The 72,089-nt window shown below is 39.7% G+C and overlaps 1 protein-coding gene, 1 non-coding gene and 1 pseudogene across 3 annotated transcripts; all 3 read left to right on the top strand.

The window, feature by feature from the left end:
- Nucleotides 1-30,381: 30,381 nt before the first annotated feature.
- On the top strand, nucleotides 30,382-63,776 carry LOC110197359 (peroxiredoxin-6-like; annotated as a pseudogene).
- Nucleotides 63,777-63,986: 210 nt separating this feature from the next.
- EIF5 (eukaryotic translation initiation factor 5) lies at nucleotides 63,987-71,875 on the top strand. Of its 2 annotated transcripts, none has more exons than XM_020971169.2 (12): nucleotides 63,987-64,009; nucleotides 64,445-64,713; nucleotides 65,982-66,264; nucleotides 66,455-66,536; nucleotides 66,853-67,025; nucleotides 67,175-67,286; nucleotides 67,753-67,895; nucleotides 68,214-68,372; nucleotides 68,642-68,803; nucleotides 69,064-69,228; nucleotides 69,343-69,477; nucleotides 69,876-71,875. In XM_020971169.2, the coding sequence occupies exons 3-12, from the start codon at nucleotides 66,193-66,195 to the stop codon at nucleotides 69,966-69,968; spliced, it is 1,296 nt and encodes a 431-aa protein (XP_020826828.1). In that variant the 5' UTR covers nucleotides 63,987-64,009; nucleotides 64,445-64,713; nucleotides 65,982-66,192; the 3' UTR covers nucleotides 69,969-71,875. The 2 variants fall into 2 exon arrangements, with proteins under 2 accessions (XP_020826828.1, XP_020826827.1); XM_020971168.1 differs by lacking the exon at nucleotides 63,987-64,009 and adding an exon at nucleotides 64,166-64,269.
- On the top strand, nucleotides 67,454-67,578 carry LOC144456060 (small nucleolar RNA SNORA28). The gene has a single exon (XR_013484966.1). It is a non-coding gene; the product is annotated as a small nucleolar RNA SNORA28 (small nucleolar RNA).
- Nucleotides 71,876-72,089: the final 214 nt, after the last annotated feature.

The raw sequence follows: 72,089 nt of genomic DNA, 5'->3' as shown, positions 1-72,089 counted from the left end.
CTTCTAGCCTACCTCCTTATTAAATATTCACCAATCAGGATTGATTTTCACTTGTTGAGGGAATTTCCTTTTCAAAAAAATATTTAAGACTTCCAGGTTCTCCATGGGTTTGATTTACCTTTGGTTACCAAGAGAAAACACTGACCAGAAATTTATTGATTGCTGGCTAGCTTAATTAATTATTAATTACCTAGAAACTCTGTCTCGTGGGGTTTTTCATTCATTAAAGTATTCAAAGGCTTTTACAGCCTGGCCTCCTTCTCCCTTCCCAGTCTTCTTATACTTCACTCCCCATGATATTCTCTGTGATCCAGTGACACTGGTCCCCTTGCTTTCATCACACAAATCGTTTTTTACTGGCTATTACTGGCCCATGCCTAAAATACTCTCCCTCCTCAATCAATCAATAGGTTAATTGATTAATAAATATTTATTAGGGGCCTACTATTATGTGCCAGGGGCAACTCTAATGACACAAAGAAGGGAAAAGAAAGGGAAAAGAGGGGGAGGCTCCCAGTTAAAAAAAAAAAGTGATTTTAGTTGAGACTTAAGGGAAGCCAGGGAGGTTAGTAGTAAGAGATCAGAGGAGGAAGAGTGTTCTAGGCTTGAGGGACAGCCAAGAGTGTCTTGTTTGTAGAATAGGCCAGACCCTGTCATTGGACTGAAGGGGGGGAGGGCAGCATTGTAAAAGATATAAGAAGGCTAGAAAGGTAACTGTGGGGTGCTAGCTTATGAAGAACTTTCAATGCCAAACATAAGATTTTTCTTTGATTCTGGAGGCAACAGAGAGCCTCTGGAGTTTATTAGGGAGAAGAGTGTGTGTGTGTGTGTGTGTGTGTGTGTGTGTGGCAGGGAGGGAGAGACAGAGAGAGATGATTGGACCTGCACTTTAGGAAAAATCACTTTAAATCATTTTCAATAACCCAGATATGAGGTAATAAACCAGAGCGATCGCAGTGTCAGAGGAGAGAAGGGGATATATTTGAAAGATGCTGCAAAGGTGAAATCAACAGGCTTTGGCAAAAGCTTGGATATGGAGAATAAGAGATAATGAGGAGTCCAGGATGACTCCTAGGTTATAAGCCTGAGGAACTGAGAAGATGGCATTGTCTTCTACAGTAACAGGGATGTCAGGAGGGGTGAAGTAAGATAATGATTTCTTGTTTTGGACATACTGAGTCTCAGCTATCTACTGACATCCATTTCATAAGATGTCTGAAAGGCAGTTGGAGATATGGGAGCTGATGAGAGCACCAAGTGAAGCATTATAGAGGGAGAAGAGAAAAGGATCCAGGACATAAATTAGAAGACATGATCTGGAAGAGGATGCAGCAAAAGAGACTGAGGAGTGGTCAGAGAGGTAGCAGGAGAACCAGAATAGAGTAGTCCTGAAAACCTACAGAGAAGAGAGAATCAAGAAGGAGAGTGACGAACAATGTCAAAGGCTGCAGAGAGGTCAAGGAGAACAAGGATTGAGAGAAGGCCTTTAGATCTGGCAACTGAAAGATCATTAGTAAGTAACCTTGGGGAAAGCAGTTTTGGTGGAATGAGAAGGTCTGAAGCCAGATTGTAAGGGGTTAAGAAGAGAGCGAGAGGAGAGAGAGTGGAGGCACGTTTTATGCATGGCCTTTTCAACTCATCTCCTCCTGGCTTCCCTGGCTTCCTTCAAGTTCTACCTAAAATCCCCACAGAAGCCTTCCTCTTAATTCTAGTGCCTTTCCTCTGTTGACTATTTCCTATTTATTGTGTATATAGCTTATTTATACATAATTGTTTGCATGTTGTCTCACCCTTTAGATCTGTGAGCTCTTGAAGGACCTTTTCCCTTTCTTTATATCCCCAGGGCTTAGCATGGTGTCTGAGTATTTAGTAGGCCCGCTAACAAATGCTTAACAATCTGACTTTCCATAAGGAGATAAGAGAGTCAATTATTAGACCCTTAGCCCTAAAGGCCAAGCTCTTTTGAAACACAAACCAGCCTGTCAACTAATTAGTGCCTAATGCAATTTGTCTTTGAAGGGACGTCCCCTTGTTAAGAAGGATGATAAATTTACCCGGTTTCAAAGCAACAGCTAATTCTGTCCAGGTAGGTCACTTCCTAAACAGGTGGTCACCCATAAGTGAGTAAGAAAAGGCTCAAATTGCTTACGATTATTCAGTTCAGGCTAGTTGCACCCTTCCCTTGTAAAATTGGCTAACCACTGGCACTGGCATGAAACTGCATGACCCCAACCCCTATCCTCTCCATAAGATTTCTACTGATGGGGTACTTGGACTCCAGCCCTAAGACCATGTATCACCCCAGACCAAAGATCACATCTCTGGCAGTAAGCCATGAGTGCACACCCCAGTGAAGCAAACTGTCTCTCCCTTTTACAAGAACAAGCTGACCTCTGTAGAATGTCCCTTGCATAAACAGGACTATCTTGTACCAGCAGAACTATCACGTACTGACTTCCCCAGTTACCACATACATCCCAGAAGTCAAGATACAGGTCCACTCTCCAATCTATCTTGTCTAACAGGACATTGATTGATAACAGGATGGCCATGACTGTTAGTTGACTTAGTGATGTTGCAGGCCTAAAAACATAAAACCACACCCCTCTTAGGGTTCCCTCCACCCCCAAACCCCTCTAGGCTTCTTGTAGTGAACTCTGGGTAAAACGCCTGTGTAGACACAAAAATTGCATGTTCCTTTAAGAACTGACCACTCCCTACTCCTGTCCCAACTACCTAATTAGCATAGTTGTCACACAGCACACTTAAGTTTTTTTCCTATAAAAGATTTCGATTCACCCCCATTAGGTTTCAAGTTCCCTAAGGAGCTCTGCCAGCTTACTAAGCATCACAATAAATTTTTGCTAGTTGACTAGAAGATGGGTTGAGTCCATGAATTCTTTCCAGACAACACTCAGACTCCAAAAGTTTTGAGGGTCCCCCCAAACCTCATCACTACTACTCACGATCCTTCACTCCCTCCTTAAATCCAAGTGATCAATACTATACTTCCCATCAGTAATCTTGCTGACAAAGAGCTACATATGTATAGCAAAATATGTCTCCCTGTAATTTCTTTCACTGGATCAAAGTTGGGAAGCGGGAAGAGGTAATAAGGCATAAGAAGACTGGAAAGGAAAGGGGGGATTAGGTTATGAAAGGCTTTGAATGCCAAACAGAACATTTTGTATTTGATCCTGGAGGCAAGAAAGAGCCACTAGAGTTTATTGAGTAGAAGTGTGACACAATTGGAATTGTGCTTTAGGAAAATTCTCTTGTGGCTGAATAAATGATGGATGAGAAAGAGGAGAGACTGAAGACAGGCAGATCTTCAGCATGCTGTTGCAGTAATCCAGAGGAGGGTATTCAAGAGATGTTGCAAAAGTGAAATTGGCAGGCCTTGGCAACAGGTTAGATATGGGAAGAGAGGGTGTGAGAGACAGTGAGAAGTCCAAGATGACTCCTAGGTTTCGAAACTGAGGGACTAAAAGGGTGGTGTTATGCTCTACAGTAAAAGAGAAGTTAGGAGGGGGAAAGGCTTAGAGGGAAAGAAAATGAGTTCAGCTTTAGACATTTTGAGTTTAAGTTATCTACTGGACATCCAATTTGAGATGTCTGAAAGATAGGTGGAGATAGGAGATCAGAGGTCAGCAGAGAGGTTTGGGCACGATGGGTAGATTTGAGAATCATCAGCATGGAGACAGAGATCAAATCATGGGAGTATATGAGATGACCATGTAAAGTGGTGTAGAGGGAGAAGAGCAAAGAACCCAGGATAGAACCTGAGGGACATCTATGGTTAGAAGGCACGATCTGGAGTAGGACTGAGCAAAAGAGAAAGGACCAGTCACATAGGTATGAGGAGAGAGTATCAAAGAAGAGTATCAAAGAAGGTGATCAACAGTGTGCAAAGAGGTTGAAGAGAATAAGGAATGAGAAAAGTCCATTGGATTGCGCAACTAAGAGATCTTGGTAACTTTGGAGAGTGCTCTTTGGGGAGAGTAGTTTGCCAATATGCCACCTCAGAGGCTAAAGAGGGAACTTTGGCTATAAGACACACTTCCACAGACCTCTAGGAATTGGGTTGGTGGTTCATTCCTAGAAGGTTTGAAGTTTGTATTACCACTGATTAATCAGTAAAGTTTGATTGCATATACTGATGAGTGTAAGTCTTATCAGTGCACCACCAGCCCTCCTAAAGCTAATATATAATAAACTTTAAAAAGAAACAAGCACATCCTAATCATGACCTGAAAATTCTTAAAAGAATTCACAGTTTCATAAATTTAAAACTGAGAGAAATGATTATTAAATAACTGTTAATATTGAGGAGAAACAGGATTTATCCTTCTCTGAAATCTTATTCTCTACTAGATCAAACCAGTATCTGAAAGACTTTGCTGATAATGTGATAATGAGACTGGATTAACTTTCACCTTAATCTTGTTGGGGGGAAGGGGGGGGGAGGGAAGGAGGGGATGAGGGGAAAGGCTGTTGTGCTCTACTCAGGTTTGGATGTGGATAAATTCTTTGATTACCTTGCCCAAGGCTTGGGGTGGTTTGGAAGTAAATGACATAATCAAAGTCATATTCCCCTCCCCTCACAGGTCCACCTCTCATTATAATATTCATCCTCTCATTAATTGCTAACCAATCAGAGCTGATTTCCACTTCAGGAACACTCACTCTTCCAAGAGCATATAAGCACTGAGTGATTTCCCATGATTTGTTTGGTCTAAGAGAGACAGCCAAGTGACCATCCTTTTATTCACAATATGTTAGCACTATTAATAAAATGATTACCTAGAAACTATGTCTCATGAACCTTTTAAATGTCACAGAACTGAAAGAGACTTTGGAAGCCATTTACTCCTAACCCTATCCCAACCCCTGCCATTTTATAGATGAAGAAATTAAGTCTCAAAGAGGATAGGTGACTGTCTAATATAAAGCTGTGATTTTTCCTTAAGGAGAGCTCTGAACATGTCATTCCCCTACTCAACTTCAGGGGCTCACTTCTGCTTCTACGATATAAAATATAAACTACTCTATTTGACTGTTAAAGACCTTCACTACCTGGCTTCATCCTAACCTTTCCAACCTAATTATACACTATTCCTCTTCTTAAATTTTACAGTACAGTCAAACCGGCCTTCTTACACACAGCACTCCATCTCCTAGCTCTAAGACTTTACTCTAGCTGTCTCCCATGCCTGGAATTCACTTTCCTCACCTCCCTATCATTGGATTTCTTGTTTCCTTCAAGATTCAGTTCAAGCACTACTTGCACATGAAGCATTTCCTGATCCTCTCACCTGTTAGAACCCCCAATCCCACTAGACTATCTTGCATTTATTTTGCATTTATTCTGCACATGTTTCTACATGTAGATAACAAGTGATTTGCCAAAGAGGACCCAGTCCCAAGGGCATGCACAAGAAACCTACACAGATGTTTACCGAGCCTAGCTCAGTAAAAGTTCAAAACTTCTAGGAGTGTGTAATAACATGGAACGGAGGGGCTTGTCTCTCCGCTTTAGAGCATTCATAGGTATCCCATAACTCTTCTCTGTCTACTTTTTGCCAGGTAAAGAAAGGACCTTTTGGTTAGCTGCTAAGCTAGACTTTCTCAGACATACCAAAAGGCTAAATTGACCTGCCAAATTGCCTCTCTCCATTGGACTGTAAGCTCCTCGAGGGCAGGAGCTGTCTTTTGCCTCTTTTTGTGTCCCCAGCACTTACCTAAGTGCCTGGCAAAGAGGAGGCACTTAATAAATGTTTATTGATTGATTAATCTCTTTCTGGCTGGTGAATGAAGAAAGAACTGCTTCTAGACTAGGAGTAAAGAAAAAGAGACAATACTAGCTGCCCCTTCTCCCCACCTGGACAAATACAGAGGGATGAGCATCATTGTGTGGCTGTTTTTTCTATCTCTGAAATGCCTATGTTTTCCTGCTTAGGTGACAGAGTATTGAAGGGAAAAAAATCTACATCAGCTTTAATGGCACAGCTTTCACAAACGGTTATGTCTCTCAACTGAACTGAGCAACTCCATTTCTCCTCTTTTAAACTCTCACAGATGCTACCTCCCTTCACCTGGCTTTTTCAAATGGTCAATCAAAATTTGAGAGGGCACACCTCTGACAAAAGGGGTTCAAAATTTCCTACCCTTTACAAGCTACTAAGGGCCACTCAAAGCCTGAAAGGGGCATATCTTTATACCTCACTGTCCCTGTTACCTGCCCCTTAGATCTTATAATTTTATCAAGTGAACTCTGGGAGACGTAACTGATCTGGGGATTAATGCCCCATTATTCATATACTCCAATATTTCAATGGAACTGTGATCTAATTGATGTGGCTACTATTTCTAATGAGGCAGATAGCAAAAACTCCCATTACATAATAGTAATATTGCATCCTTACATCCCACTAGGAATTGCATGTAGTCTTAACATATGCAATGGAAGCTTTTGAACAAAAACAACTGAAAAGATACAAGTGGGAGAAATACATTTGAATTAAATATGTATCTCTGATAAAAGTCTGACAAAATTGACATAAATATATAATAATGATGACAGCTAGCATTTATACAGTGCTTTAAGGTTTACAAAACACTTTACAAATATTATTTCTTTTTATCCTAACAACAACCCTGGAATGTAGTCATTATTATCATCCCAACTTTACAGGCGAGGAAACCAAGCCAGACAGAGTTAAGTGAATGAAAGCCATTCCCCAAAAAATATGAAAAAATAGTTTTTTTTCAAAAAATACAAGTTATCAACAATCACCTGCAAAATTGTTCAAAATCACCAATAATCAAAGTGATACAATTTAAACCAACTGAAATTATTATTTCTCTCATGCATTAGTAACCAATTATTAAATTAGGACCAAGGTTTTTCCCCTTGTCTACTTTCTCATTCAGAAATCAGTCCCAGTAGGTTATTGAGGCAAGCCTTTGAAGTGCGGAGCTAATAATGAGAGAGACAACTCAGATCTGTTCAAAAGGTAAAGAAATTTTCGTTTAGGTGAATTGATGGATTCCAGCCCATTGTGTTTTACTCAGACAGATCTGGGAAAAGGTGGATTCTCCCTTTTGTCTAAATTACCCTAGAAATGTGATATGGGAATAGATAAGTTTCTTTAATCAAAACTGAGTGATCAGAGTCACATCCCCCAGCCCCTCACTGGAATAACACCAACTTTCATTATAATATTCATTCTCTCATTACTTGCTAACCAATCAGAATTGATACGCCCTCAGGTGCACCCCCTTTTCCAAAGGCTTTATAAATATTGAAGGTTTCACAGGTTAGGTCTCTTTGGTCATTGATCAGACAAACAAGTGCTTTTTGTTAACATACTTGTTAGCAGCAGTTGAAAAAAACTGATTATAATTTACCCAGAAACTGTCTCTCGAAAATTTTTACTTGCAGCACAAGCCTAACACCCAACATCTCACACCCATCAATAATAACAACAACTAACATTTATGCAGCACTTACTTTGTGCCATGCACTGTGCTAAGTGCTTTACAATTATTATCTCATTTGATTCTCAGAACAACCATGGGAAATAGGTGCTATGATTATCCTCACTTTACAATTGAGGTAATTGAGACAAACAGGTTAAGTGATTTGCCTGGGGTCACTCAATTAGTAACTGTCTGAGGCCAGATTTAAACTGAGGTCTTCCTAAGTCCAAGCCTGGCATTCCATCTACTATACCATCTACTGTGCTGTCATCAAGCTAGCAAAGATGCCAAAAGATAGGAAAATTCATTGTTTGGAAGGCAATAGGAAGAGAAGAACACTAATTTACTGCTTAGTCAGACTTTAAATTTGCTCAAAAGTTCTGAAAAATAATTTTGAATTATTCAAGAAAAGTTAGTAAATTGTTTATACTCTTTGGCTCAGAGGTAGGAAAACATCTCAAGGAGGTTATCTACAGCAAAAAAGGCTCCATATACAAAAATATTCATAGCAACAGTTTTTGTCATAACAAAAAGCTGGAAACAAAACACGTGCCCAGAGGTCAGGAAAGCTAAACACAACAATGGAATGTTACTGAACCATAAGGAATGGCAAATATGAAGAATTCAGAGAAACATGGAAAGGCTGGTATGAAGTGACACAAAGGGAAGAAAGCAGATCCAAAATAAAAATATACAAAATTATTACAGCTATAAACTTAGAGTCAGCACAAACAAGCAACAAAATTCTAGGTAAATATAATGGAAAATGTTAAGACTACCCTGTCAAAGTGAAATGACACATACCACATTGTCAAAGTGAAATGACACATCCTCTCTTTCTCTTAAGCAGGTTTTTTTTTTTGAGGAATGTATTTTCGTAAGAGGGTTTGTCTGAGAATTCATTGGGAAAGCAGCTGTTGTGTTCAAATAAAGTATATAATTAAAATTTTAAAACTTTAGCTGATAGATCTGTGATTTCATCATTGTGAATATTCCTTTCAAGAAGCAAACTGCAAGCTAGCCATGCGTGACAATCCTTCACGTCCTCCCATAAATCCTCCAGGAGATATCCCTTCAATGTGTCTGATGACATTCCTTAAATTCTTCTGACATTGTGTGGATACCAACGGAGCACACAGGCTATTCATAGGGTATCACTCACTCTCATGGTGTGGCTTTCCCATCATATATTTCTCTGATGACATCCTTTGCCCCACTTTTCCCATGTAATTCTTTATTTGTAATTTACTACACCCTGCTCATGCAGGGTACCTCTCCATTGTCCTTTAGATGATCTTAAACTTCCATTCCTGGGGGATTATGGTATTTTATGATTCGGTCACACAATATCACTGGAAAAATATCAACGTTAAAAATGTAGATCTTTGTTTCAGGGAGAAACTTGGTTAGAACTAAGCAATTTTCCAAAAGCAACTGGGGCAAGTCTTTTCTTCCTGTTCAATTTTAGTCTCAGCTTACTGTTTATTTCAGATGTTCATCCAAGATATATTTACTGATGAATAGAGGAAGATGGTGGAATACTTCAGGTATTATCACCTCATAAAGCAACAAGAAGCATGGAAGGAAAGAAAAGAGTTAAAGAAAATTTGGCCAAAGACTCTACAAAGTCAATCCTAAGGCATTTACAGATGAAGAACAACAACAACAAAAACAACAACAAAAAAAAAAACAAGCAAAAAATGGAAAAGATTTATAAAAACTTTTCTAACAAAATGCTCTTCACCATTGAAGACAGTAGAGCCATAATGTAACACCATCATCCCACATGTGCTGAACAAAGAAGTAAAGATGACATTGATGAAAACAAAAATGGGAAAGGGAGCTGGCCTAGACCAAGCATATGAGACAGGGTCTCTACTGGAGGTAATAGTTTTGTTTAAGAATGGGGGAAGGGAGAGGGAAAAAAAAAATACACTCAAAATTCCCTCATTTTACAGAGGGGAAAAGAAGTCCAAAGACAGGAAATGTTGTCAGAGTTCAAAAGAGGGGATGAGCTTTAAAGGAAGTATTTGAAAATTATCCCATGATGTCACAGCCAGGCAGTGGTTGATGGACAGGAAATTAAAAAGTAGAACTAACTGGGTTAATCTGGACTCCTCTTTGCTGTCTATAAACCTTCAAAGCCAGCAGCCTATGTCAAAGATCAATAGAGCTTACTGTTGGGTTTTTTTTTTTAATTAAAGGTCAATCAGACACAAACCGCGAAAAATAATTTGTTATAACTGTATATATCTTACAGGGGTGAGAGTGCCAGACATTAATACAATTTGGGAGTTAGACTGTTGCTGCTTCAGTGAGATGCTTCTTGCTGGACTTCCTCATTTGTGAAATGGAGATGATAATAGGACTTGCCTCCCAAGGTTGTTGTAAGGGTAAAACGAGAAACTATTCATAAAGCACTTTGCAAGCCTTAAAGTGCTATATAAATGCTAGCTAGATTATTATCATTATTATTATTACACACACCCCCAACCCGACTCCCCTGCTTTCAAGCCCCTTTTTATATACTTTATTCCTCCATTCTAGAGTCCCTTGAGGGTAGGTAGGGTCTGTTATCCACCTTGGCCCCCCACTTTACAGTTGTATTCCCAGTGCTTAAGCACAGTGCCTGGTACAAAAATAAGCCCATAATAAATGTTCTCTTTCTCCCCTCCCCTTCCTTTCTCTCTTTTTCTCTTTTTTCCTCTTTCTCCATTGTTCCCTCCTCTGTCTCTCTCTGTCTCTGTCTCTCTCATCCTCATTGCAACCCCAAATCCATTTGCCCTTTTGTTCTTTCTCAATTCATCACCCCTTCACTGAGGTGCACACACAATTCCTTGAAGGATTCAAGGATGCAATATTACTATTAGATAAAGTTTTTACAATCTGCCTCATTAGAAGTAGTACCTACATCAACTAGATCACAGGCCCAAAGAAATATTGGAGCATATGAGTAGTGACCGTTGATCCCTTAATCAATTTAACCCGCACTGGCTACCTCCTACCCCCTTCCCCATCCTGACCCCTTAGTGAAACAGTTCAACGCTACATTATCCTCTTCTATGGAGCCTCTTGCCCCTTATCCTCTCACTGATTTTGCTCTATCCTAAGCCTTGGATTATTCATACCATTTGCTGCCTTCACTCCTACTACTCATGTGCTACCGAGAGAAACTAAAAAAAAAAAATCGTGAAACCATATTGACTGGGTCCACTATAAATTTGTTACATCATCTCAACTGAGCCCTTACTTCAGCAAGGCAATCCTTCTGCACCTCCTTAATTGATTCACTGTTCCACTATCCACAGCATCTTTCCCAAACTGTTTCATCTCTCCTCAAACATCCTATGGCTCCCCTTTTCCCCATATTCTCAGTTGAGAACCACACTTCACATATCAATGACAAATTAGGACCATTTTCTACCCTCTTCTCCTCATCTCACTACAATTCAGATGCCTTCTAGCAGTATCTTCCTTCACCTTCTCCTTTCCGAGGCAAACCCCTCTATATGCACAAGCAATCCCACTCTATCCCTCCTTCTCCAGCAGATTGTCCTCTATCATCCCCATTCTCTCACCAATCTTCAATTTCTCCTTCTCTATTAGTTGCTTCCCTACTGCCTACAAACACCCATGTCTTCCCTATCTTTAAAAAACTTTGACTTGATCTTTCTACCCTAACTATCATCTTATATCTCTCCTCCCTTTTGTGACTAAACTCCTTGAGAAGGCTAACTATAATAGTGCCTCTACTTCCTTTCCTCTCCTTCTCTTCAGGCTTCCTCATCATTCAACTGAAACAGCTCTCTCCAAAGTTACTTTTGATCTCTTAACTGCCAAATCAAATGACCTTTTCTCAGTCCTCATCCTTCTGGACTTCTCTGCAGCCTTTGATACTGCTGATCACTCCCTTCTCCTCAGTATTCTTTTCTCTCTAGATTTTCATGACACTGCCCTCTCCTCATTCTTCTGTCCGGCTTCTCCTCAGTCTCCTTTGCTGGATCTTCATCCAAGTCATGCTGCTAATGATGGGTATGTCCCAGGACTCTGTCTTGGGTCCTCTTCTCCTTTCCTTCTAAACTATTTCGCTTGATGATCTCATCACTTCCCATGAATTCAACTCTCATCTTTATGTCAATGATTCCCAGATCTACCTATCCACCTTTCTTTCCCCTAACCAACCACCAATCTCACATCTGTAACTGCCTAGTAGACATCTCAAACTGGATCTCTCATAGACATCTTAAAATCAACCTGTCCAAAACTGAACTTGTTATCTTTCCCCTGAGTGATTCCTTCTTCCTAATTATCCTATTACTCTAAAGGGCACAACCAGCCTCCCAGTCACTCAGGTTTGCAACCTAGGTGTCATCCTCAATTCCTCACTCTCTCTCACCCCTTAAATCAAGTCTGTTGCCAAGGCCTGTTGATTCTACCTTGGTAACATCTCTTGTATGCGTCGCCTTCTGGAACTGCCACCACTCTGGTGCAGGTCTTCATCTCCTCATGCCTAGACTGTTGGAATAGCCTTCTTGTTGGTCTTGCCTTAGGTTCTCCGCATTCTAGTCTATCCTCCACTCACCTAACAAACTGATCTTCTTTAAGCACAGGTCTGACCATATTATCCTCCCACTCCCCACATTCAGGAAACTCCAGTGGCTCCCTATCACCTCCAAAATCAAATATAAAAATCTTCTGTTTGATGTTCAAAACCCTTAATAACCTGGCTCCCTCTTACGTCTCCAGTCTTCTCACATCTTGCACACCACTAAGGACTCAGTGATCTGACATCGACACTGGCTTCTTTGCTGTTACTTGAATAAGACACTACATCTCCTGACTCTATGCATTTTCGTGGACTTGTCCCCCATGACTGGAATTTTCTCTCTACTTACCTCTATTTCCTAGCTTCTCTGGCTTCCTTTAAATGCCAGTTAAATGCCCAACTTCTACAAGAAGCTTTTCCCAATGGCCCTTAATGCTAGTGCCCTCCCTGTGTCCAGGGAATATCTCTAAATTATCCTGTATGTAGCCTGTTTGTATGGCCTGTTTGTATGTGGTCATTTGTATGTTCCCTCCCCCATTAAACTGTGAGCTCCTTGAGGGGAGCGACTGACTTTTGCCTTTTCTTGTATCTCTAGTGCTTGGCACAGTGCTTCACACACAGTAGGTGCTTAATAAATTCTTGTTGACTGTCTACATCTGGCATAATATTTCATAAAGTAGCTAGAGTTTATTACAAGTTTGTTGAATTGAGTTTATAAGCTGATTCAATTAACCAATGAGGCATGGAGAGGGGCTGAGTACCTACAAGGAGTGGAAGGGGTGATGAACAGAGAACAAAAGATAGAGAAACGTGAGGAGGCCAGTCCAAAACAACCTTTGCCAACTTCAGTCTTACGATTGGTGGACAATGACTCCTGAACTCTGTTAACATTAATATCAGCCCTTTCCCTACTAATGAAGAAGGAACTGCAAAGCCCATCACAGAACCCATCTTCAATGAGAAAGAAATTGTTCCAACCCCAAAGTGCTTTTCAGAATGAGCTGGAGGGATCAAAAGGCCATTAGGTACGATCCAAAAGAACACAATATTCTAGGAAGTCAGGCATACAAAAAAGCTGGTTAGAGTTAGCTCTCATCTAAAACTCTCCAGGCAGTCCCTAAAAAACCATTTTCATTTTTATTGTTATTTTGTAATCCTGGAATTTCCCAGCAAAATGGGGAAAAAAGCTAGAAAAAGAACAACTTAAAAATCCCCAAATAAACAAAATGAAAATTCCGAATTAGTAGAGGATATGCTTGTACTGAGAATAACAAGTCAAAGCAACTCCTCCAAGTCCATCATTCTTTCACTACATCATGCTGATTCCCCCTTAAAGACATCAAGAGCACAAGTCACTTTATAAACATTAATCAGACCTCACCCAGCTGGACAGCTAAAACTTCTTAATCAGGATTTGATGCTTTGTAAGCATTACATAGACAGACAAAAATGTTATTCCAGTAATGCAATAGTATATGCTCTTGGGACTGGAAAGGTCCTTAGAGATAACCTAATCCAAAGTAGAAAACTAAGGGTCACAGAGGAAAAGTACATGTTCAAAATTATAAAATAAATTAGCAATGGAACCAGACTCACAGCACAGGGCTCTTCTCAGTTCATTTCTAGTAACTCATTTTGTACGTGCCTAGGGCTGGTCATGCTCTCGGTCTCTGATAGTACAGGTGTAGAGGGTCCTCTCTCTCTAGTCTCACGCTCTCAGAAAAAGACCAGCTTCATCTCTCCTTCAAGTTTCTGTGAGAGGATGGCTCTTCTCTACTGTCTTCGGCTCAAGCCCCCAATTTCAGGAGCCCCTTCCACTATTAGCTACCAGTGACTGACTTCTCAATTCCATTTAAACAATAATTATCAATTAATTGTTACAAAGGGAACTTGAGAAAAAAATGAATAAGAATAGATAGAAATATAACTTTTTCTCAGCTGTACATGGCACCTTCACAAAAACTGATCATGTATGGGCATAAAAACCTCACAAATAAATGCAGAAAAGCAGAAATATGGCCCTTTCAGGTCATAATGCAATAAAAATTACATTCAATAATGGGCCCTGGAAGCACAGATTAAAAATTAATTGGAAACTAAATAATCTAATCCTAAACAACGAGTCAAAGAACAAAGCAGAGAAACAATCAATAATTTCATTAAATACAATAAAGCAATGAGACAACTTACCAAAATTTATGGGATTCAGCCAAAGCAGAACTTAGGGGAAATTTTACATCTTTAAATGCTTACATCAATAAAAAAGAGAAAGTGAAAATCAATGAAGTAGGCATGCAAGTTTAAAAAAAAACTAGAAAAAGAACAAATTTTAAATCCCCAAATAAACACCAAAGGGGCAGCTAGGTGGCGCAGTGGATAGAGCACCGGCCCTGGATTCAGGAGGACCTGAGTTCAAATCTGCCCTCAGACACCTAACTCTTACTAGCTGTGTGACCCTGGGCAGGTCACTTAACCCCATTGCCTAGCAAAAAACAAACAAACAAACAAACACCAAAATAGAAATCTTGAAAATCAAAGAGAGGTTAATAAAATCGAAAGTTTTTAAAAATTGAACTAATACATAAAGCTAAGAACTGGTTTTATGAAAAAAAATAGATAAACCATTGATTAACTTGATTTTAAGAAGAAAGAAGTAAACCAAATTACCACATCAAAAATGAAAAGGGTAAATGCACTACCAATGAAGATAAAATTAAAGCAATTATTAGGAATTATTTTGCCCAATTATACGCCAACAAATCTGACAATCTAAGTGAAATGGATGAATATTTACCAAAAATATAAATGTCCCAGATTAACAGAAGAGGAAATAGAATACTTAAATAACCCTATCTTTAAAAAAGAAAGAAAGAAAGAAATTGAATACACTATCAATGATATCCTTAAGAAAAAATCCCCAGGACCAGATGGATCTACAAGTGAATTCCACCAAACATTTAAAGAACACTTAATTCCACTATTATATAAGCTGTTTGAGAAAACAGGCAAAAAAGGAATCCTACAAAGTTCCTTTTATGATACATATATGGTTTTGATACCCAAACCAGGAAGATGAAAAATAGAAAAAGAAAACCATAGACTAATTTCCCTAATGAATACTGATGTAAAAAAATTTAAAATAAAATATCAGCAAGGAGATTACAGTAATGTATCACAAAGATCATATACTCTTGCCAGGTGGATTTATACTTGAAATGCAGATATGGTTCAGTATTAGGAAAACAATCAGCATAATTGACCATATCAATAACAAAAACAACAGAAATCATATGATTATCTCAATAGATACAGAAAAAGCATTTAATAAAATACAACATTCATTCCTATTAAAAACACTAGAGGGGCAGCTAGGTGGTGCAGTGGATAGAGCACCAGCCTTGGATTCAGGAGGACCTGAGCTCAAATCCAGCCTCAGACATATAACACTTACTAGCTGTGTGACTCTGGGCAAGTCACTTAACCCCATTGTCTAGCCAAAAAAAAAAAACACTAGAAAGCATAGGAATAAGTGGAGCTTTCCTTAAAATGATAATTACTATCTATCTAAAACCAAAAGCAAACATGATCTGAAAAGAGAATAAGCTAAAAACCTTTCCAAAAAGATCAGGGATGAAGTAAGGATATCCATTATCACTACTATTATTCAATAATGTATTAGAAATGCTAGCTATAGAATAGAAAATTTGACTTTCAGATGCAGGACTCAAGTGGAATATGAAGAGGTAAACAGGAAAGAGAAATCACAAGAGACTTATTAAGATTGAACTGTTTACATTCCTGCATGGAAAGATGATATTTATAACTGATGAGACCGTTGTCAGTATTAGGGTAGTTGGAGGAAAAAAATTATATGTATGTATAGATAGATAGATAGATACATAGATAGATAGATACATAGATAGATAGAGGGCACAGGGTGAGTTGAAGATTAAGGGATCATATCTGGAGAATAAAATTAAGGGATGAGAGAGGATTACACTTGGAGAAGAAGAAAGGGAGAGGCAGAATGGGGTAAATTATTTCACAAAAAAAACCAGAAAAGTCTCTTACAGTGGAGGGGAAACAGGGGAAGGTGAGAGGGAATGAGGGAATCTTATTCTCATAGGATTTGGCTTAAGGAGGGAATAATATACACATTCAGTTGGGTAGGGAAATCTGTCTTACCCTACAGGAAAATAGGGGGAGAAGGGGACAAGAGAGCAGGGAGGTGATAGACAGGAGGACAGATTGGGAAAGGGGGTAATCAGAAGTAAATACTTCTGAGGAGGGACAGGGTCAAAAGAAAGAATAGAATAAATGGGAGGGCAGGATAGGATTAAGGGAAATAGAGTTAGTTTTTCACACATGTCTACTATGGAAGTGTTTTGCATAACTGCACATGTACAACCTATATTGAGTTGCTTGCCTTTTCAATGAGGGTGGGTGGGAAGGGAGGAAGAGAGAAAATTTGAAACCTAAAGTTTTAAAAACATATGTTAAAAAAATGTTTTCACATGCTACTGGGAAATAAGAAATACAGGAAATGGGGCACAGAAGTCTATCCTGCCCTACAGGAAAATAGAAGGGGAAAGGGATAAGCGAAGGGAAGAGAGATAGAAGAGAGGACAGACTAGGGGAAGGGATATTCAGAATGCATGCCATCTTGGGGTGGGGGGAGGGGTGAGATGGGATGAAAATTTGGAATTCAAAAACTTGTGGAAGTGAATGTTGAAAACTAAAAATAAATAAATTTATATTAAAAAAATAAATAAAAGGACTAAAAAAAGAAATGCTAGCTATAGCAATAAAACAAGAAAAAGAAATTGAAAGAATAAACAAAACTATCACTCTTTACAAATGATGTGATGGTATACTTAGAGAATCAACTAAAAAACTAGTTGAAACAATTAACACTTTTAGCAAAGTTGCAGGATAGAAAATAAATCCACATAAATCATTAAGGTTTCTATACATTACCAACAAAGTCCAGAAGGACGAGATAGAAAAAGAAATTTCATTTTAAATAACCCCAGACAATATAAAATACTTGGGAATCTACCTGCCAAGACAAACCCAGGAACCACATGAACACAATTATAAAATATTTTTCAAACAAATAAAGATAGATCTAAACAATTGGAGAAATATGCATTGTTCATGGGTAGGCCAAGTCAATATAATAAAAATAACAATTCTGCCTAAATTAACTTACTTCTTCAGAGCTATACCAATCAAACCACCAAAGAATTATTTTATAGAGCTAGAAAAAAAATAACAAAATTCATCTAGAAAAACAAAAGGTCAAGAATATCAAGGAAATCAATGAAAAAAAAATGTGAAGGAAGGTGGGCTAGCCATATGAGATGTCAAACTGTATATTACAAAGTGGTAATCGTCAAAATAATCTAGTACTGGTTAAGAAATACAGTGGTGGATCAGTGGATAGATTAGGTACACAATACATAGTAGTAAATGACCATAGTAATCTAGTGTTTGATAAAACCCAAAGATCCAAGATGTGAGAGCAAGAACTCACTATTTGACAAAAATTGCTGGGAACACTAAAAAGTAGTTTGTCAGAAACTAGGTATAGACCACCTTCTTACATCATATACCAAGATAAGGTCAAAATGGGCACATGATTTAGATATAGCATGATACCATAAGCAAATTAAGGGAACATGGAAATTTTTACCTGCCAGATCTATGGATAAGGGAAGAATTTATGACTAAACAAGAGATAGAGAGGAACATAAGAAGTAAAAGGGATAATTTTGATTGCATGAAATTTTAAAAGTTTTATACAAACAAAATAAATGTAGCCAAGATAAGAAGGAAAGCAGGGAAATGGGGAAGGGAAGCGGAGAATTTATAACAAGCTTCTCTCATAAAGACTATGCAGGGAACTGGGTCAAAATAAGAGCCATTCCCCAACTGACAAATGCTCAAAGGATATAAACAGGTAGTTTTCAGAAAAAGAATAAAAAACAAAGCTATCTATAGTCACATGAAAAAATGCTCTAAATTACTATTGATTAGGGAAATGCAAATTAAAACAATTACCACCTCACACCTATCAGATTGGCTAATGTGATAGAAAAGGAAAATGACAAATGCTAGAAGGGATATGGAAAAATTGGGACACTAATGCACTGTTGGTGGAGCTGTGAACTGATCCAACCATTATGGAGAGAAATGTGTAACTATGCCCAAAGTGCTATAAAATGTGTATACCCTTTGACCCAGCAATACCACTATTAGGTCTGTGCCTCAAAGTGATCAAAGAAAAAGGAAAAAAGGCCTATATGTACAAAAATATTTACAGCAGCTCTATTTGTAGTGGCAAAGAATTAGAAATTGAGGGGATTTCCATCAATCAGGGAAAGGCTAAACAAGTTGTGGCATATGATTGTGATGGAATACTGTTATGTTATAAGAAATGACGAGCAGGATGGTTTCAGAAATACCTAGAATGACTTATACAAACTGATACAAAGTGAGGTGAATAGAACCAGGAGAACATTGCATACAGTAACATATAGTACAATCATCAACTGTGAGAGACTTCTGAAGGACTCACAATGAAAAATATTACCCACCTCCAGAGGGAGAAGTGATGAAGTTTGAGAGCAGATTGAAGCACAATTTATTCACTTTCATTACTTTTCTTGCTTTTTAAAAATATCATGGCTAATATGGAACTGGTTTGCATGATTTCACATGCATAACCGATATCACATTGCTTTCCTTTTCAGTGTTGGGGGGGAGGGACAGAATTTGGAATTCAAAGCTGTTTTTTTAAACGAGTATTAAAAAATAAACAATAAGTTGATTTACCAAAAAAACAAAAACCAAAGGGAATTTTACTTTGATGATATAACAAGAATAGAAATATAAACATTTCCCTCCAGTGTCTCCAGGTGCACAATTTCCCTATACCATCTCAGTCTCTGGGGAGAGTGGTTACAGAGTTATCTAATTTTCTACCTAGCATTGTATCCAACTCAGTATCACTGCTAGATGAGTCCTCATCCCAGGCTAGCTCCTGAAGTTGCCTCCTCGAGGTTACCGATGCTAGGCTGGCTGCAAAACCTGAGATGGACTCAACGCCTAGCCTGTGGACCTCAGGTGGGTCACTCTCCTGACCTCTGAACTTTCAAAACTCACATGGTCAAAGCCTCCCACTTCCTTCACCTGAAAAGAAAGAACAAATACAAAGGCAAAGAACTGAGGCCTACATTCATGGGACCACACAGCCCAAGGTCTTTTCTCTTACAATACTGTTTCTCATCAGATACCTTCTGATAGAAAGAATTCAAAGGCTGTGCTTTTGAATATACCCCCAGCCAATTAAAAGTGTTCCTCTTTACTACCTGGTTAGAAGGCTGGAACAAGTTGAGGAAGTCTTTCCAATGCATTTCCACTACATACTTATCACAACTCTCCTAAAAACAGGTTCCCCAGCACGCTCCTAAAAGACTGGGTTCATGAGCCAGTCTTTTGTTACAGTAGTCCAGACAAAGGTCATGCTATGAAGATGCCAAAACACATGAAGAAAATCATGGGAATAAATGGCAGGGTTTCAGTTGATCAGGGTCCTTCATGTCTGAAAGCTACCTGGTGAAGAGGACCATTGATGTCCATAGTACCACTTAATTTTTTACTGTAAAAAAATAATACATCTAGGCTGTACCTTACAGCTAAAATCTTTCAGGGTTGACTTGATGGGTGCTAAGTCTCTTCCAAAGAGATAATTCACTATTTCTATTTCATAAACACTGTCTTTTTAAATAATACCTTATTGCTAGTGTAGCGGGCATTTGGAAAACAACTTCTATGGGCAGAGGAAAGTCTTCAGTACCAAGATGTATGAGTTTCTGGGAGATGTAATCTGAAGAGGACAGCATTGTTTCCTTTTGCCCAAGGAGAAACTGTCACAAGAGAGAGATGTGCACAAAGACATAGGGATGGAAGAAGATGCTAAGCTCAAAAAAAGTATTTATGTGTGTGTGTGTGAGTATATGTGTGTGTCTAATATATATGCAGATAAATTCAAATATATATATATGTATATGTATGTATGTATGTACATATCTAGCAGATAATTCAAGTATGATGGGTCCAGAGACTGGGAGAGATGGGGACAAGGCATAAAATGTAGTGGCCAAGTTTAAATTGTCACTGAGGAGTTCCTGGAACTACCTTAACCACTACAGTCAGATGAAACACGCCTGTGGTCAAGGTAAGAGGCAAGTATGTTTGTTACTGGCATTTCCCCTACAAGAAGATTGTTCTACATGAAGGTATTGGTACATCACTCCTCCACTCTCTCCCACCAGGACAGGGAGTGCTGTTCCAAAGTTTCATGGTCCTTTAAAGTTATGCTTCTACCCATCCTAACTGTTCCTGGCTGGATGTGTTATTATTTGTGATGGAAAATTGTAAAGAGGTGGGAGACGGGAGGGAGGAGGGAGAATGGCTGGAAAAGGATGAGAGAGAGCTAAGGTGACAGTAGTTAGTACCTTCTGTCTAAATAGCCAGAATTCAATCCTGGCAGGGGGAATCCCAAACTAAATGAGAAAGAATTTAATTGACATTGATACCCTATTTTTTAAAAACTTCCTAAAACAGAATAAAAATTGAATCTGGAGTTTCCTGTAGATAAAACTCTAAGTCATGAGTAAACAGATTTAAGTAATGGAAAGGAGGCAAAATGAGGAAAAAAACAGGCAGTCCTTCCCTCAGAGCCAGGTGCCACATGCAAATTTATTCTCCCCATTCTCTTAGCAGAGTCAACAGACCTATCTAACCCTGAATGAGTAAAGGGCTAAGCAGTGAATAAGATAATGTCACAACCCCCAAGGCAGCTAAAGTGAAAGGTTGGGAAAGAGAGATTCCACCCCCAAATAAGGGGGTATAATCCTGTTAATCTCTCTCTCAGTCTGTATCTCTATGTCTCTCTTTGTCTCAGTCTCTTCTCTGTTTATCTCTGTCTCTGTCTACCTTCCTGTCGCTGTCTCATCTCTTTATCTCTGTCTCTATCTGTCTGTATCGCTACTTATGTCTCTGTCTCTGTCTGTCTCTCTCCTTCAAGAACATCTCTAATTCAGGGGCAGCTAGGTGGCACAGTGGATAGAGCACCGGACCTGAGTTCAAATGCGGCCTCAGACCAAACACTTGACACTTACTAGCTGTGTGACCCTGGGCAAGTCACTTAACCCTAATTGCCTAAAAATAAAAAAAGAATAATTTTTTAAAAAAAGAACATCTAGTTCAACTAATACACTAGTGCTAGAATTGTGAATTGGTCCAACCATTCTGGAGAGCAATTTAGAACTGTGCCCCAAAAACCACAAAACTGTGCATAGTATTTGACCCAGCAATACCGCTAACAAGTCTGTATCCCAAAGACATCTTTTTAAAAAAGGAAAAGGACCTACATGTGCAGAACTATTTATAGCAGCTCTTTTTGTGGTGGCAAAGAAGTGGAAACTGAGGGAATGCCCATCAATTTAGGGAATAGATGAACAAGTTATGGCGTATGATTGTGATGGAATACTATTGTGTTATGAGAAATGACAAGCAGGATGCTTTCAGAAAAACCTGGAAAGACATGAATTGATACATAGTGAGATGAGCAGAGCCAGGAAAACACAGTAACAGCAATATTGTACAATGATCAACCATGAATGACTTAGCTATTCTCAGCAATACAGTGATGTAAGATAGTTCCAAAGGACTCATGATGAAAAATGCTATTTACCTCCAAAGAAAGAACTGATGGAGTCTGAATGCACTTTTTAAACTTTTGTTATTTTTCTTGTTTTCTTTTTTGGTCTGTGTTTTTTTTCTACAACATGACAGAAATATGTTTCGCATTAAATATGTTTTGCATTACTGCATGTGTATATATCCTATATAAAATTGCTTGCCTTCTCAATGAGGGTGGATGGGAGAGAGGGAAGGAGAATATTTAGAACTCAAAATTTTTTTTGGTGAGGTAATTGGGGTTAAGTGACTTGCCCAGTCAAAATTGTTTTTTAAATGAATGTAAACTTTTTTTACAAGTAATTGAAAAAAATAAAATATTTGAAAAAAAATTTTAAAAGAACATCAACTCCAAACTGCTCTTCAGTTATTAGGAAACTGAGGCCCTTCAGAAATAATGATAGCTTCAAGGCAAGAATCTTGCCAAAGTCTCACAATGAATATATTGTAGAACCAGAAATCACACTGCAACATCTGACATGATACCCAGGGCACCTTCTATTACACCACACTGCCCTATCCCCCTTTGTCCAGTTCTGCATCCATCCCACAGAGTTACAAAACTCAGAAACTGAAATCCGCAACTACACAGCAGCCTCCTTTGAGAACTCCCCACTACAAGTTTTCTTAGTCTCACAGACAGAATCAGAGTATGGTTGAGCTTGTGATTATGAGGCTTTTCCTAAAACCAGAGGCTTTTGTTGCGGTTGTTGTTGCTGTCCAGTTGTTTCAGTCATGTCTGTCTCCTCATGACTCCATATGTGGTTTTCTTGGCAAAGATACTAGAATGGTTGCATTTCCTTCTCCAGTTCGTTTTACAGATGAGGAAACTGAGACAAAAAGGGTAGGTGACTTACCCAGGGTCACAGAGCTAGTAAGTGTCTGAGGCCAGATTCCTGACTCCAGGCCCAGAACTCCATCCACTACTCTACCTACCTGTCCCTAAAACCAGAGGAACTGGCTTCAAGTTCCATCTCTATGGATTAATACCTGTTTGACCTTGTGCAAATCACTTATCCTCTATGGGCCTCAGTCTACCTCCTCTGCAAAGTGAGGGGATTGGACTAGATGGCCTTCAACATCTCTTACAGCACTTAAGCTTTGATTCTAAGATGTCTGCAGCTGAAGCTCTGCATCCACAGTTCTCCCTAGATAACTAGAACCAGACCAGCACACGAGTGCACCACCTGGTGGCAATGAAGGCAAACTGACCGGCGGGTTCCTGAAGGTCTTGAAAAACTGAATGAGAAGACAAAACAAATCTAATTCTTCTGCAAGATTTTAAGGCACGGGTCCTAAAATTAATTCCCTTATTTAGTGAAAGAATACAGTACATAAAACACTGAGGCTATACGAGAAAAAAATGGACTTTCAACATAGGAGGTGGTGTATTGTAGTGAAAAGAGGCATGGAATTAGTAAACTTTGAGGGGAGAAATCAGTCAATATAGACAATACATGATAAATGTTATAAAACCAATCACAACCTTTGACCTAATGTTGCCACTGCTAGGATTATATACCAAAGGTGTTACTGAAAGGACCATGGGGCCATTGACTTTGAACTGAAAGTGATCTTGGAAACCATCTAAACTGACCCTCTTACTTGAAAAGTGAGGAAATTGAGGCCCAGAGAGGTTAAGAGGCTTACCCAATGTCACACAGGTAAAAAGGACCTAGTTATATAAACACAATCATAGTGGTTTCATTTCTACATAGATGAAAACACAACTAGTTTTTAAAAAAAACCAATGGAGGCAATGTTATTATTGGAATAATCAATAGAACATGTGGAGAGAGATGAAAGTGATCAGGAGTTTGGAAAACAGATCACAAGTCTGGGTCAAAGAGATAATATAGTAGTGCTGGTGCATCTCAATTATCTGGATATCCACTGGAGTGCTTTCTTTGTCTCTCTGTCTCTGTCAGAATCTTCCTGAGACAATTCAAACAGAAGTGATTTAGTTTCCTGGAATGATGCTGGTATATTGTCCACGTTTCACAAGCATACAACAATAAGGTCAACACAATGGCTCTGTAGACCTTCAGTTTGGTAGGCAGCCTAATGCCTCTTCTCTCCCACACTTTCCTTCAGAGCTACCAAACACGGAGCTAACTCTGGCAATGTGCGTGTCAACCTCATCATCTATGTGTACATCCCTGAAAAGTGTACTGCCAAGGTAAGTGAATTCATCCACAACATTCAAAATTTTTCCCTTTGCTGGAACCAATGGTTCCACTATGGATGGTGTGGTGAAGAATCTCTGTTTTCTTGGTGTTAATTGTTAGGCCAAAATTAGCACAAACAGCAGGGTTCAATCTGTACTTTGTCGCTTCTTGGCCTCAGAGGCTGCATTGACAGCACAAGCAGCTGCAAACAAAAAGTCACACATCAACTCTCCCACCACTTCAGCTTTGGTCTGCAGCCTTTTCAAGTTAAATAATTTACTGTCAGTGCGGTAGTCGACCTTGACGCCATTCTTACCTCATCTGACAACATCACTGCAAACATCATGCTAAAACGGCACAAGAGGGAGCACACAACCCCGCTTCACTCTACCAGTAACTGGGAAAGCACAAAAACATCATCCATTATGCAACCTATGCAAGCATGCTGTCACAAAACTGGTATATAACACTGATGAACTTCTCTAGGCCACTAAATTTTGCCATGATCTTGCCCAAGCCCTCATGACTGACAGTGTCAAAGGCCATGGTCAGATCAACGAATGTTGTGTACAGACCTCTGTTCTGCTCCTGGTGTTTCTCCTGCAGTTGTCAGGCAGCAAACACCATAATGACCATTCCTCAGCCCTTTCTGAAGCTACACTGGCTCTCAGGTAGATGACCATCTTCCAGGTGAAGAATAAGCCTATTAATAAAGACTCTGTCAAGAATCTTGCTGGCAAAAACCAAGAGAGAAATTCCCCCGTGATTGTCACAGAACAACCTCTTTTCCTTTATAGAGACAGACAATGTGGGCATTCTTGAACTCCTGGTGGATAAACTCCTCTTACCATATAACCTGGAACATTTCAGTCAGCTTTTGTATGAGCAGTGGACCTCCTACCTTGTAGATCTCACTGGAATAGAATCAGCACCAAGTACTTTGCCACAGGAGAGGAGCCTGATGGCATTCAAAACCTCTTCTTCAGTCGAAGTTCAGGTAGAAAAGGACTGACTTCAACCTGAGGTAGACAGTCAATGACTTAAGCATTGATTGATGGTGGTCTGTTGAGAACACTATGGAAGTGTTCAGCCCATCTCTTCAGGATCATGTCCTTATCACTAATCAATGTGGCTCCACAGTAATGAGTAGTTGAGATGCGCTATAGGTCTTTGGCCCATCAACAGCCTTCAGGGCATCATAAAAGCACTTTAGATTGTTACTATCAATATAAAACTGAATTTTATCTGCCTTCTTACTGAACCAAAAATCCAGCATCTTTTGAAGCTTTGCTTGAACTTTATTTTTGACGGACTTAAACACTGGCTTCTTAGAGATGAACGAGCCTGCTGGTAAACCCTGTAGAGTTCTCACTTTTTGCTTAGCAGCTTTCGAATTTCCCCACCATTTTTGTCAAACTAATCTTGATGTTCGTGAGTATTCTGGCCCAGATGAACAAACGCAGCACTGTACACCAAATCTCTGAAAGCTGCCGGCTCCCACTCTGCTCCACTGCTGCTAACCACGTGCGGGTTCAGTTTTCCTTCCAAGCGCGCAATAACTATTCATGAGAGAGAATCACTCCAATCTGTTGACATTAAGTCTTGCAGGAGCTGCTTTGCCTGGGGCCACTGCTTTTGTCGAACATAAATGTTTACCTTGGAGAGAATAAGTCTATGGTCAGTCCAGCACTCTGGGCCACACATCATCTTTGTCACTCTCACATCCTGTCTCTTCCTTACAGTGACATCGTCCAGTAAATGCCAACATCTACTGTGAGAGTGCATTTACAAAGTTTCATTGTGTTTAAGGAAACAGGAGACAAGGGTTGATTATGAGGTTATGAGATGCACAAGTCTTCAGAAATAAGTGACCATTGCTGCTCCTGTCTCTAACCCCATTCCTCCCAAGGACTCCCTGACATAACTAATAGTCTGTACCTACTCTAGCATTAAAATCATCCAGAATTATAAGCTTGTCTTCTCTCAGCATAATGATGATGAGGGTCTCCAGGTCTTCATAAAATTTTTCTTTGACCTCATCAGGGTTCATCATGGTGGGAGCATACCCATTGATGGTGATGGCTTGGCACTTTCCTGCAAGTGACAATCACATTGTCATGAGCCTGTCATTCACTCCTTTTGGAAGGCATACTAGATTAGTTTTGATTGTGAAACCTACACCCAGCTTCTTGGCACTCCCCATCACTTTGGCCACTCCAGAAAAAACATATATCTGGCTCTGACTTCAGTAAGCTGGCCTTCATTTGCCAGCCTCATTTCACTCAGGGCTGCTATTTGGATGTGACACCTGCTGAGTTCTCTTACAACAAAAGCCGTTCATCTTTCAGGTCTACTGGATTTCGTGCTGTCCATAAGTATGCACACATCCCATGTACCAAAGGTAAGTGGAATCCTCTTTGCAAAAGTTTTGAACTTTTTTGTCTTGAAACCGCAGGATAGGATCTATACCTGCCACGGTAAGTAGGCCAGGATTAGGTAAGGTGAAGCAGACAATTCTTAGGGCACCTTTTCTAGCCCTTTCCTATGCCAAGAAGTGAGCAGTGCAGTCCTTAAAAAAGGTTGCTCAGACACCCCGGGGGCTGTCAAATCTCACTGTTGCTTTAGTATAGTGAAAAGATGACCCTATGAGCTGGCCCACCTGTGTGCAGGGTTGTGACTACAGCTCCCAGTGTTTCCCCACCTGCTGCTTTGTCATTTGTCCACCACCATGAGACTTTGATGTAGGTTAAAATGGTAAAATGGCATGGGTGATGTCTTTGGACTCACTCATAAATTGGATTTAAGTAAGGCAGAGTTGCACAAAGTTGTTAAGTCTTACTCTCTTTTAGAGTCATGGAAGTCCAGGGGCAAGCCAAAAGTCAGGACAATTGGCAATGGCCTGGGATGCAGTAGATGACCTTGGCATCTCTGATGTTTGACCAGGCTCTAAGCTCTCCATAGCACCTGTTTCAGATGCCTTCATGGCTGTTAGTACAAAATGTTCATATCAAATCATTCTGCCAGGGGAAGCCATCACATGCTTGGGGTAGACACTCCCCTAACTCACCAATGGGTTTGAATTACCTTCAACCTGGTTGAGCCTGTCTGCCAAAACAGACAACACTGGGACGAGGCCACTTGATATGCTATAGCTTCTTGCAGCCACAGGTGAGAGTTAGATGACTGGCTGGACACCAAAGGTGGACACCAAAGGAAAGCAACCCTGAAAAGATCTTAGCAGCCCTCACACCAAAGGTACCAGTGTTCCCTTAACATCTATATACCCCACAATTTATAATTACAATAATTTACAATTATTATCTCATTTGAACCCCACAATAACCCTAGGAAGTAGGTGCTATTATTATTCTCTTTTTACTGATGAGGAAATGGAGGCAAACAAAGGTTAAATGACTTGCCCAGGGTCACACAGCTAGGAAGTATCTGAGGCCAGCTTTGAATTAAGGTCTTCCTGACTCCAGGCCCAGCTCTCTATTCACTGCTCCATCTAGCTACCTAGTAGTGCTCTCACTCAATTCAAGAGAGGACAGGAGATGGACCAAGAGGCCACCCTATGCCACCAAAAATGCTGCTGCCTCCATGATCTCAAGCAACCTGTCAGCTTCGTTGTTAAATCATTTCAGTCACGTCTGACTTTGCACGACGCCATTTGGGGTTTTCTTGGCAAAGATACTGAAGTGGTTTGCCATTTCCTTCTTTAGTTCATTTTAAAGATGAGGAAACTGAGGCAAACAGGGTTAAGTGACTTGCCCAGGGCCACACAGTTAATAAAGGTCAGATCTGAACTCAGGGAAGATGAGTCTTTCTAACTCCAGGCCTGGCACTCTATCCCCTGTGCTACCTAGAGACCCGAAGAGTACCAAAATGCTAAGATAAAGAGCTATTTGGAAGCTCCATAGAATGAACAGATGCAAAGTGGTTGCTGAGAAAAGAACCAGTCACATCACACTTTCCTATCCCTTGCAGCAGTCTGACTCACATTCTCCCACCCCAATCCGTATCTGTTTATTTTCTGTCTCGCCATTTGTCTTGAAAAAAAAATTAGCTTCTCTAAAATAATGTGATCATTCATCGCAGTACTGGTTTGTATATGTCCTTGGAGGATTAAATAAAGCTGAGAATATCTTGGCCAGCAAAACACAAGGGGAGAGAGATCGACATTTTATTATTAGTAGAAGGGCATAAAACTGGGGGCTCAGAGCCACAAAAAATATTTTACTGATATGTATTCTATAACATCTCAAAAACAGAGAAAATATAAAAATTGGGACCAAAATCTACACATAAAAGAGCTAGTAGTCTGTTACCAGGAACTTCTTCTTTTGCTGCTTCAGAAGCAGATTTTAAAGGATGCTCATCTCTACCCCCTCCCCCAAGAGTAGGGTCAAGGATATTGCTAAAGAGAAAGCCACAGTCCAACAAGAGGCGTTGAGAACAGGAAGCACCATCTTTACAAGGAATGTAGCAGCTAAGAAGGCACAAGTAGTTCTCCAGCTAGGCAATCTTTCACCTACACACTTTAGAAGCATACCACTAATCACTGTCAGAGAGAAAAACGGAAGCAAGGACCAGCAATAAAGAATGAATGGACCAGTACGGCATGAGCTAAAGCTCAAAATGAGCTGAGACTGGCAAAGAAAGCTAAGGACATGAAGAAGGTGGCTTTTTAAAAACTATATTGAGGAAAAGAAGAGGATCAAAGAAAACACAGGACCATTGCTCAGGAGGTATGGGATGATAAGAGAGCAGAAGTGATCAACTCCTGTTTTGGGAGCTGGCTCCCTATTCTATCTAGGATAAATTTAAAACTCCTCTCTTTAGGATTTCATAGTCTAATTCCATCCTATCTTTCTAGACTCATTTCACATTACTCACACTATCTGTTCCAGCCAAACTAGTCTACATACTGTTCCTTGTATACAAAATTCCATCTCCCTCCTTTCTGACTTTGCCCAAGCTTTCCCCCAGGCCTGGAATGCATTCTCCCCTTACCTCTGCCTTTTGGAATCACTAGCCTCCTTCAAGCCTCAACTCAAGTACCACCATCAACATGCAGCCCTCCCTGATTCTCCCAATCCTAATTGTTAATGTTCTCTCCCCTTCATTGAAATTAATATTTACTTTGTATATAGTTTTCATTTACTTTACTATTAATTTTTGCATGCATTTTGCATTTCCTCACTGTACTTGTCGTACGTGTCAAGGCTCCATGGAATGTAACTTCCTTCAAGGCAGGAATTTTTGTCCTTACGAGCCCCAGTGATTAGCACAGAGTGGACACTTCACGAATGCTCATTAATCTGAATTAAATCATCTCTAATTTTTTTTTCCATTATCACTGAAAAGAAGAACAATCTGTGACACCTACATGTGCTTCATGTACCCCTGGAGCCCTGCAGTGATTTCACTCCTACATGTCAGCAGTCCAAGTAACTCCATGTGCTGCTGTTCTTAAACCTATTCAAAAGCAGTGGCCAAAAGAAAGAGTCATTGAAGCATTTTTTTTAAAAAAATATTCACGGAAGAGAACCAAGGGAAAGCCAAAAAGGTTCAGAGACAAGGAAAACTTTGAAAATTACCTTTGAAATCATCATCTATTTTAAAAGCAAGGCAATAATAGAGACTCACAGTTTCATGTACAATCGTTTCTTTTCCTGTTCTGTTACATATATAGAAATGCTTGTTTTGTTTAGTGCTTAAGTTCAGAATTTTAAAGGGTTTTGTTTTTGTTTGTTTTTGTAAAGCTGTGTCATTACATTAAATAGCATGGAGGTAAAGCAATACCTGAGCTACCCACTAAGTGGTGCTCTGCTTCAGCCACCAGACAATAGCCACCTCATTTTAGGAATTACAAGGATATACTGAATAGTCTCTCCAAACTCCAGTACATCCTCCACACAGCTGCCAAAGTGATTTTCCCAAACCACCAGTCTGACCATGTCGCCCTACTATCACTTTTGGAGGGATTGGAGTCTGGAGAGACTTGTGGCAGAGAGACCAACCAGAAATCTATTGCAATAGTCTAGCCATGAGGTGATGAGGACCTGCATAGGGCCAATGGCAGTGTCAGAGAAGAAAAGGGGGCATATAGGAGAGAAGCTGTGAAGGTGGAATTAACAGAATTTGGCAATAGATTATATATGGGGGGTGAAAAAAGTGAGGAATTGAGGATGACACCCAGGTTGTGATCCTGGGTGACTGAGAAGATGGCAATGCTCTCACCATGGGGAATCTAGAAAGGAGGGCAGGGTTTTTGGGAAAAGATAATGACTTGAGTTTTTAATGTGTTAGTTTAAGATATCTACAGGACATCCAGATCAAGATGATCAATAGGTAGTTGGAGATGCAAGACTAGAAGTCAGGAAAGAGGTTAGGGCTGGATAAGTAGATTTGAAAATGCCCATGTTTGCTCCAGCTCCTCCTCCTCCTGATTCTTCTCCTCCTCCTCACTGCTGTTGCGATCACAATGCCTGGGGGTCTGCTTCCCAGCAGCCTGGCCCCAATTTCAAGGCAGAAACAACAGTCTACTGCATCTGTTCCCATGACTTTTTAGGAGACTCATGAGCCATTCTTTTCTTCCACTCTCAAGACTTTACTCCAGTTTGCACAAAAGAGCTGGGATAAGCTGCAAAGCTGGCACTAGAATTTGCCAAGTGAAATGTTAAGATGATTAAGATAATTAAGCCCTTTCCCTTGATTCTATCCAGGACCATCTTGCCTAGAGTAAGAATATCATTGTATACAACAGAGATGAACCAACAGAGAAGCTGCCTTTCCCTATCAGCGAATGGATAGAGCACTGGGCCAAGGTGGAGTTAGGAAGATCTGATTCAGCCTTAGATACTTATCATGTGACCGTGAACAAGTCACTTACCCTCTGCCTCAGTTTCCTCAACTATAAGATGGAGATAATAATAGCACCTATCTCCCAGGGTTGTTGTGAGGATCAAATGAGATAATATCTGTAAAGCATTTAGCACAGTGCCTGGCACTTAGCAGGTACTTAATAATATTTGTTCCCTTCCCCCTTTGCCTTGTTAATGATTATAATTGGGACCTTGCTATCTAGTTGGCTATGTCAGACCTGGATGGGTGGGATGGTCATGCCTGGCATGACTGGTATGGTATATATTTTTGGCCCAGATAAGATGAATCTGTCTATCCTCTATCTAGCAACTCCTACCAGAAACCTTGATGAGATGTTCAGCATGGTCAGTTCCCTCAGATTAAGGTATACCAGACTGCTACTCCTGTGAACTGGAAAACTAGAGATAGTGTCATGGTGCTTCCAACTATCCCTGAAGATGAGACCAAAAACCTGCTTCCTAAAGGAGTTTTCCTTCACCAAAGAGCTCTCCCTTCAGGCAAGAAATTCCTACCTTATACTCACCAGCCCCAAGCCTTCCCATCAAGGTAACACTAGGAACCAGCTCACTTAGGGATACTGATCTGCCAGCCAAGTCTCCCTACAGCAACCAATACAAACATCTTGATGTGATGAAAATCAGAAGTCTTCAGGCTGTTAGTATACCTGATAACAAGTCAGTAGACTTGTTAAAAGAAAAATGGCCTTGTAGTCCTGAGATTGTCTGTACTAAATGTACATTCTATTCATGTCACTGAAGTGCCTTGGGGCTCTGCTGGCTGATTAGGAACACGTTCTGTTTGAGATTTAAATCTTTGCTAGACCCATTGCAATCTTGACCACCACTCACTAGAGAGAGTGAGAGAAAGCTGCATTGCAGGAGTATGACTTTTTTTTTTATTTAGGCAACTGGGGTTAAGTGACTTGCCCAGGGTCATACAGCTAGTAAGTGTCAAGTGTTTGGTCCGAGGTCACATTTGAACTCAAGTCCTCCTGACTTCAGAGCCAGTGCTAGGAGTATGACTTCTTTAACTGGGTAACAAATCATCTCTTTTTCTAATTTGAATTGGGAGACAACTCACCATGCCACGTATTGAGCTTTACCTCACTTCTGAACATTTCTAAGTTTGTGACCAACAACTAGGAAATATTTAGTTATTTCAGATGGTGGGGTTTTTTCCTCCATATTGAGTGTTCCAATCATATTTAGTGGAAAATGGAGATCATCTTTCCTAGTAGATAGCAGGGAAGTAGAATACCACCTTAAAATATTTTTATTTCACTGGGCAAAGAGCTTTCCAATAATGTTATAGTGTCATTATGGTTGAGACAGTCTTATCGTTGAGACTACAGGGTACCTCAGTGACTGCCAGTGAAGGATAGAACAGGGGAGGGGCATAATTATGAGTGTCTTGTAAAATATGTCATTTTTCTGTACATGGCAACCTACCCTTAAATGTTCATAAGATGAAATTATATATACCATAGGGAAAGGAAGGAATAAAGTTACTATTTCTTTATTATGGAATGCTTTCTCTGCAGTAGCTAGTTTTCTGTTTCCTGACATTTTGGTCTTAGAGTAACCACAAATAAAAGTCTTTTGAAATTAAAAAAAAATGGATTTGAGAACATCTGCAGAGAGGTGATAATTTAATCCATAAGTGCTGATGAAATCATTCAAGTAAAAGAGTATAGAGGGAGAAGAGAATAGGGCCCAGGACATAACCTTAGGGGATGCAACTGAGGAGCAGTTGGACAGCTAGGAAGAGAAGCACAGAGCAGTGTCATGAAAACTTAGAAGGGAAGAGAGTGTCCAGAAGGAGATGACCAACAGTGTCAAAGGCTGCAGAGAGGTCAAGAAGGATGAGGACTGAGAAAAAGGGCTTCCTATTAGTTCAGAAGGAGACAGAGCAAATATATTTGTTGTCTGCTCGTGTGTTGGTTTGTTTGCTTTTATTTTTGTTAAAATGCATGACATTATTTTTTTCTCTTTCCTATTTAGTTCTGTTGCAAATGGTTTTAATTCAGAAGTTCTAGATTTGTCCCGTGACTGGTTTAGTAGCTAGCTAATTAGTGTTTCTTGTAAAATTCATTTTGTAATAGTAATTAGAGTAATTTTTAATGTGCCATCCAAAACTGAACAGTTCAGACTGTAGGACTATGATCTCCCTTGCTCTGGTCATTCTGTCTCCATTAATGCAACATAAGGTTGTATTTGTTTTGTTTTATTTTGCAAACTGTGGCTATACCAATGCAAGGCAGAGATTGCACAATTAAGAGAGCCATGTGATTTCTCAGTAACCAGGTAAACCATGAATGAGTGAAGGAATAGGGGAGTCACAAGTTAAGAAAAAGTATCTAAATCCAAGCACAGCATAGGCTGCGGTATTCCTACTATCTGTTACCCATGTTCCCTCAAATCATGCCCCTACTATTACCAGACATTTACTGCCCTAAACCCCTGCCAGAATTCCCGACTCTCACTACCCCCAGCTCCCTGGTATTAGAAGCACTAAGCTATGGAGGTTGATGAGGACACTATGCAGTCTTCACAGGTCCAAGCAGGGTGGGCTCCCTCCTACCCAATTGTTCCTTCACTATAGTTAGTAAAATCCCACCAGCTGCCCTTGTAAGAACCTTCTTGACCTCAACCATCTGCCTGTATCTTTGCCTTTTAACTACTGCCCAACACCCCAGATGCTCTACCCATTCTTCCAGAATTCTATTTTGCGAGGACCCTGTTCAGGAAGGTCTGGGTAGCGGCCATCCCTAGTCTAACCTGTTCTGCCCATCTACTTGCCATCGACCTCCAGCAGGGTTAGAACCCAATGCCTTAGCATAATGAGGGCAGGGACAATGTAGGGACAATGGCCCTGGATATGGCACAGAAAAGGTCAGAAAGCATATTTCCTACTCACAAAGCCATACTCTACTATTTCAGCAAACTATAGTTTGCATTTATATAGTGCTTTAAGGTTTGTAAAGAATTTTATATCTCCTTTGATCTTCACAATAACCCTGTAAGGTAGGTTCTATTATCCTCATTCTACAAATAAGGAAACTGAGGCTGGCAGCAGATAAATAACTTGCCTATGTTCAGAGAGTGTCTGAAGCTGGAGCTGAACTCAGGTCTTCCTGACTCCAAGTCCAATGACCAGTGCTTTATCTACTATGCCTCCTAGATCCCTTGGTACATACCTGGTATAATGTAAAGCTCCTTGAACTTAAAGTCAAGAGGTCTAGTTTTAAGTCTTGCTTTGGACACTTACTAGTATGCTGACTATAGACAAAGTCAACTGACCTCTCTGTGTGGCAGTTTCCCCATGCATAAAATGGGAACAATAATGCCACTGTGCTGGTATGAAAATCAAATGAGATAATATACATGTTACATACCTTGTAAACTACAAAGTGCTATATAAAAGTCAGAAATGGAGGGGTGGGCAATCTTCTCTAACTCTGTTTCCTCATCTGTAAAATGGGGATAAAAATAGTTGCCCTGCCTGCTTCATAGACAGGGCTGTTGTGAGGAAAGTCATCTGTAAACTACAACATTCTAATATAATTGAGAGGTTTCATTTTTTTTTTCTTGTTATAGAAGATGCTCAGACTGGTTACAGAGAAGCACAGGCCCAATAAAGGCCTCAGGTGTTTCAGCCCACAAATAGCTAGTAATAGCCTCAGACTCTAGAGACTCTTCAAGAACCAGAAGCCTCTCTTTGATAATCTTTTCTTTCATACCACTTCTAATGAACAGACTTTGCAGATCAAATCCTTGATTATTAATTCATCTCTCATTTATTAGCTTTATTCAGTGCCCAGGACAAAAACAGCACTACAACATGAGACAGATGTCAAAGAAATGCATTTGCAGTGAAATATATTCCCTCCCTCCTCTCCCCCGCCAAACAAACAAATAAATACCTTCTTGCCCCCAAATGCATCATCTACTGCCTAGGGCCTGCATAGTCCATTTAGTGAACACAATCTTGTCTTATAAACTGCCGACCTAGATTCTCAGCTCCAATGAGGTTTCCCAGGCAGTAAAAGCTGTCTGGAGCTGAGAATTTAAATGTGGCTTGAAGTCATAACTCAGCTTAAAAAGCTTCCTCTCCAGGAAAAGCAGCACATTGCCTAAAGGTCAGGGACCCACTTCAAACACAATTTAGTTGGTGGTTGATTCCTGCCACAGTGGAAAGAGCCATCTCAGCTTCTTATTGGCTGTGTGATCTTGGGCAAAGTCCTTTGGCCGCTCTGGGCCTCCATTTCCTCATTTGTAAAAAGAGGGGGTTGGGCTACATGTCCCCTAAGGGCCCTTCCAGATCTAACTTTCTGTGGTTCTATGATTCCAGTTCTTCTCTCTGGGTGGAAACTATAGTTGCACTCAGCTGATGGAAGCAGAGCTCCCAAGCCTCTGTGGAAATTATCTGGGTTTTAAACTTTAATTAACCTAGATTCTTTGCCAGGACTGATCCTAAAGTCACTTTCTTGACCTGGTTTTTCATCACATCTGCAGAGAACGAACAATAGTTTTAGCCTCAGCCACCACCAGATTTGGGACACCACTCCTGGACAGGAACATCAAGGGGACGTCTACCATCTGGGAAAGATAGTCAATAAAGTCATCCACTAGGGTCATGTTGGCATTTCTACTACCCACAGCAAATGTTTCTTTGTTGGAACTGTGAGGACTTTCTACCACAGTCAGGAGCCCCGATCCATTCCCAGGGAATGACTGGGTCACAAAGGATAAACAACTTGGATAACTACAATAGGAAAGTCCCTTCCAATGAAAGAGTAGTTCACCTTCCAGAGTCTGGGCCAACAAAGCCCCCGAGACCTAGACACTCTCCAGCAGAATTCCAGTTTGGAGGCAGTGTGAGGTGTAGCGAAAAGAACCCTGCCCTGGGAGTTAGGAGATCTGGGCTCACATCTTGGCTCTGCCACTAACTTGCTATATAATCCATGGCAGGTAATTGCCCCTCTCTGGCCTTCAGGTTCTTTCTCTGTAAAACTAGCAGATTGAATCAGTTCATCTACAAGAGTCTTTCCTGCTTTAACATTCTATGATTTTTGTCAATTCTAGACAGAAAGATGATGTTAGATGCAGGCACAAACAGCCAGTAGATGAGTAGGGGTCTCCTTGATTCTCAGGAGACCCAGATCTGCTTTAGCTAGACTAAGCCCATTAAGAACCAGAAAGTTCCACTCAGGGTTTTCAGGATAGCCGATAAAAGGAATAAGAATATAATGAAACCTGCTTAAAGCAGCCACTCTCCTAGAATACTCCTTGATGTTCTGACCAGTCTTGGTGAAGCTTGCCCCTTCTAAAGTATTACTAACCTCTGACCTCCTGACTTTGCATCTAGTACTAGGAACCACAATGGTCTCTCTCCTTCCTCAACTCCTGGCTCTGAATGACAAAATCTACACTTCTGGCTAATCCACAAGAGTAGATTTTCTAGTCAAAGTTTCTCCTCATATACCCTGATTCACAATGTTTCAGCCCAGTTATGCAGAACCATCCTAACTCCATGTACTCCTCAAGAATTTGTCAAGTAGGGCAGTGGATAGAACACCGGCCCTGGATTCAGGAGGACCTGAGTTCAAATACAGTCTCTGACATATAACATTTACTAGCTGTGTGATTCTGGGCAAGTCACTTAACCCTCATTGTCCACCCAAAAAAAAAAAAAAAGAATTGGGTCAAGAAAAATCTACCAGGTCGGTGGTAGTAGAAAAAGAGAGGAGGTGACATGTGACAGATGTTTTGGAGGTAGATGCCTCCTTAAATTAGTAACTCAGTAGATACGAGAAGGGACAGGGAAGAATCAAAGATAACACCAAGGTTTCAAACACGAGTTTCAGTGAATGATAGTTTCAGTGACAGAAATAGCAAAATCAGCAGGCAGAGTAGGTTGGATAGAGGGTGAAATATTAAGCTTAGTTTGAAATAAGTTGAATTTGAAGGTGGGACATCAATTCAATTGAATAAATTCTGTGGTTTCTCCTCACATGGGCTGCTGTCATCCCACTCTGATGGCCTTCAGTTAGTACATTGTCTCTCTCAAATAGAATAAACTCTCACTCCTGATAATGAGTATCTGACAGTCCTGTGAAAACTGGTCTTGATAATGACAGCCTCCCACTTAGAGAAGGGCAATTTTCTAACAAGGCAAGATAACAGGAATAGGAATGACATTCACAGAAGAATGTTTCCAACATTTTGACCCAAATTACAAAATAAAAACTACAGCTATTTACAAGGGTACTGACTAGTTAAGAAGAGCAATCACTGTTAAAATATGAAAGCATTGGCTCTAATTCTGTCTAGACAATAAAAGTAAACCTACATGACAGTGGAAGGCAAATTTGCCTTTATGGTGAAACAATAGAGCAAATCCTATATATAACTTTATGGTGTGTGGAGAGATTCAAAGATGAATTTGAGAGAGAAAAAAAAAGGAACAATCTCAGATGGCAACAGAAATAGCCATGGGCCAGGAATAAGAAAACCTGGGTTTGAGCCCTGGCTATGTCACTAATTTCCCTTTGAGACCCTGAATAAATCATTTTCCCACTCTGGGCCTCAACATCCCTACTTGTAAAACGAGGAAGTGAGACTAGGTGCTCTCCAAGGTATCCTCTGACTTTTAAATTCTAGGATTCTAAGTCAGAGGAAATTCTACTATCTTTTTCCTTGATCATTTAAGGCCTGTGAAATGCTGATTCCAGCCCAATCCATTTCAATCTGTAGGACCTGACAAGCTTCAAGGCTCAGGGCTGATCTAAGGATAACTATATGACCTTGGGAAAGTCATTTAATTTTTCTGGGTATTATCTTTCTTCTTATGTAAAATGAGGTAATTACATTAGATGATTTCTAACGTCTCCTTCAGCTCTAGATCTTCTGGTGCCTCTGAACAGCTAGGGTATGCATCATCCTTGGCCATGAACTTTGTAACTCCCCAGCAGTCAAGTCTGGAATACAGTTGGACCCATAGAAAAGGTTTCTTTCTGTATCCACGCCAGCAGACTGCTCTGGAGATGAGACTAAAAAACAAGTCTAGCCATGGTACACAGCTTCAGAATAATGAGAATTTTCTCACCAAAAATAACTGATGTCATGTCCAGAACCTCAGATGTGGAAGCCTGTCACCCAGAAAAATATGTCATTTAATTTAAGGAAACTCAGAATTTATTCGCTATTATTTAGCTGCTAAATTTATTATTTTCAACCGCTCATCTAGCACTAGCCATAATTACTTAGTAAAATCAGTTCTACTGCTTAAAGGTTATTTATAGCAAAAAGCATCAGTATGCTCCTGCCAACCCATTACAATCTAGTAGCAGAGGAATCAAGAGACCTGAGTTCAAATCCTAATCTGCAAATAACAAGCTGTATGGCCTACAGCAGATCACTCTACATCTCTCCTTCATAGCTGTAAAACAGGGACGTATTACTTGTACTCACTCAACTATTGTCATAAAAGTGCCTTGTAAACTTCATAGCCTATTTGTTTCTGTTTAGTTGTTTAACTAAACAGTGGGGTCCAACTTTTCATGATGCCGTGGACTACATGACACCAATGCTGTCCATGGGATTTTCTCGGCAAAGATACTAGAGTGGTTTGCCATTTCCTTCTCCAGTAGATTAAAGCAAACAGAGGTTAAATGTCTTGCCCAGCTAGTAACTCATATAGCTAGTAAATGCCTGAGGTCAGATTTAAACTGGGGTCTTCCTGACTCCAGGCCAAAGCTCTACCCACTGAGCCACTTAGCTGCCTCTTACAGCCTATAGGAATGTGCTTTTATTATCGTTATAATAGAAAGCCCTGGTATTTGTATGGATCTTTACAGTTTTCAAAGGACATCATGAAACCTTTCCTAATCCCCTCAATTGCCAGTGCCCTACCTCTCAAAATACTTTCTATTTAATATCTTTGTATTTATATTTTCTCTCTACATGTATTATGTGTATACTTACAAATGCCTTTGTTGTCTTGTCTTTTAGAATATAAGTTCCTTGAATATAGGGATGGTTTCATTCATTATATTTTTATCCCCTGCATTGAGGATAGTGTTGGACATATGGTAGACCCTAATAAATACTTGCTGATTAATTTCACAATCATTATCTCATTTGATTCTCACAACATTCCTGTAAAAGATGTAGGGAAGGGATTACTGTTCTTATTTTATAAATAGAGAAGCTAAGGCTCAGAAAGAAGAGATCTGTCTAAGGTCATAAACTATACCATGATGTTTCTACACAGAGACAGACTACTTACTGTAGCAGAGTTACACAGGGTTGACCAACTTCAATTGCTGGCCATCCCTCAACCTGCTATTTGACTCATAACCATACTCATGCTCATCATCCCAAATTCTAGAATATTCTAGGCTTATGTTTGGATATTTTCTCATTAATGAAATTGCAACCTTTTTATTAGTCAATTAGCTTGAACTCCCCAGTTTATTAGGTATTATTTAATAAATTGGAGATACCACCTCCATCTAAGCAGTCATTCATATCTGTGTATTGAAGCTCCTAATCTCAATATTAAAATTACTAGCCATACCATTTATTAATGACAGAATCAATAATAACAAAGATACAAACAACCAGTTATAATATTTTAGCTGTGAGAAAGATCACAGCCAGAGTTAACTCTAACAATTTTTATTACTGCAGATGACTTCTCCTTACTTCTGGAAAGACAATTCCACCACTCAGTTTGCCCTGGTTCACAATAACATATTGATACATTACAACCAAACTCTACTTTACCATCAAAACTTCAAATATAACATCATTATACCAATCATTCAAGATATAAATTGGGGGGATAGCAAGAATTAGAGCCGTGATTTCAGTCAGTTAATTTCACAACTTGCCTATCTGCTTACTGTCACAGTGTTCCTTATATAAACACTAATGAGTTGACCTGTTGGGAGGAGTTCTTTTTTTAAGTTAATTTCTTGAACAAAATCAGTTTTAAATGGCCTTTTCTTCATTTTACTGGTTGTCATGGCCAAAAAAAATTTATCACTGGTGCATGATGTATCTCTCTGTACTTAGAACTAAGATGGTACTCAGTAAATAGTCTGTTTTAATACTTTTCCAGGATGGAACACTTTAGAACTATGCCCAAAGAGCTATAAAACTGTGCATATCCTTTGACCCAACAATATAGGTCTATATCCCAAAGAGATCAAAGTAAAAAGGAAAAGGACCTATATATACACAAAAACATTTACAGTAGCTCTTTTTTGTGGTGGCAAAGAATTGGAAATTGAAGAGACATCCATGCACTGGGAAATGGCTGAACAAGTTGTACGTAATTGTAATGGAACGCTGTCGTGTTATAAGAAATCATGAGTAGGATGGTTTCAGAAAAATCTAGGAAGACATATAAACTGATGTAAAATGAAGTGATTAAAACCAAGAGAACACTGTACACAGTATCAGCAATATTGTAACTATGATCAACTGTGAAAGACTTAGCAACTCTAATCAATACAGTGATATAAGACAGTTCTGAAGGACTCATGATGAAAAATGATGTCCACCTCCAATAAAGAACTGATGAACTCTGAGTGCAAACTGAAGTATAATTTTTTCACTCATTTTTTTTGTTTTTTTTTAACAACATGGAAATATGTTTTGCATGATTTCACATGTATAATTGATATCATATTGTTTGCCTGCTCAATGGGTGATAGAGGGATTGGAGGGAGGGAGAGAATTCAGAACCCAAAATTTTAAAAAATGAATGTTAAAAATAAATGAATAATAGATTTATTCCAAACTAATGAGATCGCATATCCACTTCAGAGCATTTGAGTAACACAGCCTTTAACAACAGGTTTTTTTAAAGTGATTCTAGTGTTACATTAGTGTAACATTAGTTCCAACTTAGGAGAACAAAGTTACACCCAAAGTCATAAGACAAGGATCACACTTATGGTAATAAAGTTGCCAAAGTTCTTGTTTAACTCTAATGTTTATTTTGCTGTTTTTGAAACCTGTGTGTCAACAAAAACCCAGTGTCTGACACAACAGACCCACGTAACAATTTGGGTTGGGGAGAGGGTATTCTTATAAAATTTCTCTTCTTTATCCTCTCCTCAATTTGAGCCTACTCTTTCCATGAACACAGTGTGTATTTGGGGGGAGCATAATCCTGGTTTATGGAGGAAATGTTTTGTAGCTACTGTTCTTTCTACGCTGTTTTAGTAAATGTCTTTCCTAAAAGCCAATTATGTCTTCTGGTCGACTCCTAACAGAAAATGTACTAATGGAGGCTCACGAGCTATAGTAGTAAGAGAAGCTACCCAAAGGGTAACCCTAGACCTTAAGGTAAAAACTGTTTTCCGGGGATCAAACCCATGAGTGCAAGTGCAAGTTGGGGGAGTATCCAAGACAGGGTGCCACAGCATGATCATACTAGCTAAATACAGGGAGACTCGCCTCCAGAAGGTTATTCTGATGAATATTTTTAGCCCTAGCAATTCATGAAGTCTCACTGATAAGGTATGGAGAGGATGTGATATATATCCATGAACAGAGAAGCATGACATAAATGATAAGAACACTGAATACAGACTCAAAAAGTTCTTTAAGACCTTCTGATACTTCTAAACTCTAAGCTAGTCCTTCACATTTTTTAACTTCAGTCCCCTCATCTTTAAGATGAATATAATAACACTTGTACTGCCTGACCTCACAGTGATACAGGGAAGAACAATCAGCCAACCAGACTCAATTCACTTTTAGATAAAAAAAGGCCCTATATACATCAAAATATTTATAGCAGCATTTTTATGGTAGTAAAGAATCAGAAACAAAGTCAGTGGCAAACAACTGGAGAATGGCTAACCAAACTGAGATACATGAATGTAAGTAAAGGACTATTACTATACTGTATGAAATAACTATAATGAATTTAGAAAAGAGTAGAAAGACTTATATGAACTGATACAGAGTGAAGTAAACAGAGCCAAGTAAACACGATGAATACGACAATATAAATGGAAAGCACAACACAAAATAACCGAAGTGTTTGTCCCAAAATAAGAACAAGCATGGCTTCAAAGAAGACATAAGAAGATACCTCCTCCCATCCTTCATTCCATTTGCAGAGGTAGGAGGTCCACATGCATGGAACATTACACATATTTTCAGATTTTTTCTATATATTAATTAATTTTACTGATTTTTCTTTTCTCCTTTTTCATTTAAAAATTTTTTCTTTGCTAAAGTGTTTTCTAGGAGGGAGGGAGGGAATGATACAGGGGAAAATTTAGGAAATACAAAAACAAAATATTTCATCCAACAGTCAGGCACAGGAGCCAACAGGGTGGGAGCACACTCCTGACCTTCTCCCCGACTCCTCTGATCCAGAGACACTGGCTGTTCCTGAATACCTGTCCCCTATACCTGAAACGCTCTCCTTCATCTCTGACTCCTGACTTCCTTGACTTCCTTCAAGTCTCAAATAAAATACCACCTTCTACAAGAAACCTTTCCCAATCCCTCTTAATTCTAATGAGCTCCTTGAGGGCAGGGAACTTTTCTTTTTGTCCCCAGCACTTAGTATAGTGCCTGGTATATATCAAGTGCTTAATAAATACTTATTTAGAAGAAATTGGGAAATAGGGAGGCAGAGCCAAGATGGCAGAGAAAAGGCAGCAACTCACCTGAGCTCTCCCCAAAACCCTTCCTAACACCTTTAAATAATACCATAGAACAATTCCTGAAGTGGCAGAACCCGCAAAAGGATGGGGTGAAATAATTTCCAGTCAAAGACAACTTAGGTCAGCAGAAAAGGTCTGTTGCACCTAGATGAGAATGGAGCACAGTCCAGAACTTCCAGTCCACAGATGTAAGGGGGCTGAACAATTGATCAGAAGGAGATTAAAGGCGTTTTTTTGCTGGCACTAGGGGTAGGACTCTGGTGCTTTGCTCATACTCAGATCTGGGTCTCAGTTCTGGGTGGCAGTCCCAGGGCAAGAAGGAACACTAGCACAGCAGAGCTTGCAGCCACAGTGGAGCAGGGATCCTTGTCACAGGTGCGGTGCAGAAAAGAGTGCTTATGGTCACTCACATGGAACAGGCCACACACCTCTCTTTAGATTATACCACCTTGAAAGAACTGAAAACTTACAGGTCCCTAGAACTATCTCTGAAAACAGCTGCACAAAATTCCTGAAGCTTGGGACGGTGCACCCTCCACCCTGGAAGCAGAGCCCCACTTCAACAAAAAGTTAAAAGTCAAGAAACAGACTGAAAAATGAGCAAACAGAAAAAAAACCTGACCCTAGAAAGTTACTATGGTGACAAGGAAGATAAAAACAAACACTCAGAAGAAGATAATAAAGTCAAAGCTCCAACATCCAACACCTCCACGAAAAAATATGAATTGGTCTCAGATCATGGAAGGCCTCAAAAAGGATTTTGAAAATTAAGAGAGGCACAAGAAAAAATGGGAAGAGAAATGAAAGTGATGCAAGAAAATCATGAAAAAAGAATCAATAGCTTGGTAAAGGAGACACACACACACACAAAAAAAAAAACAAAGAAAATAATGCCTTGAACTGATCTAACCATTCCAGGGAACATTTTGGAACTAAGCCCAAAGGGCTATAAAAATGTGCACAGCCTTTAACCTAGCAGTGCTACTACTACATCTGTATCCAAAAAGAGATTAAAAAAAAAGAGGAAAGGACCTATATGTACAGAAATATTTATAGCAGCTCTCTTCTGGTGTCAGGGAGTTGGAAATTGGGAGATTGCCCATCATTTAGGGAGTGACTGAATAAATTATGCTTTGTGACTGTGATGTAATACTATTGTGCTATAAGAAATGTTGAGCAGGATGCTCTCAGAAACACCTGGAAAGACTTACATGAGCTGACAGAAAATGAAATGTACTGTGTACAAAGTAACAACTATTGCAAGATGATCAGCTGTAAATGACTCAGTTATTCTCAGCAATACAATGATCCAAGACAGCTCTGACGGACTTTTGATGAAAAATGCTATCTATCCCCAGACAAAGAACTGATGGTGTCTGAATACAGATTGAAGCATACTTTTTTTACTTTCTTTATTTTTCTTGAGAGGGGTTTTTTGGGTCTATGTTTTCTTTCACAACATGACTAATATGGAAATATTTTTTGCATGACTACCCACGTATAAACTATCTCAAATTGCTTGCCTTCTCTCAATGAGGGAGGTAGGGAGGAAGGAAGGTGGAGAATTTGGAACGCAAAGTTTTAAAAACGAATGTTAAAAATTGTTTTTACATGTAATTGGGGGAAAATAAAATATTAAATAATTTTAAATGCAAAAAAAAGGAAATTAGGAAACATCATTTCAAAAAGACATGGAAACACTTGTCTGAGAAGATACAGAATAAAATAAGGAGAACTAAAAAGAATACATTACAATATCAATATTATAAAAATTAACAATTTTGAGGACTTTCATAAACTGATAAAAAGTGAAATGAACAGAATCTATGCAGTAATAACAATGCTACTGAAACTAACAACTTTGAAAACTATAAGAATTACAATCAATACAATTCATGATTATAACTGTAATCAATAACTGCAATTATATTTATGTATAATTATAATCATAATTATATTTATATATAATCATAATCATAATTATAATCAATACATTCGTGATTTCAGATATCAATGATGAAAAATATACTCTCCATGACAGAAATGTGATAGATTTAGGATGGATAATGAGACATATATTTTTATATAAAACCATTGAAGAAATTTAATTTGCTTGACTACACACATTTATTACAGAATAATGTCTATATATAAGCCTAGTGGCATGGGGGTGAGAAGAAGAGAAAATATATTTCTGTTAATTTTTTTTAAATTGAAAGGTAGGAGGTGCTACAGATGTGAAATATTGCATGCTCTTTTAGATGAGGTAACTGTTTTATTAGTTTTACTTAACTCTTTTACTTTGTTATGAGACTTCTTGTGAAATGAGAGAAACCTGTAAATTAATACAAAAACAAAGCACATCAATAAAATTTAAAAATAAAATAAAATGAGAAAACTAGTCAATAAATAAATACTTATTTACTGACTGAAATGTAGACCAAGACAAAACTATTTCATTTCATTTTGAGAAGGTAATCATGAAGGTTCATGTACATGCACAAAACTTTTTGAGGTAAAATATCATTCCTAAAAGATTATGGGGAATCATGCATGTTCTATGATTACAATAAGGCACAGATGCATTAAAGGATTTTTCGGAGTCAAGTCAATAAGCATTTATTCAGCACCCATTGCATGCCAAGCATTGTGCTAAATGCTAGAGATTCAAAGAAAGGCAAAAACTGCCCCTTCATTCAAGAAGCTCACAATCTAATGGGTGAGACACTTGTATCTTGTACAAACAAACAAGACATGGGTAAATTGAGGGAAGGCACTAGCATTAAGGAGAAATGGCAAAGGCTTCCCATAGAAGGTGGGATTTCAACAAAGACTTGAAGAAAGTAGGGAGGCCAAGATGAATAGGGAAGAAGATCTTCAGTAATGTGTAAAACGGGTATAAGTAGAATATTTAAGGTCTCTTCCAAAAGGCTATACCTCTTCTCAGAAGAGGTCTGGAGACTGTGAAACTTCACATGAAAACAAGAGCTAAAAACCTTGCTGGTGACATACCGAGTCACATCGCAAAAAAACATGCTTGGTAACCACTCAAGAAAGAGAGGAAAAGACCTCCCCACCCTGACAATGTCACAGTTAGTTTTTAAAAGTCAGAGGAAACAGAAGAGAAACAGAACACAAAACTGCAAAGTATATCAGGCATATTGAGCCACCTAAACTCCTTCAGAGAAAACTGTTGAAAAGAAGTACCATTCAATCCAAGATGTGGAAGTCACATGGAGTCATACCTCACCCTCTAAAGAAGAAGAAAAACGAAGTGACAATAGCTTTTGACCACTATGGCCTTGAAGAATACTTCAAATGTGAGGAGAAACTATTTCAGCTACCACCTACACAAACTTGAATCAAAAATACTTACGTCAGAGATTCCCTTCTTAGCCACCCTATCAGAGTCTTCCCTCCTGGAATTTTACATGGCTGGAAATGGTGAGAATTATTTAGATCTGAATAAGATCTGAATAATAACATGCTCTACTTTAACCATAAAATCATCAAGGAAAATGATACAAATCTGGAGAGGGAGAACAAACATGTCATTATGGATCAACTACCTCATTGGCTCTAATTTCAAAAAGTCTGACCCTAGGTGACCACTTACCTCATCAATTAGAGTAACAAACCCTTAATAGGGTTTTTATTAAGTTGGTATTCAATGACATAGGAGGTTAGGTGGCTCAGTGGATTGAGCACCAGACTTTGAGTCAAAAGACTTATCTTCTTGTTCAAATCCAGCCTCAGACACCAGCTTTCTTGACCCTTGGCAAGTCTCTTAACCCTGTTTGCCTCCGTTTCATCTGCAAAATGAGCTGGAGAAGGAAATAGCAAACTGCTCCAGTATCTTTGCTAAGAAAACCTCATATTGGATCACAAAGAATTAGACATGACTGAAATGACTGGGTAATAAATGTGTGTTTGTGTGTGTGTGTGTGTGTGTGTGTGTGTGTGTTGTGTGTGTGTGTGAAAGGCCTGTGCTAGCCACCCTATTGGAATCTGGAGGTCAAAAATATAACCACACCAAACCCAGCTAGTATCATCTACCTGATCAACAACAGAAAAGGGGAATTATTTTACTTCTGTGGACACTAACTGAAAAATCTCCACTTGCCTAAATCCCTCATCACCTTCCTTGAAAAACATGCTGAAGAAGTATTTCAGGACAGTCAGTCAATAAAAAACAAACTATACTAAGTTCTGGGGATACAAATAAGATATAGATCCCTTGGTCTTATGGAGCTTACAATCAAATAAGAGAAGACAACACACAAAAACACACTGAAAAGGGGAAAGGGACAGAAAGAGAAGCAGAATGAAGAAATAGCTCGCCTGGAAGCCCTCCTTATTGAAGAAGGTTCCCCACCCTCCATTCAGAGAACCCAGGCTGATTTGATCTTGTAGGATGATGACATTCCTATAGGCAAGATGAAGTTCAAATGGAGGCTTCCAGGAGCCAAGCTGGAGGAGTGAAAAGGTAGTAGCTTTCCCTCTCCCCTATCAACCTCTGAAAACCCAGAAAACATCACACCAGAAAAAAACCCTGGAACAGCTGAACTGGAAGAAAGACGGGAGCAGCTGCAGCAGCCCAGCAAATGGGTCTCCCAGTGCCTCACAAAAATAAGGGAGCAGCAACTACAAGGGGCCCCAGGCAGATAAGCACCTGCAGCATTCATCTGAAAGGAGGTGAAGAAAACAACCTAAAGGCTTCCTAAAGCCCCAGCCTTGCTGATTCCACCCAACACCAGGTGAGCTGTCAGAACCAAGTGAAGAAATCCTGAAGCCCAGGTGGTAGAGCAGGCAAACACCAACACCTGGACCTCCAGTGCCTCAGTGAGGGCGGGAACAGGGACCAGCTCAGAAAACCACCAGGTGCCTCGGCACCCTACGCAAAGGAATCTCCCAGTGCATTAGCAGAAACAAGGAAGGCAACATTACAGGGGCCCCAGGCAGACAAACACCCTGCAGCACCCATCTAAAAAGAGCTGAAAAAAGCTAAAGGAAAGGAAAAGCAGGCAACCTAGAATTGCCTGAAAGTTCCAGCCTTGCTGATTCCAGCCCAACAGAGGTAAGCTGCCAGAAACCTACAGCCTCCAACTGCCAGCATAAGAGGCCCCAGCACACAAAGCCAGTGACCAAGACCTAGGCTCCCAACACAAGAAGCTTGGGTCAGTACCCTCTGTTCCCCAGCAGGAGAGCTCAATCTCTTTAAAGGCCAGGGAATAAAGAAACACCATGAGTAAAAAGAAACGTACCATAGATTCATATTATGAGAAGAGTGAAGATCAAGACAGAAATTCTGAAGAGGACAACATTGTTAACAAACCCATATCTGCAACAACAAAAGGGAATATGAACTGGTCTGAAGCCCAAAAAGCCTTCTTAGAAGAGCTCAAGAAGGATTTTAATAGTCAAATGAGAGAGGTAGAAGAGTCCTTCAAAAATACAATTGGCCAATTGGAAAAAAAATACACTGAAGAAAACAAGTCCCTAAAAAACACAATTGGCCAATTGAAGAAGGAAGGACAAAAACTAACAGAAGAGTACACTGAAGAAAACAAGTCCCTAAAAAACACAATTGGCCAGTTGAAGAAGGAAGTACAAAAACTAACAGAAGAAAACAATCTGTTAAAAACTAGAATTGGACAAATGGAAACTAATGTCTCTATGAGAGAGCAAGAATCAGTCAAACAGAAACAAAAAAATGAAAAAATAGATGAAAATGTAAAATACCTCATCAGTAAAACAACCGACCTGGAAAATCGACTCAGGAGAGACAATTTAAAAATTATTGGACTACCTGAAAATCATGATGAAAAAAGAGCCTGGACAGTATCTTTCAGGAAATCATAAAGGAAAACTGCCCAGAAGTCCTAGAACCAGAAGGGAAAATAACCATAGAAAGAATCCACCGATCACCACCTGAAAGAGATCCCAAATTGACAACGCCAAGGAATATAATAGCAAAATTCCAAAATTACCAGATGAAAGAGAAGGTGCTGCAAGCAGCCAGAAAGAAACAATTTAAATATCATGGAACCACAGTCAGGATTACACAGGACCTTGCAGCTTCTACATTAAAAGACCACAGGGCATGGAACATGATATTCCGTAAGGCAAAGGAGCTTGGAATGCAGCCAAGGATCAACTACCCAGCAAAAATGAGCATCATTTTTCAAGAGGAGGTAGATATTCAACGAAATAGGAGACTTCCAAACTTTCCTGATAAAAAGACCAGAGCTCAACAAAAAATTTGATCTTCAAGTACAGGACTCAAGAAGGACTTAAAAAGGTAAATGGGACAGAAGATACAATATGTTGTTAATGGGGGGGCTGTTTAAACCCCTACAAGGGAATATGAGACTTGCAACCCTTGAGAACTGTATTGTTATTACACCTTGTTAAAGGAGTATACATAAAGAGGGTGGATATTAGTTGACTTTGATGTAATGATAAAAAAAAATCTAATCAAGTGGGTTAAATGGATCCAAATAAGTGGATCAATCTGATCTTAGAAAATGTACTGAGAAAGGAAGAGGCAGACAAGGGTAAATTACATTACAGGAAAAGACACAAAATCCTATTACAGCAGAGGGAAAGAAGGAGGGGGGTGAGCATTGTTTGAACCTTACTCTCATCAGATTTGGCTCAAGAAGGGCATAATATAATCAGTTAGGTATAGAAATCTAACTTGCCCTATAGGCAGTAGGAGGGAAAAGGGGAAAGAAAAGGGAGGGGGAAAGAAAAGAGGGGGGAAAGAGGGAGGGAAGAAGCAGTAAGTAAAGGGGAAGAAAAGGGAAAGGGATAATAAAAGGGAGGAGGGACTGAAGGAGGCGTGGTCAAAAGCAAAACACTAGTGAAGGGGGAAAGGAAAAAGGAGAAAGAAAAGCATAAATAGGGGGGGAAAAGGATGGAGAAAAAGACACAGATAGTAATCATAACTGTGAATGTGAATGGGATGAACTCTCCCATGAAACAGAAATGGGCTGCAGAATGGATTAAAAACCATAATCCTACAATATGCTGTTTACAGGAAACACATTTGAAAAAGAGTGACACATACAAGGCAAAGGTAAAAGGCTGGAGCAGAACATATGCTTCAGCTGAAGTAAAAAAAGCAGGGGTGGCAATCCTGATCTCAGACAAAGCAAAAGCAAAAATAGATCTAATCAAAAGAGATAAGGAAGGAAACTACATCCTGCTAAAAAGCACCATAGACAATGAAGTAATATCATTACTAAACATATATGCACCAAATAGTATAGCATCCAAATTCTTAGAGGAGAAGTTCAGGGAGTTACAGGAAGAAACAGACAGCAAAACTATACTAGTGGGGGACCTGAACCTCCCCCTCTCTGCACTAGATAAATCTAACCACAAAATAAACAAGAAAGAAGTTAAGGAGGTGAATAGAACATTAGAAAAGTTAGGTATAATAGACCTCTGGAGAAAACTGAATGGGGACAGAAAGGAATATACTTTTTTCTCAGCAGCACATGGCACATACACAAAAATTGACAATGTACTAGGGCATAAAAACCTCACAATCCAATTCATAAAGGCAGAAATACTAAATGCATCCTTTTCAGATCATGATGCAATTAAAATTATATGCAATAAAGGGCCATGGAAAGATAGACTAAAAAATAATTGGAAACTCAATAATCTAATCCTAAAAAATGATCGGGTCAAACAACAAATCACAGAAACAATCAATAATTTCATTCAAGAGAATGACAATAATGAGACAACATACCAAAACTTATGGGATGCAGTGAAAGCAGTTCTTAGGGGAAGTTTTATATCTCTAAATGCTTACATAAATAAAATAGAAAAAGAGGAGATTAATGAATTGAGCATACAACTAAAAACACCAGAAAAAGAACAACTTAAAAATCCTCAACTAAACACTAAATTAGAAATATTGAAAACCAAAGGAAAAATTAATAAAATTGAATTTAAGAAAACTATTGAGCAAGATGAAGTTCAAAGTAGACCATAGGATAAATCTAAGGACGCTTGGCTATTATCTGTAGTTCCCACTGTTTTACCTATACACATTCACTATAAGGGGGAAACTCATAACCAGGCTGTAAACATGTAATGTGAAGATATTGGTCAAAATGACAAGACAGTTATAAGCTTATAAATGGAACACTTAACTGCCTGCTAAAGTCATAGTGATCTACAAGGCAGCTGCCTTAGACTTGTGCCATGAGTATTTCTAATCAAGTACTGCCATCAACTGAAAATCAAATTGTTTCCTGTCTCTTGTCTGCACATTATTTCTCATACCATTCCCTCACCTTCATCTCATATACTCTGCATCCATCACTCAAATCTGAAAATGGAAAGAACATGACAAGCTTTTCTCTTTTCAGAGGCTGTGCATGGCCTTGAGTGTAGTCTGCATATACCTGTTCTTCAAGGGGCACAAGAGAATGGAGACTCTTTAATGTGTCCACTTTGAGGTGATATGATTTTCAGATGACAGAGGTATGCTTAATATAGTGCGTGGCACATAGCAGCAGGGCATCTTGCCACTGGACCCAGAGAGCTCTGGAGGAGAAAGCGAGCTTGGTGACTTTGCACAGCCGTCCCTCACTTAAATCCAATTCACTTGCAAGTCATGGCATCATCTTCCTGATGATATTATGGTCCTCTCCAAGAATGAAAGACAAACAACTTCCGTGCATAATAGTAGGAGCTTCCAGGGACCCAACTGGAACTAGCCAATTGGGCCATGCTCCCTCCCTTCCTTCTTTTCTTCTTTCCCTTCTTTTTTTCCTTCTTTCCCTCCCCTTCCATTAAAGTCCTTTACCAGCTCTTTTAGAAAAGTCTGTCAAGAATGAAAGCTAAGGAAAAAAAAAAACCAGAGCTAAGGTCACAGAATATTGCTAAGGGCAGTAACTAAACTAGTCTAGTTAAGGTTCTTATCTTTCCCCTACTCCTAAAGGGATTAGATTTATGACCCAACTAATGGCAGCTAGATAGCACAGTGGGTAAAGGCTGGCCCTGGAGTCAGGAGGATCTGAGTTCAAATGTGACCTCAAGACACTGAGTATATCACTTAACTCTGTTTGCCTGAGTTTCCTCATCTGAAAAATGAGCTGCAGAAGGAAACGGCAAACCACATTTTTGCTATTCTTTTTGCCAAGAACACCCCAAATGGAGTCATTACGAGTTAGACATGACTCAATAAGGGCAGTTCCTTTTTTTCCCCCATTTCATGAAGAGATTAGGCAATTAATCAGAGAAAGAATGTCCCTTTGAAGGGTAAGCTCTTTGAGGGGACTGGTTAAAAAGGAATTAGTGGTTTTACAAAGATGATTCTCCAGAAGGATCCTGGAAAGATTGACTACTATTCTACTAAATGAAATCGAATGTTAACCTCAAACTGGTTTTTATCATATTGTGAAAGTTTTCCTGTTCAAGGCTTCTATAAATGTTAACTTAAAATATCTCACAATAGAGAGAGCTCTCTGAGGGTATGCCAGCTGGACATTTCCCTCCAAGCAGAAAATGGTTAAATTTAAAATAATGTTCATTAAAATTGTTTCCAACAGAAATGTTCCTAAAATACAGAATATGGTATTATTTTTTTTTCCTTCAACATAAAGCAAGGAGTAGAATAATATCCTTCCAAACTGTGAAGTTCATACTCCCCTCTGCACATACACTCAGATTTTGAAGAGAGTGGACTCAGACTTGAAGTGGTTACTACAAAACATCCCCCTTCCCCAGGCAGGGGGAGGGAGCAGTTCCTTGCCCTAAGAGTCCTTTTTCCCCTTCATGGAGTCCCCACCAATTTCTTCCCTTGCTCAGATGGGCTAGCCACACACACAATAGAACATAAAAACAGATTTTCTATGAAATCATGAATCTGTATTTCATATAATGTATTTTTAAAAAGCATATAATAATTCTACATACTCCTTTCAAAACTATCCTGCTTATTTGTACTTCCTTTTAAATTTCCTTCTGTTCTCTTCTGTATATATATTTTTAATGTTACAATGGCCCTATGGGAGTATGTGTGTGGGTGTGTGCATTATTACTTAAATTCTCCCAAAAAGTCTCCCCCTATTTAAAAACAAAGAGAGAAAAAAAATCCTCGTAACAAATCAGCATAGTCAAGCAAAACAGATCCACACAATAGTCACGTAAGTTTTTTCATCTTGTGTCTTTCAACTCCCTATAACATACTTGGGTAATATGCTTCATCACAGATTCTCTAGATCAGAAGTATCAAAAGGAAGTGGCCTACAAAACTCTGAAGTGCAGAGCAAAATAGTTAAGGTAATTGGGAAATATTTAACAAAATAAATAAAATACAATGTGACACAATGTAAACTTGTGTTTTTTCTAAATCAGTGTATATCCAAAAGAGATCCCTTTCTACTCGAGTTCAACACCACTACTCTACTTCAATGATGTCAAATTCAAAAAGAAAAGGAGGTCACTAAAACATACATAAGGAAGCAGGATCCTTATGCCAATATTCATTAGAGATATTGGTAAATTTTCTTCTGCTGCTCTGTCTCTCCCTGGTTTAGGTATCGAGGTAAACCTCATTACAGAGTTTGAAAGGATGCTTTCTTTGCCTATTTTTACAGTGTGCTTAATATTGCAATTAATTGTTCTGATAGAATTCCTCAACCGTAAAACGAGCTGGAGAAAGAAATGGCAAACCACTCCAATATCTTTGCCAAGAACACCATCACAAAGAATTGGACATGACTGAAACAAGTGAACAGCACGTGCCAAGCACTATGCTAAGTGTTTCACAAATATTATCTTTGTTGATCCTCACAACAATGCTGGGAGATAGATGCTATTATTATTCCCATTTTACAGTGTCACCTACCTGCCATTAGGGAATGAACCCCCGATTTTTTAGTTCAGTTCAAACAATAAATTTTGCTCCAGCCCTTGACTTTAACTTTGTGTAAGACTTTGTGTTTCAAGTATATTTCCTTGTGTAAACATATTGTCAGTCTGCTTTCTAATGTCTATTTATCTGCTATGCTTTCTAATGTTTATTTATCTGCCATTCTATTTCATTTTATGAACAAATTTATCCCATTCATATTTATGGTTATAATTGTTAATTGTGCATTTTCCTCTATTCTGTCCTTTTGCACTTTTTCTTCTCTTATAGACAGTGCAGGGAGCCTAGAATCAGGAAGATCTGAGTTCAGATATGGCTTTAGATACTAGCTTTTTGGCCCTAAGCAAGTCACTTACCCTGTTTAGAGATAATAAATAAAATAATGAGTTGTTATGAGGATCAAATAAGATAGCATTTGCAAAGTTCTTGCACATAGCTGGCCCTCAATGATTGTTTCCTTGCTTCATTTCTTTACCCCTGCTTCCTCTCTACAAATAACAGAGGAGGAATAAAAGTTTGCTTGACACTAGTGATCTATAATTCAGTCTATTTCTACTTTGTATTTTCTCTTCTCTTCCTCTTGCCCCTCCCTTAGTCACCTTTTTTCCTTTTTTATCTCCCCTTCACACTTTATCCTCAAATGTCAGTTTGTTTTCTTTATAACTACTCCCTCAACTAGATTACCTTTTATTTTAACCCCTCCTCTCTCTTCTCCTAGCCCTTTCCCAGTTCTCTGTTGAGGTGAATTTCTTTCTTTTTTTTGAAAGCCCAATCCCACCTTTCTGTTTAAATGAATTTGATTGAATTGAAGGTAGAGTGGTTCCCTGGAAAGGTGCCTTTATGGCTGTTTGTCAGAACAGTGCCAGTTTTCCAATCCACGAATGACATATCTCAAACCAAATTTAATCATCATTTCCCTCAAAACCAGGTCTTCCTCCCAGCTTCCCTATTTCTGTGAGTGGCAGCCCCATTTCCCCCACCCCAGTGCCACTGAAATCTTAGTTATCTTTGACTCCTCCCTATTCTTGCTTCCTAAACCCAATCAGTTTCAAAGTCCTATAGATTTTGCCTCCACAATATCTCCCCCAAACCCCGTCTGCTGCCATAGTCACTGCCTTATTAGTTTAGGCCCTTATTGTCTATCAACAAGACCATACCAAGCGCCCTCTGACCTAGCCTCTCTGCATGAAGTCGTTTCCCCACCATCCAGGCACGCCACAGTGGGCAGCGGTTTGGATTTGGAATCAGGAACACCCGAGTTAAAATCCTCCTTCTGAGGCTCACTAGCTGTATAGCCCTGGACAAATCACTTAGCCTCTTTGAAATAGTCTCTCTGCCCATAAAATGAAGGGGCTGGCCTAGGCGGCGTGAGGCCCCTGAGACGAATGTTTTTCCTCATTACAGTCTGTGTTGCACGTTCATTTTCCTTTATCTGGCTCAAATGAAAGTGACATTCATGACATGCCTATTCCGCCTACCCTTTCCTCTATGTCCATGCAGTCTTCATCTCATGCACCCCTATCATATGAAATAAGTTGCCTTTCCTTCTTCCTCATTTCTTTCCTATATATTTCCTTATTCTTACCATTTCTTTCTTCTCCAAAGATCATCAAAACTGAACAGAACCACCCCTAAGGTCCTCTGTCTATGGCCCTTGAAAACATTAAAGTTCTAAAAGGACACTTGTTCTTTTCTCTATATATAAAAATGTAAACAATTCATCATATAGTTTCTTCCAATTGGTCAAACGTATATACCTTTCTTTCTTTCTTTCTCTTAACTCTCATGTTTGTATTTCAAATAGTCTGCTCACTTCTGGCCTTTCCATTAGAAAGGCTTGGAAGTCCTCTATTTCATTAAAAACCCATTTTCCCCCTATGTACTATACTCAGTTATGGCAAGTATAATAACTCCATTTTCCATCAGCTGCTCTACTTGGCTTTGACTCCATTGAACAACATACCTCCACAGGAAGCTCCCACCCTTTTCAACTTCCTTTTGTTTTGTGTGTTGTCTTTCCTAATTAAATTGTAAGCTCCTTGAGGGCAGGGACTATCTCTTTTTATTTGTATCCCCAGCACTTCGCACTGCGCCTTGGCACTTTGTAGATACTTAACAAACACAGAAACAGAAACATAGAATAAAAACAAATTGGAGATTAAACAACCTAATATTAAAGAATGAGTGGGTTAAAAAACAAATCATGGAAATAACCAATACTTTCATTAAAGAGAATGACAATAATGAGACAAAATATCAAAACCTAGGGGATACAGCAAAAACAGTAATCAGAGGAAAATTTATATCTCTAAATGCTTACATAAATAAAATAAAGAGCAGACCAATGAATTGGGTATACAATTAAAAAACTACAAAAAGAACAAACTAAAAATCCCCAATTAAACACTAAATTGGAAATCCTAAAATTAAAGGTGAGATTATTAAAATTGAGTGGAAGAAAACCATTGAATTAATAAATAAAACTAGGAGTTGGTTTTATGGGAAAAAAACAATAAAATAGATAAACCATTAATATTTTTTTAAAAGAGAGAAGAAAACCAAATCACTAGTATTAAAAATGAAAAGGGTGACTATACCACTAACAAAGATGAAATCAAAACATGTATAAGAAGCTATTTTGCCCAATTATATGCCAATAAATTTAACAATTTAAGTGAAATGGAATAATACTTACAAAAATATAAATTGCCTACATTAGCTGAAGAGGAAATAGAATATCTAAATAGACTTATTTTAGAAAAAGAAACCGAACAGGTCATAAATGAGCATCATAAGAATTAACAAATATGAAGTATTCAAAAACTACAGGAAGACATAAAATAATGACAAGTGATGAAAAAGGTTCAAATTAACAATATATACAGACTACAATCATGCAGTTAAAGACAAAAATGACAAGGTCATGTTATACACAGTTAATTTAAAAAGCAAAAAAAGGATGAAGAAAACAAGGTGGGGTTAGCAACTGCCAAATAATTAAAATCACAGACATTTATAATCTCATTTTTTGATAGCCGAACAAGAGAATTATAAGAAAACCAAATACACAAGTATTTACACAAGGAAACACATTTGGTTTTCTTATTCTCTTGTTCATGTACTGGAATGCCTGTTATTTGCCAATGATATTTAAATTAAATTTACAAAGAAAATGCAGGAGTGACAGAAACAGCAATCAGAATGACCCAAGAATCTGACTCCAATTCCATTCAACATATATTGTGTCTATTATGTATAAAACACTTAACTAGGCACTGGGCAAAAAACCCCAACAGTCCCTGCCCTCTCTCAAAGAGTTTACATTCTACTAAGAGTACACACCACGTACACAGACAAGAATATAGAAAATGATTTCAGGAAGGAGAGAAAACTAGGAGGTGGGGGGAGTAGAATTAATAAAGGTTCTATGTAGGAAAAATGCCAGGCCTAGGAGTCTGTTTTTTTTTTTCCTAGAGGCAACAGGTAGGCACGGATTTTTTTTTTAGCAGGAGAGAGGTCAGACATGTTTTAGGATGGTGAGCCTACCCTGTTCCATTTATGATCCCTGTGACTTTCTGGAACAAAACATCCTTCACCAACCACTGTTTCCCTGTATTATCTCCTCTTATTAAAACATAACCTCCTTGACAATGGGAACCCTCACTTTTTTTTAATCTGTATTTCCAGCGCTTGGCAAATAGTTAGTGCTTAATTAATGCTTTTGTCATTCATTCCTAAAAGGTACTGAAATTGTTCTAATAAGACATAGAAGGGTAGAGGTGTTATGAGCATAGAGGAAACAGACATACAACATATTGTGGAGGTAGAAGGGCAGGTGGATAAGAATAAAGAAAAGAAAAGATATGCTATCCAGGTTGCTAACCCTAGTGACTAGCACATTCCCATAAAAAAGGGAAGTTTGGAAGAAATATGGTAGACCCTGACAGTCATTCTGGAGGGGTGAGAATATGCTCACTCTAACATTAAGAGAAATAGCTTGGGCTGCCTACTTGCCCCTTTGCTGCCCAAAAGAGAAAAGCCTATCACAAGAACATTGCCAAGTTACATGGGAATTCCCCGGGGATGGCTGGTAATTGTGGGTGATTATGAAGATGGAATAACTTTGGTTTTCTTCTTTTTTTCTTTAAACATTCAAAGTATATTCTTTTATAAAGATGGTGTAAGGATGGATGTTGTAAGAACACATCTGAATCAAAGAATACTGAATTAAATATGAACAACATAGTTAATCAAGTTGGGAAGGATCAAAGGACTACATAATAAGCGTACTGAGGATAGCTGAGGAGACTCAATCATGGCATGTGGGGGTCAATTCAAACTCCAGCATTTATGATAAGCCAGGAGAGAGCAGGTCTATCCAAGCTTCTGAGAGAATGAAGAGGTTGAGGCAGAAGAGCCCCCTCAACGCCTTACCCTATTCCCTTTTGACCAGATAAAGAATCTTGGAACTCTGAAGATAAGAGGAATTCCTTCTTTTATGTAGTTCCAAAGCATGTGTTCCAAAGCATGTGTAAGGTACTTATCTTTCTACCCTCAGCCAGCTCAGTCTTAGTTTAGGCTCACACCATTCTCCCTCCTAGGTTGGGGGTGGGTCAGGAGGGTCTTTGATCACCAGTGTGGAAGCAGAGGGGCAGCAAGGCAAGTAACAAAATGGGTACAGATGGCATATAAACTTAATTAATCTAGGGTACATGCCCTGAATTCAAGTGTAAACCCAGCTTATATCCCAGAACTCCCCAAGTCTCTGTAGTTCCTCTAGAAACAGCAGTTTACATCCTGACTGAAAAAATATTTTCAAAACAATTGGGACAACAATTTCTGCCACAGTGTCCAGTCTCTCTCCTCCATATATTTTAGACAAAGTTTTTCAGGCCTTAAAGTAAACCCAGATCATTCTAGTGAATGCAATTTCACTTAACCAAGGAATTCCAAGGTCAGTTGTTCATCTAAATTCATAAGAAATATCACTGAAAAAGAAACTAAGCTACCAGTGTCCCTGAATGTTTGGGGTTTTGTGAGCAGAACGTTATCTTGGCAAAACAGTGAGCCAAGAATTTCTTCTGTAGACCTCTTTTTGGACCAGTGGAATTTTAAATGTCTTTGCCTCGTTTTATGGAGTTTTTTGACCCCAGAAAGCTATTCCACATATTTGCCGGTCCCTGTTATGGTACTACATAGGACATCCCAGTGAAAATTGATAATGTTATCAAGGCAGCATAGAAATTCAGGAGAAACTTCTCACATTACTTGTCTCCTCATCTCAATCTCATTGAATGCCTGGTTTGATATACTTTCTCCATCAATTGCCAAATTTAGGAAAATGTTTTAAAGTTTTCATTATCAGAATTATAAAATATTGTGCATCTTGAAAATATTAACATCCTTTAAAAAAAAAGATTTTAAAATATGTCAGATAAATCTTCAAATGTCACCTGAGTGGTCAGAACCAAAATTCTGGGCAGATGGAACAAATTCAATCCTGGGAGTTCATGTGGAATGTTTTTTCACTGCTTTTTTCCTAAGCCTTTGGCTACCCCCCACACCCAGCACCCCAGCAGTATGGCACCAGCAGGCTAAGGCATCAACCTGTAGCACCCTAGTGAGAATCTCGAAGGCAACAAAGCAGGCTTAAGCCTGGAAGTTCACTGAATAATTATATCTTAGGGCTATCTACTGACTTTGAAGAAGGCACCATTGAAAGAGATTTGCACACTATCACCATTGTTTCAAAGTGCAACAAATTGGGAAAGGTAATTGGGAGGGAGGGAGGATGCTGTTGGTGTGCTAAGTGAGTGAGTTGATACCATGTTCCCTAGAGAAATACCCAGAATTGGGGCTACAGGGTAGTATGCTAGGTGTAGATTTGTTGTACGGCTTCTCTTTGTCTTTTCTTGTTAAGACGTGAATCTTGTCTCAGGTCCTCTTTGTTCCACTGATGAAGTTTTTGTCTCAGCACTGAATCAGGTTTGCTGATAGTTCACATAACTGAGCTCTGTCCTTGTATTTGGCCTTTATACATAAACATGGACTCTATTCCTTGGAGAGGTGCCTGTGCAATGTACCCCTCCAGGAAGTCACATGCACTGAGAAACTAGGACACCAGAAACTCCAGAGATTTCCTGAGGGAGAGGGCAGAGAGAGGAGGAACTATTACCAAACTATTGCCAAAGATGTAAAAGGAAAGGATTGGCACAAAAGGAAGCCACAAAGGGAAGAAACAACTTAAGACCTCTCCACTGGTGCTATAAGTTTGCAACAACTATATAGGTCTCTGTAGAAGATGAGACTCCCCATAAGAAGAGATTGCTTGACCCAGTTCTTTTCCCAATTGCAGCTTGGGGAACCTCTAGACCAGAGGGGCACTCTGTGCAAAGTACAAAATAACTGTATAGATTACTGGAGAAGATGAGGCCCACCACAGGAGATATTTTTCTTTACTATGAACTTGGGTACAAGTTCTTCCTACATTTTTTTTTGTAATAAATTTGTTCTGCATTCCATGCCTTGTTACCTTGTGTGCAAAGGAATGGACCTGAGCAGGGTCATGAAGAAAAATAAGGACAATGTAAGTTCCTTGGGAGTGGAGATTATCTCCTTTATGTCCTTGTACATCCAGCACCTTGCACATATTAAGTGTTTAGTAAAAGCCTGCTGAAGTGAACTAAGCTATTAAAACTCACAACATTAGGCAGCTTAGCACAATGCACAGAGCACCTGCCCTATACAGCTGGGAAGACCTACACTCAAATCCTACCTCACTCTCACACTCACTCACTCACTCTCTCTCTGGTATAAGTCTAGCTAAGTCACTAACCTCCCAATGCCCCCAGTCAATTATCTTAAGACTATAAAATATTGACTGAGTGCCAATACCTGCATCAGCTGAGGGAATTTCCTCATAGGGTGTTTTCTATACCAAGGAAATCACAAATCTAGTCTAAAAAATGTAAAAAGACCAAAACTCCAAGAATGAACCTAGTCCATTTGCCCTCAGGGTCAAATGGTCACCTGGGTTTACATAACTATTTTTCATTCAAATTCAACTGACCTAACCCCAGACACTGATCTGCCTCTCTCCACACTGTATGATCTTTAGCATTCAGACTACAAGAGAAATATACTACAGTACGGTGTCCATTTCAAAAGGAATACCATATTATTCCTTTCTTAAAAGTGTTCCTATGATCCAACCATTTTGGAAAGCAATTTGGAACTATGCCCATAGGGCTATAAAAATGTGCGTAGTCTTTGACCCAGCAATAGTGTTGTGGGCTGAGAGGTTGAGAGTTGTGACCCCTCAAAGACTAAAGTACATGGGTCATCTGGGGATGAATTCACAGACTCAAGCATTCTTTAAGCCAAGGTGGCAAAGTTTACTGTTACGCTTTTCAGCAGGCAAGGATTCTTAAAGGATCCTGCAACCTTAGAGAGGTACAGTTAAAGTTTATCTAGGATAAAATACAATAAAACATGTGCCAACTATGCTAACTAGGGGATTCAGGGTGGGATTAGGGAATGGTTAAGGAGTGGTCAGTTCTTAAAAGACCATGCACTTCTTGTACCTACTGCGCAGGCATTTTACCCAGAGTTCACTAGGAACAGCCCAAAAGGGGGACAACATGGAGGTGTGGTTTTAGGCCTGCTACGTCACTAAGTCAACTAGAGTTCAGGGTAACTGAGAGTTGTCCAGTCTGCCACAATCAATGTCTTGTTAGACAAGATAGATATAGGGAGTATACATATGTCTCAAGTCTAGAATAGAGTTAATGAGGAGCCCAGGATGTAGATAATGTGGTAGGGCAGTAGGATAGTATAGCAGTGGGTAAGAATGTCTTTATGACCCAGTGCAAAGCCAGTTTAAACTAATAAATCCTTCAGGTGCTGTTTGGAACTGCAGCAGGGAGAGATTACGGTCTTGCTGGGGCCCACTCACGAGTGAGTAATTGCTAAGCACAGGGTCCTTGGGCTGGGGAGAAACTGTCAGGGACAGTGTTTCTGAGGCTAGGGAGAAATTGGGGTCCAAGTACAAGCACCCAAGTACCCCATCAATAGCATTTCTAGGGCTGTATCCCAGAATGATAAAAACGGAAAAAGGACCTACATGCACAAAGAATATTTATAGCGATTCTTTTTGTGATGGCAAAGAATTAGAAGCTGAGGAGATGCCCATCAACTGGGGAATGGCTGAACAAGGTGTGGTATATGAATGTAATGGAATACTATTATGCTATAAGAAATGATGAACAGGCTAACTTCAGAAAAACCTGGAAAGACTTGTATGGACTGATGCTGAGTGAAATGAGCAAAATCAGGAGAGCATTGTACACAGTGACAGCCATGTTGTTCGATGAATAACTTTGATAGGCTTAAACCTTCTCAGCAATGCAAGGATCTAAGACATCTCCAAAACTCTCATGATGAAAAATACTATCTACATCCAAAGAAAGAACTAGGGAGTTTGAATGCAGATTGAAGCATACTATTTGCTATTTTTTTTCTTGTTTTGTTTTGTTTCCTCTTTCTTGTGGTTCCTCCAATTGGTTCTAATTCTTCCTTACAACAAGACTAATGTACTTTAATAGGAATGTACATGTAGAGCCTATATCAGATTGCACTCCCTCTTGGGGAGGGAGGGGGAGAAAACTCAAAAGTGTACGGAAATGATTGCTGAAAACTAAAAATAAATTTAAAAAATTTTTTTTTGGTTAAGAGTGTTCCCATAAACAAAAGTTAAGAGTCAGATCTTTGGGAGGAATAGAAGATAACTTCTGCTGGGGAAAAGATGTTGACTTCTAATTTCTCATTCTCCTCACTGAGCTAGATTCAGGTTTCATTTTAGGTGGAAGAAAATAACTCAGGGTGGGGCAGAGGCAGAAAAGGAAGGATATCAGGATTCTTAATTTGAAGTCAAATGAACTTAAAAAAAACTTTTTCAAAATAATTGGTTTCCTTTATAACCCTACTTATTTTAATATATTTAAATACATTTTAAGGCATCATGCTGAAAAAGGGTGCATAGGTTTCACCAGACTGCAAAAGGGGTCCATTACACACAAAAAAAGGTTAAAAGCCTCTGATCTAGAAAAAGGCAAAACCAGAATGGCAACATTAACAGATCAACTTTCCAGCCTCTTTACCTTGGTTCTTGGCATTCCTGCCTTCTTTTTGCTCACTTCAAAGCCCAACTCAAATCCACTCCCGAGGCCCCTTGTGACACTATTTCTCCCTCTCTAATGCACTCATGTGTTACATACTATCGTTACCTATTCCTGTTTCATTCTTCTATTAGACAGTAAACCCCACGAGATCTCTGATCGACCTTAGCATTTTCCCTAACTGCTAGCACACAGTTCGACTTACACAGAAGACCCTAAATACGTTGTGGAAATATTTCTCGAAATTCCCCCTCTAGCCTCTCTAACCAGAGGCTAGCTCCACGTGTTTGAGGAATAAAAGATAGCTTTTGTGGGGAAAACTGACCGCCTCCCATCTCAAATTCCGGGCACAGAACGAGATTCAAATTTCACCTTGGAAAGATGAGAGGCAGTGTGGTGTAATGGAAAGGTCTGTGGAAAAACCCAGAAATAAAATGACAGCTTTTTAAAAACTACCGCTTTTAGACAGAGGAACACAAGCGCCGGTTGAACTCAGCAGGGTTCGTGCCTTGCCTGGGGTTACACAAAACAAAAAAAAAATTTTTTTTTTACAACTTCTCTCATAGGAAACCTCAGTAAACACCTGAGGGAGTAACCATGGTGATACTGCGGCTTTCTTTTTTTCTTCCCGTATCAGGGCTTTGTAGTCGCTAATTACCTCCACGTGCTGCGGGGCAGAGAGCCAGACTGAGTCACCCTTACGTCGCTCTCAGAGCCAACATCAAGACTCGCACATGGACGCGCAGGGGAAGCCACCTCCGCGTCCCCGGCGCTGACCCCTTGCCCTCAGGGAGGCGCCTGCGCAGTGGCAGGAAAGGCGCGCGCCAGGGTTACACCTGGAGGTGAAAGCGCGAGAGCTGAAGAAGAACCTCGCTGGCCCGGTGCTGAGGGTCGGGTAACGAAACCCACTCCATCAAGTAACGACAAACCCCACCCCCAAGAAGCGAGCCGGGGCGCCAGAAAGGCGGGGGTTGGGGGTGGAGACGGGAAGGAAAACCAACGGCCATTTTCCTCCCGCTTCGAGAACGAAACGGAAACGCGCAGGCCCCCTCAATCATCAGGACCTCCTAATGCCCCAACCCTTCCACCTTCCGGCGGGTCTCGCGAGACTGCACGCCTAGAAATCTCGAGCCGTCTTCGTCGTGTTTGAGCCTAGGGGTTGCTGGTTTGGTCGAGGGGTGGGTGTGGAGAAGGGGAAGAGAGAAGACAGGGAAAGGCGGCAGGCCTTGATTGACACGACACAGCCGCTAATGGTGTGCAGACTCGAAGGGCTCACCGACCAATTGGCTGGTATGAGCGGGGGCGGAGCTTTGGAGAGGCGGGGAAAGGAGGCGAAGCAGAGGCGGGCAGGAGACCGTGATTGACTCGAGGTCTTGGCCAGTGGTGCGTGAGTTCGAGCGGCCCATCGGCCAATAGGTTGGGACTCTCCGCAAGGGCGGGTGTGAAGGTAGGGAAGCGAGACGCTGGGGGGGTAGGTAGGGCGGCCGTGATTGACATGCAGCAAAGGCCAATGGCCTGTGGGCTCGCGCGGCCCACCTGCCAATGGGCTGGGACGGCCGGACCAGGGAAGGCGGGGCCAGGGGGGTAGATTGATCGCGGCGGCGGCATCGGCGTTGTTCAGTCTGAGCGAGAACGTTCCAGAGGTGGGTCTGAAGTAGCATTGGCTCCAGCCCGCGCGGGTGCCTTACTGTGAAACCGCTGTGGGTCTGGGCTCCCGCAACGACTAGAGGCGGGCGAGTGGGGTAGGTAGGTTGTACTGATGCTTTTTCTCGCAGGGACTGACCCCTATTAATGGCGCCTCTGTCTCTTTCCCTTCAGGTCGCCGGGCTCCCAGGTGCCGAAGGGTGTTGCCTCCCCCCGGACGTCGCTGGGACCGCCCCCCCTTCCCCCCCGCTGGTCGGCGGCGGCACCTGGCTCGGGCCGCTCCTCCCGCTCCGCCTCCTCCTCCTCCTCTTTCCTCCTCCTCTTCCCTTCCACTTCCTCCGCCTCTTGCTGCTGCTCGGACTCTTGTTTATACCGCGCCTCAGACACTTCATCCCAGTCCCGGGCGAGCAGCGTTGGGTTTATGTCTTTATTTGACGAAAACGGTGAGTGGAGGACGGGCGTCGGGGCTTTGGCGGGACGGGGGCGGCGGCGGGAAGCGTGTGAGGAGGCGCCCTGGCCCTGGGGAGATGGCGGCCGCACAAAATGGCGGCTCCACTTCCTCGTGACCTCCCCCCCCCAGTCGCGTGGCGCAGTTTACTTCACGAATCCCCACAAGTTGGGAGAGAAAAGGGGAAGTCCCGGGGTCGGCGGCTACGACCCCCCGCCCCCGAGAAGGGGGCGCACCCGGGCGGGTGTTTGGCGAACTACTGGGGAAGGGGGTGGTGATCCTGAAAGCTCTGCGCATGCGCCACGCCTCCTCAAAAGCTGACTCAGTGCTTAATTGCTGCATTTATGAGTCATCCAGGCCGGCTGGGGGAGGAGACTGCGAGGGGGAGGGGAGAGGAGAGGAGAGCCCGGCGCCGCAGCACTGCCAGGCCTCTGCTGCTGCTCCTCGGCTACTTCTGTCAGCCTGTGGGTGCGGCTGCTAAGGGGGAAAAGGTGTCCCGAGCCCCGGGGCGGATCTCGTCCGTTCCCTAGTTGAACCCTAGGGTATCCCCTGTTGGTGCTCCTTCCCTTGACCTAAAGAGATATTACCATAAGCCTGATGTCCATGGTAGCATTAGGATACAGGTAACACTGAATGTGCAGGCAATTTTTTTTCGAGATAAATGGAAAATACTAGATAGAATTATAAGCTGCTTAGCTGAATTCCGGTTAAAACATTTAGATTGGGTTTTTATGCCCTGTGTAGCAAAATGGGTGACTTGTGACTAGAATGTCTTCATCATCTTTCTGATTTGCATTTGGAACAAGAATTCCTACACAAAATTAACGTAGGTGTTACACTGAGCTTAGATTACACTTTGTACGTTTTATTTCATATAAATCGTTGCATAAATACTTAATATCAAAACATTAGTTTGGACTTGTTTTCTATATTCTGATGAATTGAGGGAGCCAGTTTGGAAAATGCATCAAAGGTCAAATAGCCTGTCAAAAATGGATGTGAAGGAGAGTAGAGGGATTTAAATATCTAAATAGATAAACACACACAAAAAAAAGAATAGGTATAGTTGGGTCTCCCTCAGCTGTGGTTTTAAAAGCAGGGGGGGGGGTTTCTGAGTCTCTTCTCTCTCCTCTCCACCTTAGTGATTCTATGTGTATGGCAATAGATGTGGCTTTTTGAGACTGATAAGATAACTTATAAATATTCATCTATGTGTCACTAAATTTTGTTTATTCTCTCACCCTACCTCTCCCTCTGTTTCAGAGCTGTTGCGCAGCCATTGGTACCTGTATTGGGGAAATATAGCATACAAGCAAGACGCTTACAGCCTCTGTGGCAAAAACTTTTTCATGTCAGAGACCGAGAACTCTTGCAGTCGTTTATGTCATCCCTTCTTCTCCAGACAGAAGATACCAAAAAGTTGCAATCAAAGATCTCTTCATCTTATTGATAAAACTACTGCTAATAAGCCAAAATGTCCGTCAACGTCAACCGAAGCGTTTCAGATCAGTTCTATCGCTACAAAATGCCCCGTCTGATTGCTAAGGTAATGTTTACTGATTTCCCTTTTCAGTTGGTTTGGGAGGACAAAGTGTGGGCAAATCTCAGTAGCTTGGTGTTGTTTATTATCTTTTGTGGGTCAAATGGCTGTTAGTAGTATTTGTGTCCTTTAAATGTGAAGATTAATGGTCTGCTTTTCTAGAATGAAAATGACAGTGTTAAATTTTGCATTTTAGGTTGAGGGCAAAGGAAATGGAATAAAGACAGTTATAGTCAACATGGTTGACGTTGCAAAGGCGCTTAATCGGCCTCCAACGTGTAAGTAATCTTTTGAAGAAATAAGAACACATACAGTGCTGATGATTCTGTTGATATGTTTATAATCTGAAAGCTTGTGTTTTGGGCTGTGGATTGAGTCAATCAAAACATTGGGAACAGAACTAGAAAGCTTTTCACTTTCCTCATGTTCAGTTTGTACTCTTCAGTATATACATATATAAGCAATATGTTTAAAAAACAGCTTCTAATATAGAGCAATGATTGCATATATATGGGTGGATAGCAGTAATGAATGCAGTAAACAGCAGTGAAGCAAGATCTCTTAGTTCATTCACCTTTTTCCCCCCCCCTTAAGATCCCACCAAATATTTTGGTTGTGAGCTGGGAGCACAGACCCAGTTTGATGTTAAGAATGACCGTTACATTGTCAATGGATCTCATGAGGCGAATAAGCTGCAAGACATGTTGGATGGATTCATTAAAAAATTTGTTCTCTGTCCCGAGTGTGAGAATCCTGAAACTGAACTGGTAAGTGAATTGTTTGCATAGATATGTATGTGTTGACATACGAAGTCAATATTATTTAGTCATTGAAGCTAAGTACTAATCTATACATGTAAGTATATTCTTTGGATTGAATGCTATGCTGAATTCATTTAATATTTTCTCTCTGACAGCATGTCAATCCTAAGAAACAAACAATAGGTAACTCTTGCAAAGCCTGTGGCTATCGAGGCATGCTTGATACAAACCATAAACTCTGCACATTCATTCTCAAGAACCCACCTGGTAAGTAGTATCCACTTAGTTTTAAACAGTTGTGTAAAGCAATATAACAGTGGGATTCATATTGGGTTTGTTGCTTTAAAAAGCATAAGATGTGTATGCAGATAACATCAATATTTTTCCTTGAGGGATTAATTCTCCACACAGCTCCTTCTTTGAGCATTCATTGCAAGCAACACTCTGTGGCTGACAAAAAGTTGTCTGACACAATTTTGACTTGCGAAAAATAAGTAAGTCTAACCTATTCCAGTGGTCTCTCTTAAATGAGACTATCTGTTATATAGACTTAAACAGTATGAGTACTCAGGACTAAAATACTTTATTAAAACTTGATTTAGTAAACACTTAGGACACAGGAAACAAAACTGACCTAGAAGGTCCTATTTCTGGCAACTAGGTAGGCTTGAGAGGGTGAATAATAATGGAAATTGTGAGATTCAATTTTGTCTTCTTCACCTTTCTTCCTCAGAGAATAGTGACAGTGTTACGGGAAAAAAAGAAAAAGAAAAGAAAAATAGAAAGGGCAAAGACAAAGAAAATGGTTCTGTGTCCAGCAATGAGACAACACCACCACCACCACCCCCCAATGAACTTAACCCTCCACATGCTGTGGTGAGTGTGGGAAGTACAGTCTTGTTAGTTCTTTTTATTTGAACTATGCACCTTACAGGTATGAGGGGATCTGAGTTTGATGTGGGCAGTGATCCCTAAACAGGCAATAAAAGAGCATATAGAATATAACAGTGTATGAATCTATTGGCTTCAATTAGGGTAAAAATAAATTTATTTGGAAGAAACACCAGGCAAAGAGGTAGCTTTTGCTTTTGTTAAGGATTCAAAAATGTGTTTTTCACAGGGAAAGACCCACTAATTCAAGCTATTTTCCAGATGTAACTGTAAGTTAACTTGGGCTTTTGCTTTTATATACAGGAAGATGATGAGGATGAAGATTGGGGAGAGGACACAACCGAAGAAGCTCAAAGGCGCAGAATGGATGAAATTAGTGATCATGCAAAAGTTCTGACACTTAGTGATGACTTAGAAAGGACAGTTGAAGAAAGAGTCAATATTTTGTTCGACTTTGTGAAGGTAAAGTGTGTGCATATTTTAATACCTTTCAGGAGCTTTCTTGAATTCGTTTACATTCAGCAGTTCATTCAGGGCATGCAGTTCTAGATAAGTGGTAAATCGGATTTCATTCTTAGACTACCAGAAGAATGAGGTATAGAATGTACGAAACACAAATTTTCCATTTGGCTTGTTGTAATACAAAACGTCTTTTACTTGCCCTTTTTTCCTTCGGTTACTTGTGAACGGGCAGCAAAATGTATCTTTGAACTCTTCTCTCCTTCCTGCAGAAAAAGAAAGAGGAAGGTATCATTGATACTTCTGACAAAGAAATTGTTGCAGAAGCAGAAAGACTGGATGTAAAAGCTATGGGCCCTCTCGTTTTGACTGAGGTTCTTTTTAATGAGAAGATTCGAGAACAAATTAAGAAGTATAGACGTCATTTTCTACGAGTAAGCAGCTGCTTTTTATGGCTTCACTTGAGGGAATGGCCAACATCTCATTTAAAGTAAAAGGGTTTGGGGGTTTTTGTTTTTTAACTATATAATATGTGAAAAGGCTAGTAATGTAGGCTTTCTCTTTGGAGGGTAGTAACAAGTATCTGTGGACTTAATAGATTGTACGTGTTTATTACCTGTAGTTGATTTCAAGAATAAGAGTTTGCTGTTCAGATTATTTGGACGCTTTCTAATGCTACGTTATGTTTTTCCAGTTCTGTCACAATAACAAAAAAGCTCAGAGATACCTTCTTCATGGTTTGGAGTGTGTGGTAGCTATGCATCAAGCTCAGCTCATCTCCAAAATTCCGCATATCTTGAAGGAAATGTATGATGCAGACCTTTTGGAAGAAGAGGTCATCATTAGCTGGTCAGAAAAGGTAAGATGTTTCTTTTGTGTTTGGGTTATTTGTTGTTTGTGCTTAAAACTTCCTACAGTTTTTAGAGTGTTAAGATTTCTCAAATGCACCTAAAGTAATAATGAATTTGCTCAGGCCTCTAAGAAATACGTCTCAAAGGAACTTGCCAAAGAGATTCGTGTCAAAGCGGAGCCCTTTATAAAATGGCTAAAGGAAGCAGAAGAAGAATCTTCTGGTGGAGAAGAGGAAGATGAAGATGAAAATATTGAGGTATCTTGCTTGTAGGATACAAATTCAGGGGTGTGTGGGGTGTGTTTATAAAAGGATTTTATAGAAATACTTCCTTGTTGAAAGCATCCTATTAACGAGAGGCACTCGGGAGCTAAAGCTTTTCTTCCCGCTCCATCTCTAATGTCACTCTTAAGATTCTAAGGTAGTTAATGGAATATGATGTGATACAATTAATGTGTGATTGCTCGGGATAGTTTTATACCAGTGAATGCCTTTAGAGTTCTCTGTGAGTCAGACAAAATTATTTCTTTGTTCTTGTATGATTCGATTTTATGAAAGAATAAGTAGCCTCTGATTTCTACAGCATAATGTTTAATGTGTGGTGACCGGGTTGTTTGTGTCATTTCCTCCTAAATTAAACTGCCCTTGTTTCCTAGGTGGTGTATTCTAAGACTGCCAGCGTACCTAAAGTTGAAACTGTGAAGTCTGCTGATAACAAGGATGATGACATTGATATTGATGCCATTTAAAACAGTGCAACCGAGCTTACAGTGTAATGCTTCGAATTTCTCTGCATTTTCAGCCAGAAGTGCAACATGTATGTGCAGAAGCTAAAATGGCTTAACATCATGCTACACTTTGTACTCAAAATGTCTTTTTACTGTGAGTGGTCTTCTGTATGTAACTAAGCCCAGTGAGACATCTAGGGAGTCCATATACATCAGTGCCCAGGTTTAGTTTGCTTATTTATAGCATGTTAATTTGGGGAAAAAACTAGTGATGGACACATTTGAATTACGTTTATTTAGCTGTAAAAATAAAAATTTGTTTTTGGTCATTCTTCAGTTTGTTACTTTGAATGACTTGAGCCTAAAATGACACTGACTTCAGTGTCTCAGCCAGCTTAAGAGGGAGGAAGGGAAAAGGTTTCTGTGATCTTGAGAGCTTAATTAGATTTGATATTTCTTGGAAGGCTTCATCTAGTGGAAAAGTTGATACTTTGATATTAATCTTGGTTAGCAATATGTGCAGAAAGTAAAATTCCTCTCTTTCTAACCCTTCAAATTTGGCATCTGAAATTGTTCCTTAGAATAGCAAATGCCACCGTAAAAATGATGGGATAACACCTTGTTTCACTGAAAGTTGTGAGGATATAAGTGTAAACAAAAGTTGAAAGGTTTTTTTTCTTAACTTGAACTGTGCAAATTTATGTATGTTTGCTCCATAGTGTCATTGAGTTTTAGTGCAATGTACATGTGGGCTAAGCTGAGAATCCTTCCATATTAATAGAAATGGAGTATTTTCTGTATGTGTAGCAATTCTGCTGAGTGAAATTTCAAACTTTTTGGATGTGATTAAATAGGTTGACCTATAACAGCCAAATCGATTTATTTTAGGGAAAACAGGGAGAAGATGTGCACTCATATAAAACAGTGAACATCGCTGAGAATTTTTCAGCCTTGACCTTGATAGTCTAGATCCCAACTTCAAAATGTTTGGGCATTTATTATACCTTTTCAGTGTGCTACTTGCCCTGATGTTTTGGTTTGATATCTTTCATGCCTTTTTACATTGATATAGCTTGTGCTGTTTGGAACTTGGGCACTATCTTGCCAAAATTTTTAAGAAGTGTTAATATGTCTAACTTGATTTTTCTAAACATTCTTATTTAAAAAGACTGAAATAAAGCTAAAAGCGTACTTTATAAGTCAGAACCTGTAATGCAGAGTGTGACTTGGTATATTTTTTATTTTACAGTGACAATAGCCTGATACTCACAGAATTGTTTGTGATGAGTGTTAAGGGTTCTGCAGGTGGGGGTGGTCCCAGCCCAGATTTTCACAAGAGTTTGACTCTGTAGTTTCCAGATTTAAAACTTCTGGCCCAGACTTTGAAATAGTTCAAAACAACCATCTTTGTAAAGGGATTTTCAATCTTGAAAACATAAGAGAATACTGGAAATTGAGAATTCATTGCTAAAAGGTAGAATCTTTCTAGGCTTTTTCTTTGGATTGGGAAAAAATCCAACTGACTGACCTCACAGATGTAAAATAAACTAGTATCCAAAATTATTGTGAAAGCCAGAATTTCTTTGTCAGAAAACCTTTGAAATTGAAATGCACAGGCTGTGAGACAGGATTGTGACATAGGGAATCACTTAAAACAACAAGCTTACAAAGGTTCTTTAAATCTTTTAAAAGTATAAAGAAAAACATTTCAGTTTTTGAAACACTAAGTAACGGGAAATCTTGTACACTGGACCAATGTGAAATCTGAAGGGATCAAAATGTAACTAAATTTGAAGCTTCAAGAAAATAAAATATTCACAAAGGTTATCCTAAAGAGCAGTTGTATGCTTCGCTCTCTACCGCTGTCTTTAAACTTTTCCTGTTTTCTTCTATTCTACATTACTTGATTATTAAAAGATTAATATTGAGCCTTTTGCATTTTTTGTGGGACCTTAGCTTTTTTTTTCTTTTTGGTAAGACACAATAGTAATTACAACTTTTTTGGAAATGTCTTTGTTGTGTGTTGTCTTGGGGACCTTGTCCATCTTATTCTGCCAGGTTTAAACGTGAAAGAAATGAACCAACCGTTGTTCCATTGAGGCAAGCGTCAAGATAGACTTCTTACAGTCTTATATTTGAAGT

This window comes from Phascolarctos cinereus, unplaced genomic scaffold (genome assembly GCF_003287225.1).
Source record: "Phascolarctos cinereus isolate Bilbo 61053 unplaced genomic scaffold, phaCin_HiC Scaffold_2;HRSCAF=192, whole genome shotgun sequence".
In the NCBI taxonomy this organism is placed as follows: domain Eukaryota; kingdom Metazoa; phylum Chordata; class Mammalia; order Diprotodontia; family Phascolarctidae; genus Phascolarctos; species Phascolarctos cinereus.
The sequence above is the reverse complement of the archived record's forward strand: the minus strand, read 5'-3'. Positions and strand labels throughout refer to the sequence as shown.

Excerpts from the sequence above, each read along its gene's own strand:
- EIF5 (XM_020971169.2), top strand. The coding sequence starts at position 66,193 with ATGTCCGTCAACGTCAACCGAAGCGTTTCAGATCAGTTCTATCGCTAC. Across the intron at positions 68,373-68,641 it reads TTTTGTTCGACTTTGTGAAG|AAAAAGAAAGAGGAAGGTAT; the intron begins GTAAAGTGTGTG and ends TCCTTCCTGCAG. Across the intron at positions 69,229-69,342 it reads TCATTAGCTGGTCAGAAAAG|GCCTCTAAGAAATACGTCTC; the intron begins GTAAGATGTTTC and ends GAATTTGCTCAG.